This window comes from Macaca mulatta, chromosome 16 (genome assembly GCF_049350105.2).
Source record: "Macaca mulatta isolate MMU2019108-1 chromosome 16, T2T-MMU8v2.0, whole genome shotgun sequence".
NCBI classification, from domain to species: domain Eukaryota; kingdom Metazoa; phylum Chordata; class Mammalia; order Primates; family Cercopithecidae; genus Macaca; species Macaca mulatta.
Window position 1 is genome coordinate 45,909,519 of NC_133421.1, and position 71,816 is coordinate 45,981,334.

Here is a 71,816-nt window from a genome sequence, read left to right on the forward strand (position 1 = left end):
GCCTTCACTCCCCACCCACCCATTTTTAGCGTACAGTTCAGTTGTGCTCAGTACCTTCTACCTTCACACTGTGTGCAAGCCATCTCCAGAACCCTCTTCACCCTACAAAATTGAAACTGGACCCATTAAACAACAGCTCCCCATTCCTCCTCCCCGGTCCCTGGCAACCGCCATTCTGCTTCCTTCTCTGTAGATGTGACTATTCTAGGAACCTCGTATAAGTGCAATCACCAGTATCTGTCCTTTTGTGTCTACCTTCTTTCATTCAGCAGAATGTCTTCAGGCTTCATCCATATTACAGCGCGTGTCAAAAGTTCCTTTTTCAGGCTGAATGATACTTGAGAATCAAAATCTCCTCTCCCAAACACATCGCCAGCAACAGCATCTGAGAGGCCCAGGGAGGGGCAGGGCTGGGGTTTTGGGGAGAGGCTCTCCTCTCAAAGCCAGATCCCACATCTCTCCCCTCAGTGCCAGCACCAGCCAGGGCCTCCTCTCATGGCTTACTCCACCTGTCCCTCCCGTCGGAACCGCCCCTAAACCATGGGGTCAGTTTCTGTCTTTTGCCAACTCACCAGCTGGGGAGGGTCTACCCAGGAGCCCCCCAACAGCTCCCTGACCTGGAATCAGCCTCCTGCCCTCCCCCTTCTGTGGACAGAGGTCACACTTGGTGGGAGGGCAGCCCCACAGAGGGCTGGCTGGAGGCACTGGTGGGAGCCCCGGCTCAGGGCCAGGGAAGCCACTTGTTTGGGCACAGAAGCTGGCGGCAGCACAGTGACACGGCCTCAGGAAGTGCCCACTGGTCCTTTTGCTTCTGGCCAAATGTGTGGCTGTTCAGGGTGCTCAGGGACCTGCCGGGTGAAGGAGTAGAGAGGCGGCACAGAGGGCCCATCACAGTCCAGGGATCTGAAGGACAGAGCAGGCATCACTCCTGTCCCAGTGTGGCAGCGCCCCCAGCCTAGCCCCCAGGGGCCTCTTGGGGTGCAGAGGTGGGACAACCAGAGCCACTAGACAGACATGCCAAAACTTCTGGTGGCCCAGAGGTATGCAAGTGAAATGTGTCAGGACCCAGTGAAAACATTCTGAGCTACAACAAACAAATGTATACGAATTGTAAGAATAAGACACAGTGGTCAAGCACCCCCTGCACAGGGTGGGCCACCAGATTCCCAGAACTCTGCACTCCAGGCACGTGGTGGGAAAGGCAAGAGGCCAGGGTGAGGGAGTTGGGTTTGGAAGAGCAGCCATGTCACCGTGGGCGCACATGGGGCCACTGAGCCAGGCCCTGTCCACGATATAGTCCCACAGTGCAGGGCACAGCTCACATACGCCCACCTGACCTCAGCCACTTCTCTGGCATCTTGCAGGGGCCTGGCATGCAGGGAAGGGGAGGAAACGCTCTGCCTGCCAGGCCCTGTGTCCACATCGTCTCCCTCTTTCTCACTCCAGCCCTGGGAAGATGGGACTACTACATGCTTACCCTTTTTTGTCTTTTAAATTTTGGGAAACGGTTTCAGTCTGTTGTCCAGACTGGAGTGCAGTGGCATAATCATGGTTCACTGTAGCCTCTGCCTCCCAGGTTCAAGCAATGCTGCCTCAGCCTCCCTAGTAGCTGGGACCACAGGCATGTGCCACGACAGCCAGCTAACTTTTCAATTTTTTGTAGAGATGGTGTCTCACTATGTTGTCCAGGCTGGTCTTGAACTCCTGGGCTCCTGGGATGGGATTACAGGTGTGAGCCACTGCGCCCAGTTCAGGCGCAGATGATGATAAAGCTGAGGCTTAGGGTGAAAAGTACTCATCCACTTCATAGCTAGTGAATACAGGAGCTGAGCCCAGAAAGCAAGCCAGCCGACCCCCAAACTTCTGCCCTTTGCCAGTGGCAGAGTAGTTAGGTGGTTGGAAGCCCCCCGATGCCCCGGAGCTCTGCCAAACCAAGGTGGGGTCGGCCTGGGAGGAAGACAGCCTCCCCTTGGAGATGAGCCTGGTGTGAGCTGCCACGCTGCCTCCCCGCCCTGGCTGGGTGGAAGCCTTTCGGTGCATCTTTGGATAATGTTCTGGGGTTACCGGCTGTGCCCCACAGATGCCACAGCTGCCTGCCTACAGCCCTGTGCTCCAGCTCAGAAGAAAAAAAAAATGCAATTTTCAGAAACAAGAGCCTGCTGAGGCGAGCGAGAGCTGACGAGAGCCCATCTGTGTGTCCCTGGCTGTACACGCTTGGCTGGGTTTTCTAAAGGAAGCGAAGGCAGAGTGAGTGAGGGGTGCCGTCTTGTGGACGAGCCCTCTGTGGCCAGTCAGCTTATGTGACCTCTGTGAACTGACTGGGAGTTGTGACAAATATGGCCAGCAATGGTGCCTGGTCTCGGATGGTGTCCTGGGGTTCCGTGGATTTAGGGCCAGTGAGGGACATGGCCTCTCAGGAGGCCCTGCTGGGAAGATGGGGGAGGGGAGTCAGGACCAGGGAAGGGCCTGACCAAAGTGGGGTGGGGAGGGAGTCTCAGAGGAATGCCAGTCACCGGGCTTTCAGGATGATGAGGAGAGAAAGTCTGTCCTGACAGAGGCCCCATGACACCTGCCCTGGGCCAGGATGTTTGGGGGAGGGGAGATTGCATGGGCATTGGGCCGTCCTCACTCCTTCTGTCTGGAGGTGTGGGGCCAGGGGCTTCTGTGAAAGAGGCCATAAATGGACCCAGCCAGGAGATCCAGGGGACAAAGGCATCTGCTGGCCCAGGCACCTGCAGGCCCTGGCAGCTCCGTCTCCTTGATTTCCCGTTCCCACCCTTTGCTGTTCTTTACTCAGGACCTGAAGCCCGTGGACCACAATGGGCTGTCAGACCCCTGTGTCAAGCTGCACCTGCGGCCAGGAGCCAGGAGGAAGGTGAGGGAGTTTTACCCTGGCTTGCCCACCAGCTGTGACCACTCATGGCGATGGGGCCTGGACTGGGCTGGGGGCACCCAGGGAGGCCCACAGATGCCACTCCTCCTCAGGGCCCAAGCAAGCCGATGAGACCTCAGCCATTTACCTCCATGCAGAGCAGCCGGTCTGTCCCACACCTGGGATGCCTTCCAGCATAACCTACCTGCTGATCTGGAGAAAGCCCTGGAGAATTTCCAGGCTGGTTTTTTATAAGAAGCATTCTCAGCTGGAGGTTGCTATGATGTGCCAACAAAGAACTGTGGTCAGATCACATTGGAAAACATTATTAAACCAGTTTCTTTACTGAAGGACTTAACCAGAGCCTTTAATGTGCTGATGGGCTGTTCCTTGACTCTCAGTAAAGGGGATGAAGTAGGCAGCATCTGCCCAATGTATTTGACCACAGAATCCTCATTCCCACGAGAGATGGGCCAAAAGACCAACCACAAATGCAGTTAAGGCACCAGCACAACACATGCATCTAGGAGAGGAGAGAAAAAAAATGCTATTAAATAAAAGCATCAAGGTGATCTTGAGCCATGAAAAATCAGAACTTCTTAGACTTACTTCCCTCTGTGCATCCTACACTTCAGTGTTGTTTTATTTTTAATTTCATAGGGCAGAGTCTGAGTTGACTTGGGGACCTAAATGTGCATGCCTGGGGCCCACCGCAGTCCAGGAGGACCACCCCAGAGGGGAACATTGCGTCTTCTCTGGGGAAGGCAGGGCTGTAGGAAACACGGCAGTGCCCCACCACCTACTCCTGGGGAAGAAATGGCTCCTCACACCAGGCCTCGATGTCCTTACGCTGCAAGTGGAGCTCAGGGATGTGAGAGCCAAGAGCGAGTGTAACCAGAGAAGTGTGCCCAACGCGGGGGCTCAGTGACCCCTAACTCGTGGGACTGGAGCTGGCAGGGCCTGTTGTAGGAAGTCCCCGGGACTCTCCCCAGTGTTTTATAAAGAGCAGTCTCCTTACAGGCAAGCTCCTGAAAGCTGTGCGAGAGAGGGATTCCTGTGTCCTTTCCACGGTGGGGAACCTGACGCTGCCACAGAGCTGGAATTGGAACCCCGGGTTGCCTGACCTCCAAGCCTGGGCCGGGGTGGCGGGCATCAGACTGAGTCAGACACGGAGCTCAGAGTCACTGGCACAGGAGAAGGAGTTGTGGCAATGTTCCAGCTCAGAGAGGTCACTGCACGAGCATGCCCAAGGACAGGATGGGTTCCAGGCAAAGGGGACAGTCCGCAGAGACAGGGCATGCCCTCGGAAGGAGACTTCATTTCCACACCAGGCGTCCTGCAGAACCCACCCAAGGGCATCGGGGCTGGAGCTGGGATCCTCCTTGGATGAGTCTCCTATGGCTGCTGCAGCAAATGAGCTTAGAGGCTTAGAGCAGCACACTTACTATCTCACAGCTCTGCAGGTTAGAAGTCCAACAGCGGTCTCCCTGGGCTCATGTCAAGGTGTTGGCAGGGCTGCATTCCTTCTGGAGCCTGGGGATTCCACCCATTTCCTGGCTCTTTCCAGCTTCTAGAGGTCGCCTGCCCTCCTTGGCTGGTGGCCCCTTCCTCCATCTTCACAGCCGTCCCGGTTGCATCTCCCTGACCTTCTTCCTTGGTGACATCTCGCTCTCTCTTCTCTGTTCTTTCTTCTGCTTTTAAGAAGCATGTGACCACATTGGGCCACTCAGACAGTCTAGGATAATCTCCCTATTTTAAAGTCAGCTAATTAACAACCCTAACTCCATCTGCAGGCTCAGTTCCCCTTGGCATATCAATAACATATCCACAGCTTTGGAGATGAGGACATGGCCATCTCTGGGGGCATTGTTCTGTCTGCCACACCCTTTGATGCTAATAAGATCATTTTTTCCTTTCTCCAGGCAAATAAGCTCAGAACAAAACTCTCCGTAACACTGTGAACCCCGCGTGGAACAAAACCCTCATTTCCTATAGGATCACAGGTGAAGACATGACCCACAAGACCCTGCAGTGGGTGAGGGCCCTCGGCTGCCTGCTCCCTCCCCAACCCCCACCCACAGGAACTGATGCTGGTGCAGGCTCAGGTACAGACCTCAGACCCTAGTCTCCCACTTTGCTCCCTCTCTCCTCCTGAGGGACCCGGAGGACGGAGTGTGCCCCTCCTCCTTCCCGGCATAAGCATCAGGTCAGTTGCAATGAAGAAAAGGGTCCCTTGTGCTTGGAAAAAAGAGCAAGCATTCCTCCTGGTTCTCACTCCGCCCTTCCCCTTCCCCTCCACTTCCTGGTTCACGCTGAGTACTCGGGGCCTCCAGGTGGTTGCCATTCGTGGCCCTACCACCACCATAGATGTCCTTTTCAGGAGGACTTGGGGGCAGTCCAGGGCCTTGTCTCTGGGGAGGCCTGTGGGGCTGGCTCCACACCATGACCACAACTTTGTAGATTCCCCACGATGTATATTGGATTGTGCACACGTGCACACACACACATTTGGAGCAGGTGTAAGCACACATTTAAGAGTATATACCCATACATACATGTACACATATCATGAAAAAATCTGTAATGAAACATATCAAAATGAAAAATATCAAAATCTCCAGGTGGTAAGAGAATAGGTAATTTTTTCTTACATATGTGTCTTGTGTTTTCCAAATGTTTCACAATGAAGATTGATTACTTTTATGATATGGAAAAACAAATGTTATTTAGAAACCTAATCTATAATGGCTGTAATACTAAAATAATTTATTCTGGGCATAGTGCCTCACAGCTGTCATCCCAGCAATTTGGGAGGCTAAAGCAGGAGGATGGCTTGAGGCCAGGAGTTTGAGACAAGCCTGGGCAACATAGCGAGTCCCCTATCTCTACCAAAAAAAAAAAAAAAAAAAAGAAAAAGATTAAAAATTAAAATAAAATAATTTAAACACTTTGATAAAAGAGAGTAAAAACAAATTTGGGGAGTAGATTACATGAAGGCTGGGAATCTACTGGGCTGAGTGGCCTTTTGCTTAACATCCCAAAATGGAACAACCAAACCCGGCTTCAGGAACTCTTCTAGCACCTGCCAGCATGTGTGGCCTGCACTTCTCTGGAGAGGAAACCCACTGGCCCAGTTTGGAAAAGAATCTAGTATGAGACTGTATCTGATTTATCCGTTTATTGAGACAGGGTCTCACTCTGTCACCCACGCTTGGTGCAGTGGCACAATCTCAGCTCACTGTGGCCTTGGCTTCTTGGACTCAAGCTATCCTCCCATGTCAGCCTTCCAAGTAGCTGGGACTATGGGTGTGTGCCACCATGCCCAGCTAATTTTTTAATTTTTCTTTTGTAGAGATGGGATCTTGCTGTGTTTATCAGGCTGGTCTTGAACTCCTCCTGGATTCAAGCAATCCTCCCACCTTGGCCTCCTAAAGTGCTGGGATTACAGGTGTGAGCCACCACACCTGGCGTTGTATCAGATTCAGTACTGATTATTTTTTTAACTACTGTAAGTTTAGTATGTCATCATTTTGGAATACACTGGTTCTCAAAAGAATGAAGGCTACAACAGCCTGAGTCTCTGTTTTTCACAAATTCCCCAGATGATTCTGAAACACACCAGCTCAAGGCCCTCTGCTGTTGCATGTTTGAAAGTAGTGGTTCTCAAACTTGGCTGCAACTAGAATCACTTGTGCAGCCTTTAAAACTCTCAGTGGCGAGACCATACTCCAGACCACAAAACTCAGGGGTGGGGTGAAGGGGGCTGTTCATCAGTAGTGTAAATGTCCCCAAATGATTTTAATGAGCAGCCAGGTTTGAGAACCAGCGACCCGATGGGAGCAACCTCATATCCAGGTGTGCCTGAGCTCTGGCAAAACCTTGCGTCTGAGTAACTTTGTGTTCTCTGTCTCCATCTGGTGGTCATCCCCCTACATTGCTGTTATTTACCTGTGCAACTTGGAATCTTGTACTTTTAAGATCAGTTTGCCAAAAGAATTAAAAAGAACCAAAAAGACTTGAAATTTCCAGAAATAAAAATGGCTACAAAATATACCATTATAAAGATCAGAATGATCTAAGAGTTATAAATGCATTTTAATAATGTATCTGAATCTTTTGTAGTACTTGGCAACTTAAAAAGCAGTCAATAAATGCTACTTATTCCCATTATAATTAAACAGAAGTTAGACCCCATCTTTCGGGCACCAGTGATTCATTTTGAATGAATGGCTTTAATTCAAGCAAAAAAATACTTAGTCTTATTATTACCTGGCATACTGTTGGCAGTGGTGAACAGACACATCTGCATGGTGAGAAAGAGATTGTGTGTGTGTGTGAGAGAGAGAGAGAGAGAGAGAGACAGAGCGAGAGAGCGCGAGACAGAGATTATTATTTTAATAAAAAGACTGTTTGGGAGTATACCGCTCTATGAGTGTTGTAACCCCACCCCAATCAGGATTCCGAACGGTGAGAGAGAGTATTATTTTAATAAAAAGGCTGTTTGGGGGTATACTGTTCTATGAGTGTTGTAGCCGCACCCCAATCAGGATTCTGAACAGTTTGATCATCCCCACAAAACTGCTTCATGCTTCCCTGTCATGGCATGCTTGCCTCACCCCAATCCCTGGCCACCAACCGATTTGTTTTTTGTCCCTGTAGCTTTGCCTTTTCCATAATGTCGTGTATCCATAAATATGTAACCTTTTGAGAGTGGCTTCTTTAACTTACCAACATTTCCTTCCTTCTGCTTGTTTTAGATTCATTTTGCCCTTTTTTTCTTTAGTTTATTAAAGCTGAGGTTTAGATCGTTGATTTGAGCCTTCCTCCTTTTCTGGATGTATTGTGTTTTCGTTTTTGTTCAGTTTAAAGTATTTTCTAATATTCTCATTTCCTTTGAGACTATCTCCTTTGACCCATGGATTACTTAGAAGTATATTATTTAATCTCCAAGTATTTAGAGATTTTTGTCAGTTGTCTATCTCTGGTTTAATTCTATTATGGTCAGAGACCTTGCTTTGTATTATTTCAGTTCTTTTAAATTTGTTAAGATTTGTTTTATGGGCTTGGAGTGGTGGCTCATGCTTGTAATCCCGGCACTTTTGGGAGGCCAAGGCGGGTGGATCATTTGAGGTCAGGAGTTCGAGACCAGCCTGGGCAACATGGCGAAATCCCATCTCTACCAAAAATACAAAAATTACCCAGGTGTGGTGGCACAAGCATGTGGTCCCAGCTACTTGGGAGGCTGAGGTGGGAGGACCATTTGCGCCCGAGAAGTTGGGCTGCAGTGAGCTGAGATTGCATTAATGCACTCTAGCCTGGGCAGCAGAGCAAGACCCTGTCTAAAAAGGAAAAAAAAAAAATTTGTTTTATGATCCAGAATGTGATCTATTTGTTCTAGGGATTACTGAGAAAGGCAGGTTGGGGTCTCCAACTATAATTGCTCATTTGCCATTTCTCTTTTCAGTTCTGTCAGGTTTTCCCTCATGGATTTTGAAGCTCTGTTGTTAGGTACATAGATACTTAGGCTTGTTAATGTTTTCTTTGAAAATTGACCCTGTTATCATTGTGTAATGTCCCTCTCTATCCTTGGCAAATTTCCTTGCTCTGGTCTGTTTCGTCTGATGGTGTATAACTACTCCAGATTTCTTTTGATTAGTATTTGTATATCTTTCTTTTTTTGTCCTTTCATTTTTAATCTATACTATTTACTTAAAATGAGCTTCTTAGACACATATAGTTGAGTGTTGGGTTTTTTGTTCATTAGTTTTTTACATTCAACAATCTGTCTTTTTATTAGCATATTTCAACTTTTTAAATTTAATATAATCATTGGTATGTTTGGATTTATGTTTACTATTTTGTTTGTTTTCTATTTGTTTTCTATTTTTCCCTGTGTTTTTCATTCCTGTTTTGACTTTTCCTGCCTTCCTTTGGATTATTTGAGTTTTTTTGAATTCTATTTTAATTCAGATTTTTTTAATCATATCTTTTTGTGTAAGTTGAAAATGTAGTTGCTTTAGGGATTACAAAACACGTAGGTTTTTATAGTCTATTTAGGATTATATATTTAGTGCTTCACGTGAAATGTAGAAACCAGCTTGACCAACATGGAGAAATCCCATCTCTACTAAAAATACAAAATTAGCTGGGTGTGGTGGCGCGCGCCTGTAATCCCAGCTACTTGGGAGGCTGAGGTGGGAAGATCCCTTGAGTACCAGGAGTGTCTTCAGGAAATTGAGGTTCTCTGTTTTCTGCATGTCAAGTAATTATGGACGGTATCTTGAACATTTGAGTTTTGTGTTATAAGACTCTGGGCCATGTTGGAAGCTTATGTTTTTGCTTTAGCAGACAATCATCCTGGTTAGGTTCGGTTCACAAGTTCTTACCTGCCTCCTGCGTGTTGTGGTTCAATGTCAATAAAGCTTCAGAGCCTTTTTCCGCGCTGTTCAGATCCGCCCCGTGTGCGCGCCACCCAGTGGCTGGTACGAGACTGGGCAGTGGTTTGTCCCACGGTTCAGTTCAAAGCCTTTGGTCAGATCCACACATGTAAAGCCGGGGCGTGAAACCCAGAAGTTCATATACAACTTGAGGGTATTACCTTCCTGCCTTCCCTCCTTTCTGGAATCTCAACACTTTCCAGTCTCAGGGGTCCCTCTTTTGGGTCCTCTGGCTAGAAAGTCAGGGTTTTAACTGTACTGCTCTGTGCTAGTTTCTGTGACTGTGCCTCACGGCCAAGCATGGAAGGATGTGTAGAGAAAAAAAAGCCATGGGCATGGCTCCGTTGCTGTTGGGACCATTCTTCCCCTGGCAGAGACGAGTTTCCTTCCCTTGAAGCTCTAGGCACCTGCCTGGCTGCCACTGCCGCAGTGAGATTGCCTAGGGGCTGGTGTGGGGAGAAAAGAGACAGCAAACACAGGATTTCGCTATATTGCCCGGGTTGGTCTAGAATTCCTAGGGTTCAAGTGATCCTCCCGCCTTGGCCTACTGGGATTACAGATATGAGCCACAGCACCCTACCTCAGAAGAGGTGCTTTTCTTGAGTTCTGGAAGGGGGTAGGAATTAATGTGGTTTTTGTTTTTGTTTTTTTTTTTTACTGGTCACAGAAAAGGTTCAAAGAGTAAGATAAGCAATGTCTCTTAATGCTGTAGTCTAGTGGACAAGGGCCCTAGCCATCTGTGCCTGGATGACTCTTCCTCCCAAGTTTTAAGTGTCAAAAGATAATTTAGAATCTGGTATTCTGCATTAGAAATCTGCATCAGTGGGGCTGTCTGCTGATTTTCACCAGCTTCAGGTGTCTTTATTGTCTGTGGCTTCCTTTCCCCACAGCAGCTCTATGGAGGCGCGTGCCCAGGCATCTGAGGAGCGTCTGTCCTCGGGTGTGCGTCCACTCACAGCGCTGCAGAGAAGACAATCAGCGTACTGTCGGGACACAGCAGGTACCACTGCCCTCTGAAATTTCTAGAGGTGTTATGCCTTGGTTCTTTTTGTGCACATGAACATGAACATCCACATCAGGATCTGGAAACCTTTACAGAAGCTAAAGTTTTAAAAAGAAAATGAATGGGATTTTATTCAAGATAAGGAAAGGACAAGAGTGAATCATCAAATGAAACCATGAGGCCACTTCGCAAATATTTTATCACAAAACTCACCTGAGAAAACTCAAAAGAACCACAGTAATAAGCTACATATGCCATATTTTTCCTTTTTTGAAAAGCCAAGAAGCTACTACTAAGAATGTATTCAAGAGAAGGAAGTTCCAAGATGCGTCACAGGGTCAAGTGGGCTCAGCTTAGTTTCCCGGGCCCTCTATAACACTTTATGTTCAGAATCGTCTCTAAAGAAAAGCAGTTTAAAGGACCATTCATTATGGGTGTCTTTGCTGTGCTTGCAGTCTTAAGTCTGTGGACACTGATACTCTTATCAATGGAAAATTGAGCCTTTAGTGAACTTGAATACCCTGTTCCCCAGTCACTGCCCAGAGAGCAGTTTCTGAGCTGCCAACATGTCAGAGGCAGGAAAAGTGCAGCTAAAAGGCAAAGGAGAAAAACAGAAGACACATGCCTTTACACGTGTATGTTAAGCTAAATAACCGTGATTAAATATCACCAAAACCCATTTTTTGTATCTTCTTAATTGTCCCACATCACGTTAAGTGTGGGCTTTAATTGGTTCTTATATATCCCTAAATTTCTAATTGAAATCAATTCCAATAAATTGTCGGTGCTCAATAGAGAAATGCAAAATTTAACTATACATATTCAGTAGAAATTACTTTCATAACTTTTGGGGCATTATCAAAATATAATTGGAAACCCCTCTTTGTAACCAACTAGATTAATCAAATGATCTTTTCTTAAAGGCACAAATTAAAAGATGGCAAAACTATAAATTTCGTGTGTGGGATCACATTCTCCTAAACGGCATCAGGAAATTGAGGTAGAGGTCGATGTTGTGGCCTAGGTTAGAGGGCCCTGCTTGCTGGGAGTTAACTCTGGTTTTTGGATTGTGGGGAGGTGCGGCAGGGAAGGCGGTCGGGGGAGCACAGGCACTCCAGCAGCTCAGAGCAGCAGCTCCTCATCCACTGTGAGGAACTGTCAGTCTCCTTGCATCCTGTGCAGCTGTGCCAGTACCAACTGGCTGCACTGCAGCTCTGCTTGCAGCTTGCCAGAAATACAACTTGGTAACAACAGGAGATTGTGGACACATAATTCTTCATTAGTTTATTACAAAACTACAGATACAATATATAAAATTCTAATTCCTAAATCCTTCTACTTTTTTCTGAGACTAAATGCCCTCAAAGCCTCTGTCTGCTTAGCCCATATTATAACCTGACTCCTCGGCTCCTGGATGCACAGGTCAGACGTTCCAACCACCCTGACCATGGCCAGTGCCATGGAGCCACTCCAAAGGTGGTTGAGCCCTCTGTAAAAATTTAAATTGCTGCTAAGTCATTCTAAATAGTGAATGGATTGTTTCTGCCCCTAAGATGAAATCCCACAGATCTTATGCTCAAGCTCAGGTCTTCCTATTGCCACCTTCGACACCTAGAAAGTATGGTGGGATCCTCACTGATTCGTTAACCCTGGGAGTGCCCCTTGTGATCCAGATGACTCAAAACAAATGGCCAGGATCTCTTCTAAAAAGCCCATGATGGTCCTTCTGGCTGTGTCTCCAGCTGGTGCCTGGATGCTGCCCATGTGCTTAAGGGCCATTCTGACCATCTGGTCTGTTTCCTGTGGACTGTGAGGTGCTCCAGTGTCATCTCCCTCTGCTCCAGATTTTAAAAACTGTACGATATAGGACTGGACCATATTCCCATTCAGTTCAAGGATTTCTTTGATACAAGGGAGGTCCGAGGCACTGGCCAAGCTCAAGAGGTGAATCAGTGCCTCGCAGATTTGGGTCCGTAGGCTGGCACAGTACTTGAATTCCAAAAAGTCTATGGTGTCTTCGCTCTTCTGTAAGGCGGTGACCAATGCATTCCAGATCCGAGCATACTGTTCAACAGACCCATACTGCTCTCTCTTCCCCGGGACGGAAAGGGCAGCGGCAGATCTGATGCGCACTTTAAAGTTCTTGCATGATGTCACGACCGATGTCAGGGCACTGTAGGCCTCGGAGGTCCATGGGGCTGTCCCTAGAAAGAATCCAGTCACTAAAACAAATGCAGGCTTAGAACTAGGTGGGGTGAGAGGGAGAGGGGCGGAAGGCAGCATAAACACTAGTCCCCAAAACACTCATTTTATGTGTTCACTTCATTCTCACAATCATCCTGTGAGACAACGGTGGTGACTGACTGTAGGATCCTAGGTAAGTGGCCAGGTGCCAATCCCCAAACCTCCCTCTTTCCCTACCTCAGCCTGTGACATGCTTAGAGCCTCTGCTACCCGATATAGGGCCTTTGGTGACTCAGAAAAAGGCTTCTTCTCTGGGAGGATTCTGTCCCATGGGGTATGGCTTCGTGGGCAGAGCATGGACTGAACTGCAACCCCACCTGTCCTCTCAGTTGGGCCCTTCTGAGCTGTGTGCAAAGCACACACTGCATGTGGCAGTGCTGTTCATGCTGGCAAAAAGAATTATTTCCTCACTTGCAACAGCATCCAGACACTGTTCTGGCCATAGCAAGTCATGCATTTTATTGCAAAGAAAAAGAAAATGTACAGTTTCAAGAATAAGATGCCCAGATTTCTATTCTTTCTCTATACCTGTAGGCCCTAGGAAATCAGCCTGCTTTCCTCCTTACCAGAGCTACTGCTACCCACTCCATTTTGGGGTGTCCTTACTCCTCAAGATGGGTGACAGAGTAGAATGCAGCTTCTCTTAACTCACCCAGCCCCTCCCGGCTTCTCTGTTGCCTCCGAAGACAGGCAGGCAGGCCCTTTCCATTTGGTGGATGCCACTGCCATTGACAATGGGCCACTGCTAGACCTACAAGACACTCACAATCTGACCCGTCAGAGTTCTTTATCAGTTTCTGGCTCCCTTTTCTTATGTGGCTCTTGATAGCTCTGCTACTGGATGCTTTCTAGTTCTCAAACTTCCTGCCTCTTTGGAACTTCCCTTTCCCTCCAAGTCATGCAGGTCAACTTCTCTCTCTAATAGGCTGAGGGCAAGGGCCATACTGGAAGGCAGGTAGGAGCCAACCACCACTTAGGTGCCCTTGTTTCAAGGACTTCTTGGCTCTCCAGAAGGCGGACATCCACCTCAATGAGCTCCAACCCCAAAGGTCACCCTTAGGTGACTTCTCAGTGGAAGAAGCCAGGAGGCTACTTCTCCACCTGCTCCCAGCTGACTGGTCGGCCTGGACGCTCTGGGCAATAAAGGGGAACAGAGCCAGACTTCCCTCACTTGATGCATGAGCTCCTCTCCAGGAACACATCCTTAGGTCTCAAATCTTCTGAGTGAGAGAGAGAGAGAGACGCAATAAAGTGAACACTGGCATTCAAAATGAGCGAGGTTTGGAGGCTCCGATCCACACACCTAAGCAGCTACTGGTCCTGAATGACATATCAAGGTGCATGGCATGCCGCTACTTAGAGACAGATGCCCTCCTTACATTTATTAATGGCATCCACTTCTGTACACAGCTCACAGGGGATTTCCAGTTTATATCCCCTCTCATTCCAGTTTTGTTTCCTTCCTTTTTTCTTGACCATTAAAACAATATATGCTTATTGTAGACAACTGAGAAAATGAAAACAGAAAAAATCCTACTCAACCAGAGGCAATCACTGTTAATAATTGGTCCAATTTCCTTTCAGTCTTTTTTCTACCCATCGATTGAGGTCATTCTGTAGAAATGATTTAATACCTGCTTTCATTTGTTTAACATCAGAAGTATTTTTCCAGATTATAAAATTATTGTAAGTAATATTGTAAAATTATTTACAATAATTTTATATGGCAACAAAATATTCCATTATAAATCTCATTGTATAGGTAATGATGTATTTCAATGTTCTCCTAAACTTGTTTTCAGTATATCTCCATTTTTTCCTCATACTGTGATAAATGACATGTGACAAACATCTTTAACAACAATGGGCCGGGCGCGGTGACTCACGCCTGTAATCCCAGCACTTTGGGAGGCCGAGGCGGGCGGATCACAAGGTCAGGAGATCGAGACCATCCTGGCTAACACTGTGAAACCCCGTCTCTACTAAAAATGCAAAAAATTAGCCGGGCGAGGCGGCAGGCGCCTGTAGTCCCAGCTACTCGGGAGGCTGAGGCAGGAGAATGGCGTGAACCCGGGAGGCAGAGCTTGCAGTGAGCCGAGATCGCGCCACTGCACTCCAGCCTGGGCGACTAAGCGAGACTCTGTCTCAAAAAAAAAAAAAAAAAAAAAAAAACAATGTAGATTGGTGTGTATTGTCCAAGAGGCTTTCCACCAGGGAGTGAAGGGAAACTTTCTTACCTAATGGAAGGGCAGGATTTTTAAATACATTTCCCATTGCATAACAAGCATTCCATCGGACTTTCATGGCAGCTTCTGTTAGAACAGTAGAAATTAGGGCCTGGATAGACTCCTCAATTATTTCTGCAAATGTGGGTTTTTCTATATGAGAGGGTTGCAGAAAATGAAGCAAATTTCCAAGGGCCCGGACTGCATTGCTCTTTACCTAGAAAAAAATGTAAACGCTTTAGAAATCTGTTTTGCCAGAGAGATGTTTTCAAAAGTCTAATTTCAGCTTTTAAAAAACCCTGGAGGTCTTCAACTTCTTAAAGCAAGTCCTTGGAACTCACAAGGTCTGCCCTGGTTAACATCCTGAGCCATCAGAAAGGTGAGGTTCTACAAAACTCCTCTCTCTGATTATTTATTTATTTATTTTATTTAGTGCTAGAGAGGACCTCAGAGAGGTCCATCTTCCTTGTTTTACTGAGATGGAGTATACGGACCGGGGACAACGGACAAGGCTGGCTGATAGCAAGATGATGAGGAGAAGCTAGGTTCCATAATTCCAGTCCAATACTCTTCTACTAGACTAGAGTCTCAACCTCTGCAGTCTACCAGAATCATTTGGGGAGGTTTTTCCTTTTGTTTTAAAACCAATTTGCAGGCCCTAACCTCAGAATTTCTGACTGAATTACTCTGAGGCAGGGCTTCCTGGGTGATTACCAGATTTTCAGAAGTAGTATTAAAGTGAGCACATGGTATGGGTCAGGTACTGTGCTCGGTGCTTTAACATAAGGCATCTTCATATCCGGTGAGGTATATAACTTCCATGTTACAGATGAGGAGCTGACCTTCAGAGAAGTTACATAATATACCAAAGTCACCCAGCTACTAAAGGGCAAGCCAGGGCGTGAATCCATGTATGTCTGACCTAAAGCCCAGACCTGTGCTTTTTAAACTTATTAGTTTAACAGGTAATATTCAAAGCCAAGAGCTACTCATTTTTCTGACTTGTCAATTCTACTTAAAATTTTTTTGGGGGGGGAAATAAAAAAAAGTTAATTTAAAAGGAACCTGAATATGTCATGTAGTATTACAATGGGCACTGATATTTTTCGGGAGGCAGGAGACAGTAAAGAAACCATACATGTGTGGAATGGGCCGTTTACATCCTGAGCACACGCTCAGTCTCCTTTGAACAGGAGTACATTTGGTGGGATAGTCTGAGGAGCATCAAGCCACACTAAACTACCTCACTGCAGCTACAATACATTAAGAATCTGTTTGGGAGATACTGGGTTTTGTTGTGAGTCTACCTTGTCTTTATCCTTGGATGCTTCTATAGCTGATCGCAACATTTTCAAGAGCAGGAGACCAGAGAACTCTTCCTGGAAACTTGGGTCTGGTGTTTCCCTGTTCCACCCAAAGCAGGCAACACATGTTAAAAGGTAAATACACTTAAATATATACATATAGAAATATATTCACTTAGTATAAGCATAACAGTTTAGGAAAACAGTTTAACAGAAATGCTTAGATTGTATCAAGAAACTTACAGTATATATATTTTGACCCAATAGTTCCCCACCTAGGAATGTCTCCAAAAAAAAATCTCAAAATGCAGATTTCGTGCACAAAAATATTCACTGAATATAAAAACCTACAAGCCTAAAGCCTAAAACAAATGTTCAGAAATAGAAAAATGGTTAATCATCACACAGTGATAATTACGTAATCATAAATAAGGACTTCTAACAAGGCAATAATAAAAGAGAATGCTTACAGACGTTACATGTCGCTTATATGGTGCAGTGACGAAAAGCAGGACACTTGCACATGAACAACCAGCTACCTCTGGGGAGGGAACTAAGGTGTCAGGGTAGAAGACAGGCTGCACACCGAATGATGCTTTGTACTGTTTGGCTTTTTTTTAGCCTGTGAATATACCACTTTAAGAAATTTTTAAAAATGCATTTTAAAAGTACAGTAACCATTACTAAGGTTTTGCTTTTATGTTTTCTATAATGTGGACATCTTACTTATATTGGTATACAGTATTTTTAATACATATATGTCTTAATATAGTCCTAATATATATTAAGAACAGCTTATTTTATTTTCTGAAAGAATATCAGAAAAAAACAAAGCAGGAAGCGGGATAATAAGCGGGAACTACTGTTGATTCTTTCATGGTAGGGATCGAGGACATTCTCTTGGGCCCTCAGTCTCAGAAGTCCGCTGGAGAAAGCAAGGTGAGTCACCTACATGTTGACAATCAGCGTGTCTGTCAGGTTGCCCAGGGACCAGGCTGCTTTGGCTCGAACATTCAGAGACTTGTCTTCAAGTGACATCAATATTGCATTTGCTGTGTCTGCAACAAATATGACATCCTATAAGACAAAACAAAACACTGCCATTACTTCAGCAGGTCAAGTTGCTACCTTTGAAATTCTCAAACGTATTTTCAGGTACAGCTATAAGCCTTCACGCAAATTTCTACTTGGAAATAAAAATTCATCTACTCAATCAATTTACTATTCTTCTTATATTTTACAATTTGGACACTCAAAAAAATCCCAGGGGAAACTCCTATGATTTTGGTATGTGCCATGGACACCCGAGAAGCCTATGGATTTTGCCCTTATGAATATCGAATATATAACCTGGCCTGGTACAGTTATCTGTGAACTCTGTGCTTGGCTGACTTCCATTTCAGGAAATAATGTTCTGAAAAAGAAATGCATTTATTTCCAAAACACATCCTACACACCTCTCAGTGAGATAAATGTCACAAGTAAGAGTGAAAGAGGACATTATGTCCTTTTGAGTAAAAACTATCTCAGCTTTCTAAATGATGACTACCACCTGGTAATGTCCCATTTCATTTTTATTATATCATTCATTAATTTAAGCATTTATTGGGCGCCTAAGGTCCCAGGCAGTGTGCTAAGCAATTAAAAATTAAAAATAAATACCATATTTATATATGGTAATGCCTCAGTTCATTTATATATATGATCTATGTATGGTAATGCCTGTAGTTACATATATACAACTATATTTATGTATAACTATATATAGAGAGTGTGTATCTGTGTGTGTGTGTGTGTGTGTCTGGCTCTGCCACCCAGGCTGGAGTGCAGTGGTGTGATCTCTGCTCACTACAACCTTCACCTCCCAGGCTCAAGTGAGCCTCCCATCTCAGCCTCCCAAGTAGCTGGGACTACAGGCGCATACCACCATACCTGGCTAATTTTTTTATTTTTTGTAGAGACGGGGTTTCGCCAAGTTGCCCAGGCTGGGCAAACTCATGAGCTCAAGCAATCCACCTGCCTCGGCCTCCCAAAGTGCTGGGATTACAGGCATGAGCCACCATGCCTGGCCCATGACTGTATTTTAGTAGCAATTAAGGAAATCAGATTACAAAGCAATTTAGTTTCCTTTACTGTCCAATGCAGGAGCTCTATATCCACAAAATAGGGGTGTCATGGACAATAAAGGGGCACAGAAGAGCTAAATAGGCTCACTCTGACCTGTCTGAGACAGGGAAAAAGCACATAGACTCCCAGGGCCCGTGAGGTTGCAGCTTTCACTAAGCGATTCTTGCTGTCATTCAGTCCGAGCAGCACTGTGATGCACAGGATCTGCCTGTCATTCTGCAATGAGAAGGTTGACAAGGGAAAAATGAGAATGAAATAACTACGAGCCAAAGGCTTCCATAAAAGATGTGAAATATCTGTGTCTGAGACCATATTCAAGAGTTGAATACCAGTGCGACCTTGAGGTTACCCTGGTAAAGAGCAGGTTCAATGCAGATTCCATGATTATCTGAGCACCCACTTTGTGCAAGACACACACAGCATCTCATCACATTTAACCTTTATTAAAGTTGCCTTCTTTATAGAAGCTCATTTATATAAATAAGAATGGATGCAAATGTCACTGAGGACTAAAGAAAAAGAGCAGTCTGCATACCGCTATTCTGAATAGCAGTAGTCTGAATGTTTATGCTCCCTCAAAATTCCTATGTTGAAATCTTCACTCCCAGGGTGATGGTATCAGGAGGTGGGGCTTTGGGGAGGAGATCAGGTCATGGGAACAGAGCCCTCATGAAAGAGATGAGTGCCCTTATGACTGAGGCGCCAGAGAGCTGCCTTGCCCCTTCCATCACATGAGGACACGGCTCACATGGTGCCACCTGTGAGCCAGAGAGTGAGCCCTCCTTGAGGCACCAAATCTGTCTGTCAGTGACTTGATCTTAATTCCAGCCTCCAGAACTATGAGAAATACATTTCTGTTGTTTAGAAGACACCCAATTTATGGTATTTTATGACAGCAGCTCAAACAGACTAAGACAAATACTGTATATGTTGGACAACGAATCTGTGTTTTCACATACTTTGTTATTTTTCACATGACTGCCATCTTATTGATGATAATATCACGTTTTAGAGAGGCTAAGAGTCAGAGCTAGCAAGTCGAAGAGCTGGGCTTTAACTCAGGCCTTTCAAAGTTTGGATACGAAATCCTCCTGAAATCTCTCTGCTTTCCAAGCTTCTGCTACCCTTGCCTCTACCACCTACATTCTAACGCAAGGGGGAAACAGCTTTCCTGATATATTAAGGCTTCAAGTTTTCCTATTTGCTGTTCCTCAGTGCTCTCATCTCCAACTCAGGTAGAATTAGCACCTTTTCATCAGAGATGATGCTGAATACTGGTTCAAAATGCAACAGCATCAAATTCTAGCTCTGGTGCTCCAGCCATGACTTAAGGGTGAGAAAACACCCTGACGTTACCGGCAGACTGCTGAAGGCCTCTGGCAAGATGGAAGACAGGGCATCACAGGCGCTCGCCTGGAGAGTTGGGTGCTCCGAATTCTGCAGGGCTCTGGGTAAAGGACCATTCAGCATCATAGTCCAGAACATCACCACCTGGAACAGAGGCAAAGGAAAAGCTGCAGCCCAAGACATAGCAGGAGAACCAACTCGGAGCTAAGCCTACCAGAAATGGCCTTAGTAGTGAAACATTTTTCCTTAACGTAGCAGCTTTCTGTAAATGTTTTCATGGGCTCTTCTTCCACAGTGATGGAAAGGACTTTAGAAAACAATTGCAGTGTTTAAGCCTTCCTTTCAACTCCTATTGATTAGGAGACTGTGGTCTGATAAAGTTACGCAACAACAGTGATAATAAGAGGAGGCTGAAGAGGGTGATGACAGTAACAGCAACAGCAGCGACAGCTCATGTTCTTCAGAGAGCTCATCCCATGCAAGCCATTGCTCTAAGTATTTTACAGGTATCAACTCATTTTACTCCTCGGCACAAATAAATGGGCTCTGTAGCATTATCCCTGCTTTTTCACAGAAGGAAACTGAGGCACAAAGAGACAATACAACAGCTAATCAGCAGCAGGAGTGAACTAGAATCCAGATCAGTTGACACTCGGCTGGGGTTTTTTCAACTACTTTGCAGAGTCTGTGTGATAATAAAATGTAATACTCTGTGTGAGGTTTCTAGCGCAGGGTCTGATACACAGTGGACACTCTTAAACTGGGCAGCAGGTTCTGTTTTCAGCACTTTGAAGAACGATCTCACTTCACAGCCTCTAAAGTAGCCATGTGAACAGTTTCCTTTCCATGCTTTATACATATCCTGTGATTTCATGTTCATTTGCGAATCTCTGTGATTTTGGTATGTTTTGTTTCTGTCCCATGGACCTAGTCCAGGGTTTTGCTGTGTATTTCACGCACCAGTTCTGTCTTTCTCCTACTTCAGCTCCTGGAAACCCAGTCTGGGCCCTCCCTACCCCACTCCAGAAGAATGTGGACAAAAAGTGGTTGCCAGTCTCCAGGATGGCACACAATTACACTCACCTACTAATATTTACACCCTTGTGTAGTCCCCTCCCATACTGAACAGGCTGACCTGCGTAACCAATAGGATGTTGTGGAAATGATGGCATGAAACCTCCAAAGCTAGCTCATATAAAGCACCACAGCTGTCTTGCTTTCTTTCCCTTGGATCACCTGCTGTGAAGGAAGCTGGCTGCCACGTCAAGAGGATACTCAAGCAGCCCTCTGGGGAGGAAATGAGTTGAGGTTCTGCCAGCAGCCAACACTAATTTGCTAGGTCTATGGGTGAGCCACCCTGGAAGAAGATCCTCCAACCCCATCAAGTCTTGCAACCCATCAGTTGACTGCAACCCTGGGGGCATCTTGATCCCAACCTCATGTGAGAACTAAGCCAGAATCACTCAGTCAAGCTAATTCCTGACCCACAGAAACTGTGAGGAAATAAACGTACATTGCTTTAAGCTGCTAAATGTTTAATTTATTACTCACTAATAGACAAGCAATATAGAAAACATGTCTTTTTTTTCCCCACAGATGAACAATACCTGAGTGTGAACAGTTAAAGAGGCTTGCCTAAAGTCATTTATCTAGCAAAGGGAAAAGTTTGAATTCAAACCTAGTTCTGTCTGATAACAAAGCTCAGCTCACCTCCCTGCATATGTTACATGGAAGCTTTAGTGGCAGTCTAAGGCAGGGACTAGGGTTAGAATCTTTAACTCATTGAAAGGATGGCAGAAACTGTGAACGGAAAAGAAGAAAAGAATAGGCAGCATGTGGAGGCAGAGGGAGCAAAGACCACCAGCACTGAGCTGATTTGGCTTTAGCACTAAGTAGAAGCCTTTTCTGGTGTGGTCACGTGCCCTTCATCCATCTTTGGAACTGGCACAGTGTGGGGGTAGCAGAAACAACCTGAAATCACAGGAATTTAGTAGAACCATGGTGGGGCTGATGGGGGGCAGGGAGGTCGCGGGTACCAGCTCCTATGTGTTAGCATCTTTACATGTCATTCGATTTTTCAACAGCCTTGTGACTGAGGGGTTATGGTTTATTATTCCTTTTTACAACTAGGAAACCATGCCTATAACCACATATCCATTAAGTGGCTGATATGGTTTGGACGTGTGTCCCCTCCAAATCTCATGTTGACATGTGACCTCCCATGTTGGAGGTGGGCCTAGAGGAAGGTTTTTGGGTGATGTGGGCAGATCTCTACTGAATGGCTTGGTGCTATCCCTGTGGTAATAAGTGAGTTCTTACTCTGATATTCAAACGAGAGCTAATTGTTTAAAAGAGCCTGGCATCTCCCTCTTGCCTCCTCTCTCGCCATGTGACATGCCTGCTCCCCTTTCGCCTTCCACCGTGACTGGAAGCTTCTGGAGGCCTCACCAGAAGTAGATGCTGGCGCCATGCTTCTTGTATAGCCTGCAGAACTGTGAGCCAGACAAATCTCTTTGAAAAATAAATTGTCCAGTCTAAGGTATTTCTTTACACAGCAGAAAAGAGACTAATACAGAAAATTGGTACCAAGGAATGGGGTGTTGGTATAAAGATACCTAAAAATGTGGAAGCAACTTTTGGAACTTGGTACTGGGCATGAAAGGACACAAAGATAGATGTGTACCCGCCCCCCACCCGCTACACCCTTGTTCTGCTCTCTAATCTTTGCACGTACCAGAGGTTTCGTAAGTTCTGTAAGTACATGTTTTTCTTTCTGAGGCCAGGTCACAAGGAATGTTTAAGTAAGATAGCCAGGTCACAAGGTGTGTTTAAGCAAGATAGCCATAAACTGGTCGTGCAACCTGATGCAATATAATTAACTGCCTTTGTGTAAAACTGCTCTTCCGCCTCAAGGGTTGTACTGAAATATCAGAAATGTCGGGAACCAATCATAGTTTGCCAAATCGCTTTGTTCAAACTCCAGCCAATCATACCTCTAATTTGTATAATGATTCTATGCCTACTTTCCTTAGACTATATAACATTGTTCGGAGCTCAGTAGGGGAGCTCTCCTGCCCGTCTCGTTTCACGAGCAAGTGAGAGCTCCAGGTTCGAACCTGTAATAAAGATCCTTGCTGCTTAGCTTTGACTCTGGACTCTGGTGGTCTTCTTTGGGGAATAAATGGTCTGGGCATAACAGGCAGAGGTTGAAAGAGTTTGGAAGGCTCAGAAGATAGGAAGACAAAGGAAAGTTTAGAACTTCTCAGAGACTGATTAAATGGTTGTGACCAAAGCGCTGATAGAAATATGGAGAGTGAAAGCCAGGCTGAGGAGGCCTCAGATAGAAATAAAAAAGTTTGGAGAACTGGAGGAAAGGTCACCTGTGTGACACCTTAGCAAACAACTTGGCTGCATTATGCCCGTGTCCTAGGGATTTGCATATGGTTGAACTTAAAGAGTAATGACTTAGGGTATCGGGTGAAAGAAATGCTAAGCATCATTCACCAGGTGATATGGCAGCTTCTCACAACCTATAGTCGGATGTAGGAGCAAAGGAATGACTTAAGAGTTGGAACTTACCATTAAAAGGTTAGCAGAGCATAAAAATGTGGAAAATTTGCACCCTGGCCCTGTACTGGAGAAGGAATCCAAGCTCCGAGCAACTACTTGCTAGACAGATTAGCATGACTAAAAGGGAGCCAGGCGCTAATAGCCAAGACTATGGGAAAACAGCCTTGAGGGCATTTTAGAAATCTTTGAGGCAACCCCTCCCATCACACACCCAGAGGTCTAGGAGGAAAGTGGTTTTGGGGGCCAGGCCGAGGGCCCCACTGCTCTGCACAGCCTTGAGACACTGCTCCCAGCATCCCCAGCCTTGGCTCACAGGGCCCCAGATACTGCTTGGTTTTCTGCTTAGTGGGTACAAGCTGTAAGCCTTAGCGGTTTCCATGTGGTGTTAAGCCTGCAGATGCACAGAATGCAAATGTGAAGAAGGCTTGGGAGCTTCTACCTAGATTTCAGAGGATTCCCTAAGCCTGGGTGCCCACGCAGAAGCCTGCCACAGGGACAGAGCCCCCATTGAGAGCTTCTACTAGGGCAGTGCCAAAGAGAGATATGGGGCTGGAGCCCCCAAACAGAGTCTCCAACCGAGCACTGCCTAGTGGAACTCTGGGAATGGACACGGCCTACACCCAGCAAAGCCACAAGGGCAAGGCTGCCAGAAGACTTGGAGGCCCACCCCTTGCACCAGTGCGCACTGGATGCGGGACATGGAGTCAAAGGACTGTTTTGGAGCTTTAAGGTTTAGTGTCTGTCCTGCTGGGTTTCGGATTTGTGTGGGGCTCGTTGCCCCTTTCTTTTGGCTGATTTCTCCCTGTTGGAAGGGGAATGTCTACCCAATGCCTGTACACCACCGTATCTTAAAAATCAATAACTTGTTTTGGATCTTACAGGCTCACAGGTGGAAGGAACTTGCCTTGAGTCACAGCTGAGACTTTGGACTTTTGAGTTGATGCTGGAAAGAGTTAAGACTTTGGGGAACGATTGGGAAGAGATGTCTGTATTTTGCAATGAGAGGAACATGAGATTTGCGGGGGCCAGGGGCAGAATGATATGGTTTGGATGTGTGTCTCCTCGAAACCTCATGCTGAAATGTGACCTCCAACACTGGAGGTGGGTCTAATAGGAAGTGTTTGGGTCATGGGGGCGGATCCCTCTTGAATGGCTTGGTGCTGTCCTTGTGGAAATGAGTGAGCTCTCACTCTATGACAGCTGGTTGTTTAAAAGAGCCTGGCATCTCCCTCTTGCTTACTCTCTTGCCATATGACATGCCTGCTCCCCCTTTGCCTTCCACCAGGATTAAAAGCTTCCTGGGGCTCCATCAGAGGTAGATGCTGGCATCATGCTTTTTGTATAGCCTGCAGAACTGTGAGCCAGATAAACGTCTTTTCTTTATAAATTGCCCAGCCTCAGGTATTCCTTTATAGAAACATAAAATGGACTAATACAAGCATGTTCCCTAAATTTCATCCCATGGCTTTGGATACAAAATTCCTGGCTCTTTGTCTCTTGGGCAGGCTGAGTAACCAGACTAGGTTTTATGCAAAAGAAATACTAGTTTTACTATTGCTGGTTATATGTTATACACAAGCCTACCACATACTAAATTGCAAATAACCTGAAATGTAAAATAAAACCCATTTATACTAGTTTCATGTTTTCCTGGATTATAAAACACAATTTTTGACACTGGAAGACACCATATCATCTACTCCACTTATCACTGAGCTTCAAAATAAAATTGCAACTGAAGCACTAATAAAAGAAAACTATGAATTGACATGTATTTACCAAGAAGACTGGCACTCGCTGCTCAGGTGCTACAGTAGAATCCGGTTTATACTGCTGTATTAAGCCTGTGCCCAGTTCTTCCAGAAGCTGCCAAGAAAAAAGAATTACCAAAGCAGAGTATTAGGACTAACAAACAACTTCACTTTAGTTTGGAGATCACCTCAAATCAAGGGGAAACATAATTTGCAACTACTTTTCTTCCTTTTTTTAGTCACTCTTAACAGAGGTATTCTTTCAAGGACTGAAATCAACCGCTATATGTTATTCATTTGTTACCGAATCAACTCTTGGGGTTTACATGTAAGAGCTGAAAACAGAAGAATGTATAGTCTTCCTCACCTGAAATCTCTTTAAGAAATCTCAGAATTGAAGGACATGTGGCAGAAGAATATAAAGTGAAGAAAAGGAGGGATATAAAGTGACGAGAAGGAAAAAGCATTGTGGTTTTGATGAACATTACCTTTGCTCCATGAAGCTGAATGGATGGATCTGCTTCCCCCATGCACTTGCAAATCACCTCTCCAAGCTCCATCAAGTAGGCCTGAGCCATTGAAAAGTAGCCCCTTGCCAGAAGAGCCAATACCTGCAGAGAGAGCACGGAATTAACCCTCTAAGACCTGAGTGCAAGGCTGCAAAATGCAGAAAAGTGTTATAATATTTCAGAAATCGCTTATGTTTAACAGGGGCTGAAAACTGTCAAATGAAATTAAGAACTATCATCTTTATTTCATGACTAACATCAATTAACTGTATCATAGTTTTATGGTGCTTTAGTATATGATTGCTTTTCATTAATGTAATCTCATTTAAGTCTTGGAACTATTCTTTAAGTTAGGTATTAACTGAATTTTACAGCTAAAGAAACTAAGCCTGACAAGGTTAAAGGACATGTTTCATGTTGTCCAGTTACTTAGCAGCAGACCCCAGGACCAGGCCTAGTCTCAGATCATATTTGTATAGAAAAAGTAAGCTCTTTTATCTAGGATTGTTTTCTTTCTTTGAAGGAACAATTATTTTGTTGCTCTAAGGTACAAGACCAAGGAGAAGCTTATAAAGAATTAAACATTTAAGTTGCAAAAATCGAAAATTAACTGTACAATTTCACTCAGAATTATTCTACCATCTATTACATCCACCTGTCATATAATACCTGAAGTGACTAAAATAATTGGCAATCAAAGAACAAAAAGGAACGAATCTGCTATTTTGCAACCAAGGAACACCTCCCCAAAACAAAACAACAAAAACAATAGACCACCCATACCTAAAATACGACTCCCACAAACACAGCTGACATATGGCTTGGTTTTACCTGCTGGCTCCTCATGGGCACTCTGAAGGAAGAATGGTTACTTCCACTTCAGACATGAGGAAATGAAACCTCCTACCTGTAAGGCCTCCAGTCGCATGGGGGATGGTTCGTAGGCACTTCCTGCTGCAGAGCCAGCATCGCTACCTGAACAGGAATCCTCCTTGGGCAGTACGACAATGGAAATGCAGAGTCGAATGAGCCAGCAGGGCTCTGAAGACCCCTTAGGTGAGCTAACTGACGTTTCTTCCAGAGAGGGTCCTGCAGGGGCTTTCTTCCACCAATCAGGAGGGCTGAGGTGAGGGGTTGCTGAATTGCTATTACCGAGTCCAGAAGAACATGGCTGTTGCAGAAGTAGCTGGACCTCAGGTAAAGGTGCGTGGGTGGACACTATAGCTCCCAAGAGTGTGAGACTTGACACGCGAACATTAACATCTGTCAAAGGAAGCAGTAAGAACTTATCACCATGGGAACAGCTACCGTAAAGATGGTAGTTATCCCTGCAGGCAATTAAGAATAGTTCCTTGTGTAACTTGAATCTCATCAAACTTCTAGACCTCATTTCCAGTTTGGAAATATATGGGACAGGAGAATAAGTTAACACCATAAAGAAACAATCTGACAAATTGAGAATGTGGTTTGTTATCTTTGGTGACGAGCTTAGAGTTCACATTCTATAAGACAATTGGGCTGGATTCTTTCCTAAGTCAGTTTGATGTAAAAAAGATGGGTGGGGGGACTCTAGATTTAAAAAGACTACAGTGATATGATAACTAAATGCAATGCATGTACACTGAATGAACCCCGGATTTTAACAAGAAATATTTTTAAAAAGCTAAATAAAAGGTCTATGCCTAGACTCATTTTTTTTTTTTTCTTGCATGTGATGTCCAGCTGTTCCAGCACCGTTTGTTGAAAAGTATCTGCTCCTTTGTTGTAGATCAGTTGACTATATTTATGTGGGTCTATTTCTGGGCTCTCTATTCTGTTCCACTGATCTGTTTGTCTCTTCCTTGACCAATATCACACTGTCTTAATTAATGTAGTTTTATAGTAGATTCTGAAGTTAGGGAATGTCAGTCCCTCAGTTTTGTTCTTTATCAATATTGTGTCGGCTATTCTGGATCTTTTGCCTATCCATATACATTTCAGAATCAGTTCGTTGATATCTGCAAAGTAACCTGCTGGAATTTTGATTGAGACTGCAATGAATCTATAGATCAAGCTGGGAAGAAGTAACATCTTTACAATATTGAGCCTTCCTATCCATGAACATGGAATCTCTGTCCATTCATTTAGTTATCTGATTTATTTCATCAGAGTTTCACAGTTTTCTTCATATAGATCTTGTACATATTTTGTTAGGCTCATACCTAAGAATTTCAGGGTTTGAACATTTTAATGAAAAAAAGTGACTTGAGGATAAAGTCAGATACTTGAAAGGAACCTTTAAGACATGGTGCACTCTCTTCAGCTGCAGATGCAGATAATGAAAAGCGGGTACGGTGGAATGAGCAGGGGTTGTTTTCATCTTATTTCTGCCATGAATGTGATGGGAAACTTTAGGGTAAGACTTATCTTTCTGGGTCCCTTTTTTACACATTAATGTAAGTAGTGAACTGGACTTAGTTTACACCTCTTATCTCATTTGAGCCTCATAAAAATCTTATGACATAGTTATAATTCTTGCTGTTAGCAAGAAATTAGGGTTCAGAGAGGGCCATGGCCATGAGGTGGCAAAAATGGGAGTGGGCTCCAGACCCTTGGATTGACTTCAGGTCCCATGCTCTTCCCACTATGTCACTGAAAACAGCCACTATTCCTTCCTTGTTACAATCCTGTCTGAAAAACTGAACTCATCAGAATGTGGTGTGATGTGAAAGCTCGCAAACAAAAGAAAAGCAAATCTACGAAAGGCAAGTGTTTATAGCACATACACATTATGTGTGGGAGGAAATAATAAGGCTGCAGTTAGTAAAGATTTGAAGTTCTGGGATTTTATCTGAACTTACAGGAAATAACGTCAAAGAAGTTAAATTTTGTATTCGTCTTTCTTTCCAAAAAGTAGATAGTATCTATCTGTCCGTCTGTCTGTCTATCTAACCATCCATCCATGCTCTACTTATGCCTAAGGGATATAAACTATCACACCCCTGAGTGGGGCTGCTTGCACCTGGCTCAGTCTTAATTGTAAAGGGATACTCTGGTCACTGCCCTGAACATTAAACAGGCATTACACTTTACAATTAATTCTCTAGCTCACTTCCACTGGGACTTGAGGGGTCAATTCTTACAACAGCTGATACCCCTGAAAAGTTGAGAAGAATAAGCAGAGATCTCTTAAGAGTTGTAAAAATGCTTTGAATATATACATATATCTATATCTATGTATTTTTACTAATAGTCTGTATCTGATATAAAGAAGCCATCAGGTTTAAGACACTACCAACCTTTGTGGCGAATATAAGGCTTTATCTGGTTCCAGACTTTGGTCAGCAGGCTGAGTTTTAGACGATTATAAGGTGCATTTGATACTAAATTTGCAAGGCACTGTAAAACACAAAAAGTAGTTCATCAAAAGGCTTGATTAAACCACAGCATAGAAACAAATTTTGCAGCGTTTAATTAGAAAAGTTTTCACACAACTAAAAATTCGTTCTTTTTTTTTTTTTTTTAAACTAATACTTGTATTCTCATTGGTACAACTAAAGATAAAGAAGTATTTTTAGCAAATCATTTATTAGGACATACAGAGATACAGAGATTATAGGTAAGATCACACAAATAGGTACAGACTTCCAAATAGGGTATTTTTAATAAAACTATTACTTAGTTATATTCTTAAGGCAAGTTACTTTTGGGCTATGTAAAACAGTATACAAAATTTAAACAGAGAAGCCCCCTCTGGAACCCGCAGTTGGTACATTACCTTAATTATCTGAGTAAGGGTCTGTGAGGATGACTCTGCCACCAAAGCTAACAAAAGACATCTGTGCAACTCTCTAATGCTGGAAGCGATCATTACAGAGAAGGGGGTAAAAGCCCTTCTGTGGTCACTGGTATCTTCAGCAACAGAAAGAAATTGCTTTGAGCCTTCCAAGATGGCAGATAAAACTTGCAGAGCACAAGCACGTGTCTGAAATTTCGGGATGATTCACAATGATTAGCTGAAAATTAGGAGTCAGATTCCCTTCTTCCTATACATGCTTAATGTTCAAAGTATTTACAATCATTTTAATTAGAATAATAAAGGCAATGGGATTATCTGTTAGTTCCTAAAAACTAGGCCACTTGCATCCCACACCTAAGAAAAGAATCTTTATTTTATTTTTATTTTAGAGACACAGTCTCGCTCTGTCACCTAGGCTGCAGTGCAGTGGTGCAATCATAACCACTGCAGCCCCAAACTCCTGGGCTCCAGCAATCCTCCCACGTCAGCCCCACAAGTAGTTAGGACTACAGGTGTGTGCCACCATACCTGGCTAAAAAAAACTCTAGAAACACATTGCTGTTAGATTTCTTATAGTAAGAAGTAAATCTAAGCTACACCATAGCATAAAAATCTGAAATCCTGAGCATGAGAACAAGGATTAGAGGCCTGCTTTATTCAAGCAGAATGCCAACTGAAAAGTTAGAACTAAACAGCCCACGGGCTAGAAAAAATACATGTGCCTAGAGTCTGTTTCCTATCAAAGTTCCTGAGAACATTATGCCTCATCTTCCACTCTTACGTATGTGTTCAATGGTAACTTAAATAGGACTTTAGGAACTTGGTGTACATACAACTTGGCAGACATCATTAGTGATCCAACTTTTAGAAACAGTCTCAGGTACAGGAAATAACACTGCCTGCAGTGACAGTATTTGACAATTCAAAAAAGGAATACCATTAAGTACAATCTTATGAATGGAAAGGACAAAAAGTACATCTTTGTCATGGACTGCTATATTTGTCAGGAAAGGTGTCACTGGCACCAAGATTTTCTTAATAAGGTTGAAAGATTACTTTCAATTGGTACTCTGACGATTTTGCAGTATTAAAAATCAGAAAGGAAAAGAAAGTCCAACTTTACAAAAACAGGATACAGGTAATAAGCAAAGGACTATTAATACGGAATAATATTGTACTCTCTTTAGCCAGCTCATCCAAAAATGACAATTAACATTTTTAGTCAAAAAATTTAAAAGCAGGGAATCAACATTACAATTCTAGAATCTAACCTAGATAGTTACCCAATATGAAGCATATCTGAGTTTGGAGCAAAAAAGCTTTTCCCAAAAGCCTTCAATTATATTATCTCCAAACAACCAGATGATAAATCACCAGGCAGGCCTTTTATAGACTGGAATCGTAGAAATCTAGACTTATTGCTCTGAAAAGAAATTTGAAGTACAGTAGCATCAGACTTCAGAATGAAGCATAATCCCCTAAGGTGGAAAACTGACAATGTATTAGGAAACTGTGTGTATATGTGTGAAAAAACGAGACATCAAGGGCATGAACACAAGTCAGCTGATCCAAAAAGGACTCAGATCGGGGGCTGGCAAACTTTTCTGTAAAGAGCCAGTGGTACACATTTTATATTTTAGACTCTGCAGGTCAGTTTCCATCACAACCACCCAACTCTATGATTGTAGCACAGACATGTAAAGGAGTAAATGTGGTTGTATTCCAAAAAGACTTGATTTACAGACAATGAAATCTGAATTCCACATAATTTTCACATGAGATATTATTGTTTTATTTTAAAACCATTTAAAAGTGTAAAAACCGTTCTTAGCTCACAGGCCATACAAAAACAGGTGCTGGGCCAGATTTGCCCTACAGGCCACAGTTGGCCAATCCCTACTAGAGGCTGGTCTGAACTCAACAAGATAGATCTTATGCTAAACCTTCATTTCTTTAGAAGACAAATAAAATTCACAATTCCAACAGCTCACAAACTGAATAAAATTAAAAATCGAATGGAAAGAAATGAACTAACATTCCAAAAGTCAAAAATTTTAGCACAATTTTGGCATCTTAAGGGGAAAATCACGACTATCACAGATGCAAACAAATGTCATAGAAATTCGTTATTTTTTTCCACCAAGTTATAAAATCTACATAGAAATTTGATACTACATCATATTGTACTTCTCACAGTTCTGAGTTAATTTCCTTTAAACTCTCATATCTTTGTTGTTATAACTGTTACTTAAGATACTGAATCTAGTATAAGTTTTGCTTTATTTATTCTTATATCAATATTTAATATCTTGTTTGCCAGTTCTAATCAGTACTTTCAGCAGAAATTACTAATGTGCAAGTAAATCATAATAGGTGTAGCTCTCCAGGGAGCTCATTTTGTTAAGTTTTTATTGTCCGAATATTTAAAATGATGAATGAAAGGCTTTTCAGTCTTACAAAAGTCAGTGTGCTTGGTTTTACTAGTGTATAGTTTCATCTCCTTGGTCATGAAGGCTTATCTAAAGCTAATAAAACAGAAAAGTACTTTTCCTTTTTTGCTACTTAAGAACATAGCAGAAATGTTTGCTGAGGCAGCTTAGTCAATCCTAATTTGTTTTCCTCTTTATGTGTGTTTGGTCTCAGAATATTTCTGGAAGGGTGACAAAGAAGTTCCTGCTGGGAGTGGATACCATTGAAGTTTCCATACAGGGTACCTGACGGTTCACATGTTATTTTATTGGATCTAACTTCCAAAGTCAGTTGTCTTTTACGTAAAGGCATTTCAGCATTGTGTCAGGGACTCTGGATCGGGAGGTATCTAAGTGATATGGTTTGGCTGTGTCCCCACCCAAATCTCAACTTGAATAGTATCTCCCAGAATTCTCACGTGTTGTGGGAGGGACTTGTGGGAGGTAACTGAATCATAGGAGCTGGTCTTTCCCCTGCTATTCTCGTGATAGTCTCACAGGATCTGATGGGTTTATCAGGGGTTTCCACTTTTGCTTCTCCCTCATTTTCTCTTGCTGCCGCCATGTAAAGAAGTGCCTTTTGCCTCCTGCCATGATTCTGAGGCGTCCCCAGCCATGTGAACCTGTAAGTCCAATTAAACTGCTTTTCCTTCCTAGTCTCGGGTATGTCTTTATCAGAAGCGTGAATACAGATACACTAATTAAAGACTGCCTGTTCTTTGCTAATACACTAAGCAAAGATTGCCTGTTCTGGGCAGGCCATATGAGAGAAAATCTACCATTCCATAACAGTTAACAATTCCAACCTTTTCATTCTCTTTTCTAGTTATACCATCTATTATCTTGATTTCGATTTGTTTTCACTTTTTATAGTAATCTAAAAGAGCAATAAATCATCATCCTAAAATTTGTAAATCAGGATAATTCTCAAGATACCAAGATAAAGGTTTGCCCTGTAGTTTGTTTCTTAGACAAGTCTTGATGATATTCTCCACAATATGCCTTTATAACACCTAAGGAAATCATATAAAAGAAATTATTAAATTAGTCTTGTTCTTTTTATTGATAATTTGCTCTGTCCCTTTTGGAAGCATGTAAGATGTGCTCTCTGAAGCACATTTCCAACATGGAAACGTGATCATTTCCCAAGTACCACAACACTGCCAAATCCTAATGGACATTTCTAAGTTTTCTTCTCCCCAGTTAACCATTCTAGCATATCATGTTTCAATTTCCTAAAAGTAGCCTCTGTTTATTGTTGGCATTCTGACTGGAAGAGTCTAATCACCTTTCCTTCTGTCCATCGGTCTTTAGAAAATTTCTCAGTACACCAGTTAAAATTGTACTTTCAGCTGAGTATGCCATGGGTCATATCAGACCTGCCATAAAGTCAAAACTAACCACTAAGCACTTCAATGACAAGATAAACTATTGTTGTCTTATTTAATCCTGGCTAAAAGGAACTCCAGCCATCTAACTCTACATGCACAAGGAATACCTGAGATGACCACTTGGCCTGAAATCATGGCAGCTCTTTTAATCTGGTCAATCCAGAATGCTGTTCTATTCTAATTACATGATCTGTTATTTTTAATTTTAATGCACATAACTTTCTAGAAGTCTTTATTTTAAAAGCCTGTCCCACTGGGCTGGGTGCGGTGACTCACGCCTATAATCCCAGCACTTCGGGAGGCCGAGGCAGGTAGATCACCTGAGGTCAGGAGTTCCAGACCAGCCTGATCAACATGGAGAAATCCTGTCACTACTAAAACTACAAAATTAGCCAGGCATGGTGGTGCATGCCTGTAGTCCCAGCTACTCGGGAGGCTGAGACAGAATCACTTGAACCCGGGAAGTGGAGGTTGCATTGAGCCGAGATCCCACCATTGCACTCCAGCCTGGGCAACAAGGGCGAAACTCCATCTCAAAAAAAAAAAAAGGCTGTCCTATGACATCACCTACCACAACACTTCCTTCTAGTATATGTCTTGGTGCACAGTTACTTACACTATGGACAGACTGCAAAGGTATGTTCCAAGCTTTGTTGTAAACAATAATCTCCACACTTTTTTAAACCCTTCCAAGTTAACACTTGATTTAAAAAATCTCTCAAGTACAATCATTTCACTTGCAATTATACTGAACTAATTTAATTTCTTTCATCTTTTAAAATCCTCTTTAAGTAGGACAACTGTTTTTTTGTTTTGTTTTGTTTTGTTTTTTATTTCTCCAGGAGTTCCTTGTGGCTTTTTGTACTGGATCTATGACATCTCCAGAAGGAAGTTCTGTATCTTTTTTCCTCAGCACATTTCTTGCATTCACCAAACTTAAATACCTAGAACAAGTCTAAAAGGTATGTAAATCAAGGAGATGGATAAGACCACTTTGCAATATGTGAAATTTCTCATGGCACTTTAAGTGAAATGTAAACATTTTTAAAAATATGAAGATATAAACGTCAGGAAAATTATTCCAATTCATTTTCATCAGCTATGACCTCATAACCTTTTTTTTTTTTTTTTTTTTTTTGAGACGGAGTCTCGCCCTGTCACCCAGGCTGGAGTGCAGTGGCCGGATCTCAGCTCACTGCAAGCTCCGCCTCCCGGGTTCACGCCATTCTCCTGCCTCAGCCTCCCGAGTAGCTGGGACTACAGGCGCCTGCCACCTCGCCCGGCTAAGTTTTTGTATTTTTAGTAGAGACGGGGTTTCACTGTGTTAGCCAGGATGGTCTCGATCTTCTGACCTCGTGATCCGCCTGTCTCGGCCTCCCAAAGTGCTGGGATTACAGGCTTGAGCCACCTCGCCCGGCCAACCTCATAACCTTTATGTATTCATGTTCCAAACCCCCACGTCCCGCATCCCCTTGGCTGGGCAGCTGTGATACAGGTGATAAAGCTGGGCTGCTGCTTGCTCCACAGCACCATCTCCTTGGCCACTGCTGGCAGCTCCCCTAGCTGGAGTGTCTTCAAATATATGTTCTCAGTATTTTTAGCAGCTTTTATTTCAAGTACTCTAATGGCTTCATTACTGATTTATTTGCCACCACTCATTTTCCATTTTTCTCCCAGGTTCTCATTCACTATTGATTTAGTTAATTTGTAAAATTTCTGCGAGTTTAATTTCCTAGGATAAGGAGTATTTGAAATACCCCACAAGTCATTTTTTTGCGGGGGTATAAAATTGAAGCTAACTTATTTTTCTTTACCCTGTAAAAGCTTCTGATGGGTCATCCAGAAATGTTCTTATATAGTAAGTTACTCAAGGAGATGACTCATATGGAATTCCAACGTATTGTGGGTTACCACCCCTGACCCCTTAATAATCTTTAAAATAGAAAAGGAACAATATGCTGTTGGCCTAATTAAAACTCCTCTCTTTGTGGGTAGTTGGTTACCTGAGGACACCCAGATGCCATTCGGCATGACTTTTTAATATTCACTGTTGTAAACAGCAGGCTATTTTCCTTACTTGGTTAAGTGGCTAAATTCTGGAGAGGAATTAACATATTTAAGCAGAGGCAAATATTTGATCAGCCGTGAGATATCCTGCTATAGGTATCCATGCTTGCCAATCATTTTCTTCTTCTTTTTTAAAAATAAGTTTTTCTCATTAACATATGTAAATATTTATTACACATGATTTGAAAACTGGAAAAGTTACAAGGAAAAAAAACATGTTTGGGATCCTACTGTATATTTAATTCTATATCCTGTGTTTTCACAGAACATTTTGAGCATTTTTCTAAGCCTTATGCATCCTTCATAGCCATTAGGTACCGTAATATTCTACTGAGTTGTTTAAGCCATTTCTGATGTTTTCTTATTATAAATACCACAGCAATCAACATTTCCACAAAACGAAGAGAAGCACAGCTGCTTCAGTGCAGTTCAAGGGAGACACCAAAGTTAGAATTCAGTGTGCTCAGGCTTCAAGCAAGCCCTGGGGCAGAAGTGATCCTACATGATCAGCTTCAACATATTATTCACAAAAGCCCACTTCCTATTTTCCTGTCTGTCCAGTGGTTCTCAAGTCAGAACTTGGGTCAGTGTTACTAAGAGCTATATTCAGATCAGATAGGATAAGGCAGAGAAAACAATAAGGATCTGTACATTTTTTCTTCCTATTACAAAGCTTAGAGTTTAAATTCTCTTACCTTTGGAGAAGGGTCTTTCAACGTAAGAGTCATCAAGGACACTGATTGTGGGCTGCCAAGTTCAGGCGTATCAGGAATAAAGGCCGACCAGTAGCCATAAAGAACTTTTTTTTCTATCGATTTTATAGTAGAAAGAAAACAAACTAAGGCTCCTTGGCGAACTTTGGCTTGGTAAGACCTTTCATACCCAAGAGAAAAAAAAAAAACCATTTAAAAAATCATTTTTTTTTCAAAATGCAAACATGAAACGGTATTTGGTATTTATTTCCACTAATTCAAAAGATACATACAAAAATTAAACATTCTAAATAATTCCTAAAGATGTCAATGTGTTATTAAAATTTTTCTTTCAAAGTACAATCAAAACATGTTAAGACAATTTGTTTCTATAACAAGTTATTAAGGCTGACAATTAAAAAACACAACTGGAGAACAAGAGGACAACATTTTGATATCAGGAAACTAGTGTTCGACACGAAACACTGCCGAGTATCCATCCATCCATTCAACGAGTATTACTGAATGACCTGTGTATGTGCCAGGCATCATGCTGAGGCTGCTAGACATAAACAAAGCCCCAGCCTTGACAAGCCAGGCAGCGAGGGACAGTTAAGGAGATAACCATAATATGTCACGAATAACACTAAGGCAGAAAAGGCTTCCCGGGGAATATGATTTCAGAGCCTATATCAAAGATGAGTAGTGGTTCGCAAGATGAAAAGGCAAAAAAGAATATTCTAAGGAGAGGAATGACATGTGCAATGGCAGATCAAGACAGCAAGTCATGTTCTGAATAACACCATGCCCCCAGAAATCAGGCTCTTCAAGTTAAATCACATGCAGCAGTCAAGTTTTTCAGGAAAGTTATACACTTACATGCAACTTAGAATACAACATATAAAAATGTAACAAAATACTACTACCTCATTTTACTCTGCATGCCTCCTTCAGCATCAGAATAGTCTGACTCACTACTGCTGACCCTTTTCCAACTGGAAGAACTGAAGGGTGAGGAGACTCCATCTTTTCCTGCAGCTCCACTTCCATCTAAAGGCAAACTCTGGACACCCAGGGAGGAGGGAGACCAAGTGTTCCCTTCATGCAGGTTCACTCTGCCTGTGCCAGTGACTGAGGCTGCCTCTATTTCACCACTGGATTCCTTTTCCTCCTCCTCTCCTTGCTGGATTTTCTTTGGTTTAACTTTGGATTTTTTCTTTTTATTCTGATTTTAGGAGCAAACGAAGACATACATAACAGCTACTTCAGAATGGCTTTTCACTGAATCATTACTTCTTCATGTTAAAGTGACTAAATATGTCCCCAACATGTAGTTTAAAGAAAGAAGAAAAGAGAAAAGAAAAAAGTGGAACTTCTTTAATACCCTAGGCAACAGGCACGATGCTAAGTGCTGACTGTCTACTATTAGAAAGAAGGAATGAAATACATGAGACACAGTAAAACACGTGGCCTGGGTTTAAATTGTACCTCTCTGACATGAGGCAAATCATTTAGCCTCTCTTGAGCTTGACCTTGCTTATCTGTAAGTATGCGGCTAATACCACCTACCTTGCACCGGTGTTGGGAAAGTACTCAGCCTTCTCAATTGGAATTTCTCAAGAGCATTAAAGCCTATAGAAAATGACTTGAGTGTCTATTTTATCAGTTCTCCAAGTAAGATACATAGCTAGTATCACTACATGCCTGCATAGAAGAGATGGTAGTCCATTACATACAATGCACATTTCAGGGCCTTGGGTCTCTGTAGAAGTAGATACTAAGTAGAAGCCAGTTTCTTTCTTTCTTTCTCCCTGTTACTCTCTTTCTGATATCCAAGTATATCTGGAATCTGGGTCTTCCTCCACGTTCTCAAAGTCTGTGGCCTTGGGGAAGGAAGCTCCCATTACTTCTATCTTGGACTACTTATTGTGGCCCCAGACCCATACTTTTTTATTTGCTACCACAGTGATTTTTCTAAGACGCAAATCTGATAACGTCATTCCCCTATACAAGATTCTTTAATGAATCTCTATTGCCTACGAGATAAAAACCCAAACTCCTCAGCCTCCTGTACAAGAATCTCATCATTCAGCCTCTGCTACACAATGGCTCCACTCTTTCTCTGCCGCACTGAAACTCTAGTCCTGCTAGTTAACAAATGGGCAATGTATACTTTCATTCTCTATGTCTATGCGCCTTTCATTTTATCAGCATGAAACACTCATTCCTCCTTGTCAGTACTGCTACTCACTCTGAAATCTCTGTTTAGCTACCACACCTTTAAAAAGCCTCCTCCTCCTCCTCCATTTAGACTGGGTGCCCTCCATGTGCTCCCAGAGTACTCTGTGAATATTCTAACGAGAGAAACAATAATATTGCATTGTAGTTGTCTATTTATCCATCTTTGCCTTCTCCCTCAAACTCCTAAAAGCAGCCAGTCTATATACTTAGTGCTTAGCACAGTGTCTGGAATACAGCAGACGTTGGGTAAATGCTGAGTGAGTGAATGAGTGAAATAATTTCTAATAAGAAGCATTTTGATCAGGTATGACATTTCTGGAAGTGAATCCTTGGCCATACATCTGTATGCTCCAAGTTCTCCAACCTAAGCATGAGGCAGATGGCAGCTATCTGGAAAGGCTGGGAAATCAGATGATTGTAAGGTGTGGAGATGGCGTGCTGACTGGTAGGTGGGCTTCTAACAATCTAGAGAGGGGCTGGCAAATTATAGCCCAAAAGCCAAATCCAGCCCAACACTCAGCCTGCTTCTGCAAATAAAGTTTTAGTGAAACAGTCATGCCCATTCATTTACATAGTGTCTATGGCTGCTTTTGCTCTGTTACAATGGAGTTGGCAGTTATGACAGAGACCTAAAGTATTTACTAGCCTTGTAGAGAAAGTTTAGAAAACATTTGTTGACTCCTGGTCTTGAGCATCATGGGGATGAGAATGCTTGGTTTGGGGTATAAAGTGGATGCTCATTTTTATAGCTGTCACACTGACTATACCTCTAAGAAGTATAAGATGCTTAACTGGTACTTTGACCATCAGATGAATTTAAAGTTACTATGCTAACAACCCTAAACTGAAATAAAATTCAAGGTAGGTTTTTAGGGTAGTAGTGATGCAAATCACAGAAAACACACATAGCAATCTATTAAAAATAAGCCACAACTTAAATCAAAATAAACATAAATGTACCAAAGTTGGTCGAGAAGCACTGGATTCTGATTGCTGTGGTTTGATAGGTGTTCGCCCATCATACTGAGGAAGCGGAGTTGGGTACAACACCGTGGGCATCTCTATGTTTAGTCCGGGGAGTCCGTGAAACATGAACTTCTAATAATGATGAATCAAGGACACACACACACACACATACACAAAACCAAAAAAACCATTAATCATAAAACAGAGCTATTTACCAGGTCTGGATCAGAACACTCACAGATTAATGTTCAAAAGCCTACTAAGGAAATATAAATGAGACAGAAAATAGATACCTTGAAGGCATAGGGCTTAAAGAAGAGCTTTTATCTGGCTTCCAGCTGGATCTGGTTTGGTCAGATCAAATCAGGTCTGCTTTTAGTTTCCTCATTTATTCATAAAATTTATCCAACTACTTTATCTGTCTATAATTTTTTTTAAACCAATTCATCATTTTTTTTTTTTTACCTATCTCTACCTATAGCTGTTTCTCTATTTGATGTGGGAGCAAGAGAATGCTCCAAGGAAAGAATTACTTCTTATTTTGCTGGCTGAAGACGCCGGGTCCCCGGAGATGCTGGCCTGACTTTCCGACTGACTGGCACGCTCGGAAGCTGCCCACTGACACACGTCTTGGTTGGCCTGCCTACTACTTGGAGGAGAAAGTCAAGGAGAAGCACTGGCTCTTCTTGCAAGTACAAACAGGTACAACATAATCTATAATTAAATTTTCTACAGGTCATACCCCCCTACCTATTCCCTTCCTAAGATTCAGAGATAATTTTAAAATGTTGATGCATGTATTAAATGGAGATTTATTATTTTCTGTTCTTAAGTGTCTTTGAATATGAACATTTTTGTCTACTTTCTCAAAATATATGTAAGAACTTTTAATACCTCAAAGTTAGCCTTAGAATCAGGATGTAAAGTGGTCCTTGTACCATGGGTTGAAACAGGAAAGATCACATGAAGACTTGCCTTACCTTTAGCACAGCTAAAAGTGCTCCAAGTTCATCAGTCTGCGTTAGTTTCATTCTCCCACCATTTAGAAGTGACTGTATACCTTTTAATGCATTTTGCAGTAACTAGGGGGAAAAGGGAGACCCAGTTAGAAGGCAAAATAAAATCTGGTTGTCCAGGAATCAACTTACTAGCACCACTTAGGAAGGAAGAGAGACAGTCCCTGGATAATGAAAAAAACCTTTAGACACACACATATACACACAGAGCAGAGACGAAGATCCAAGGAGACCTGATAAACTACCATGAATTCTTTTCTAGAAGAAAAGAATAATGAAGTGGTCTTATTGTACATGTTTATAAACCCATACGTACAAATGGTGAGTAAGAAAAAAGAGAGAAATGTTTAGCAAGAAAACTGTGATAAGGGATAAAAGAGAGATAGCACAGATCAGAATTGGGGAAGCTCTGTAACATGGCAAACCCAGCCCTCTTAAAGGCAAGGGGACGTATGTGGGAACAGGTGATAAATTATAAAAACTTGGTTTCTGGAGGGCAATTCTGACCAAGATTGATTTATTGACTCAGTAATCTCATTTCTAGAACTCTGTCCTTAAGAAATACTTCCTACGTTGGGATGATGTGAACTGTAGTCTTGTTTGAAATAGTGGGAAAATTTTTAAAACTTCAGTTATGATGATTATGATAATAATTATAAAAGAAGCTAACCCTCTACTAAATGTAAAACTCAACAACAAGAACAGCAGACCCTTTGAATGCTTTATTTCATCTACTTCTCTTAAGAACCCCACAACGTGGTTATATCAGTCCCTTTTCAGGGAGGAACATGGAGGCTCCAAGAAGTTAACTAATTTGTCCAAGGTCTTCCAGCCATAGCAGTTAGAAAGTATGAGGTATATTAACAGGAACCAAATAGATGTCCCAGAGATATTAAGTTTTAACAAAACAAGAAAGTTACAAAAGAGCATGTTAAATATGACCCCATTTAAAGTTGTAAATATGCTCATTTACATATATTAAAAAAAACTGAGAGCACACAGCACAAATTGTCTTCAGTGGCTATATCTGAGCAGGAGACTAGAAGGAACTTTATCTTAGATACATAACATTTGAAATGTGTTACTCTAAAAGATGTTAACAAATGTCATTTGCATATTTTTAAAAAAGAAATAAAATATTGCAGATATATTTGCTGAAATCTCTCTCTTTTTTTTGAGACGGAGTCCCACTCTGTCGCCCAGGCTGGAGTGCAGTGGCTGGATCTCAGCTCACTGCAAGCTCCGCCTCCCGGTTCACGCCATTCTCCTGCCTCAGCCTCCCGAGTAGCTGGGACCACAGGCGCCCGCCACCATACCTGGCTAATTTATTGTATTTTTAGTAGAGACAGGGTTTCACCATGTTAGCCAGGATGGTCTCGATCTCCTGACCTCGTGATCCACCCATCTCGGCCTCCCAAAGTGCTGGGATTACAGGCTTGAGCCACCGCGCCCGGCCGAAATCTCTCTTCACTTCCATCTTAAAGATAGTCACTAGCCTGCAACTGTTGCTTTTATACTCAGAAGGAAAAAGAATAGTTTCCTCTAAAAAGCTAGAATTGTAAAATGTAGCAAATAAAAAGCTTCTTATAATTTAAACCGAAACGGTATGATTTTAGTCTTTTTAGGTTACAAACATTTCATCTATGTGTATTGCTCTAGACAAAGCTAATAGTGCAAATTAAACTCATTAGTAACACTTTTCCAATCTGCTGCTAGACATATCCACGACATTCACTAGAGCAATGATAGTCCACTTACCATGCAAAATGTGATATCATCCATATCAGATGATTTTGGAGATTGTAAAATAGTCAGGAAAGCTTGGAAACAGATATTTTGGTAGGGTTCCTCCAAATATGGCTGTCCGGGCACACTAAATGCGTATAGAGAAAACAACTCAAACTCAGTCTCTTTTGAAATGAGGCTTGCAAAAGACTAATTAAAAATAGCAGTAATATGGACTATTAGAGTTGGAATATACCCTTGAATGCAACTATGCTATGAAAAGTTATTATTTTGGTTAATTAGTTACTGCTGGGGGACAGGCACAGGGCTAGAATGAGTAAGAGGAAGGGTGGATTCCATAAGGAAAGGTTACAGAATTTTGTGGCAGAAAAAGTATGGAGAAAGAAAAATCTTGTTTTAGTTCTGCTGTTCAGTCCCAAGAGGGAAATAATCCAGACAGGTCCTGTCAAGCTAGAACCACACATCTGTGCCTGCCTTCCTACTCACTGGACAGCACTGTGGCATGCAGAGACGAGTTCACATTTGTGCTGCTCGTTTCCAATTGCCTACTGTGAGAATCTAGGGGGAGCAGCTGGGACTGTTTCTGTCTTCTTCAAAGAAAAGAAATTGCCCTTTACAGATACATCTCGCCAGCACTGAAATTTGCATGAATATATCCTTCTAAAAACTTAATATCCTTAGAAGTTATACCAATAGAAAACAAAATTTTGACATACTGCACATTATGTCACTATTACCACATTTTAGGAATATGGTCCTAGTCTATTTTTTCCTTCTTTACAAGCAATATTAAAATTAACAAACAACATAAGATGATTTTATTAGTAAAGTACATGGGAAATGCAAGGTTAGCTATTTGTCTAAGTCGGCCCCGGCTTCAGGCAGAGGGAACTACCTACAAAAGGCCCAACAGAGGAACTATCTTATGATTGTTGAGAAACTTGACTGGAGCCACATACCTGAGACATAAGTTTGCCATACAATGTACTGCAGCTCTCCTGACTTCAGGATCAGACTGAGCCAAGTCACTCAACTTCATTAAGAGTCCGGTCTTGCCTAGTAGCTCTGGGAGGTACTAAGACAAGTAAGAGTCAACATAGGTCAAAGAAAAGCTTCTAGGAAAATATTATGTTTTACACAGATTTCCTTCCTTCCTTCCCTCCCTCCCTCCCTCCCCCTCTCCCTCCCCATCCCTCCCTCCCTTCCTCCCTCCCTTCCTTTTTCTTTTTCTTTCCTTCTCTTTTTTCTCTCTCTTTCTCTCTCTCTCTTTCTTTTTTTTAACTAAATGGCAGTTAAGCACCAAAAGACTAGCTGTTAGATAAATGTCTCAGATGGATATGCAAAGATATGCCAAAAAGCATCAATAAGGATCATTACTCCCAGCCTAGGAAGCAGCTGATGCTCTTTAGTGTGGCTGAATGGCTGATGGGTAATGATAATATTAAGAATAATGGTTACTATTTACCGAGGGCCATGAACTTGACAAGTATTGTCTCACTTCATCCTCAGAGTAATAATTTTATACATGAGGAAACAAGGCCCAGAGTGGTTAAGTAAGAATTGCTAGAGATTAGTAGCAAGATAGAAACCTGAACACAGTGTTGGCACCAGAGCCTGTGCTCCTGGCCTTTCAAAGGAAGGATAAAGCACTTTAAACTACCTTTTGACATTTTGAGCCATTGCAGTATACCAGAGCTGCCAGGGCTTGAAGAATTTCCATGTGTGTCCAGGAACTACACTGATGAATAGCCGAAATAGTATACGCCAACAGGAAATCCAAGTGCTGTTCATCCACAATTACCTAACACAACAGGAAAAGATATATTCTGATCTAAATTTTAAAAGATATTATGCTTTTATGGACATGTATGCTCACCTGAATCAAGCTGTATAAAAGACAGAGTGTGTGTCTGTCATTTATGTGTCAAAAGGATCACCTCTAAAGGGCCTGAAAGTTTGATCAACGTAGGGGCCTTCTCCCCGCCCTAAGGTCTTGCTCACTTCTTCCTCTTTAGTAAAGTAGAACTTGATAAAGTCCTTGTAACTTTTCCTTGAACTAACCAGACATTGGCAGCTGTGAATACACAGATATGAGTATTTCAATGCACTGAAATTTAATTAAACTGCCTTATACATAATACACTCAACGAATACACAGTGAACCAATATAACTGCTAAACACCTACTGCATCTCTAACATGACCTGGGGAATACCCCCTGAAGACAAGGCATATCCCTGCTGTCACGGAGCTGATCATCTTGTTGGGACAGACCAGACTAATCCAAGTGTCAATTCATGGACAGTTGAGACTGTCACCAAATGCTGGAAAGCTGGTAAAGGGTGATAGGTGCCACAGGTGTTCAGGAACATCTCTAATTGCCAGTGTTACAAAGACGATACACCTGAGAATAGTAAACATACAGGAGCTACCCCATGTTAGTTTCAACAATTCTAAACTGAAAACAGCCTTACTCCATGCAGCAGAGTTGGTTGGTTACCGACCAGCATTCATTTCTTCCTTCCCTGCTGGCAGAGTACTAATTTAATTTGGAAGTCCACCTCTCCCACATGAGACCTAAGGGTAAACGCTAATTAGTTTAAGAGAGTGGGGCAACCTGGGGCAACCTTAACCCCCAAGAAACATTTGGCAATGCCTATATACATTTTTGACTGCCACAATTGGAGAGCTGCTACTGGCGTCTAGTGGGCAGAGGCCAAGGATGCTGCTAAACATTCCACAATGTGCAAGACAGCCCCTAAAACAATGATATATGGGCCAAAATATCAATAGTGCTGAGGCTGAGAAACCCTGATGTAGGCTAATTGTTGCTGCACATTGTAAGCATCGAGGGAGCTTAAGCCCTCCTCCAAGTGATTCTAATGTGTAGTGAAGGCTGAAACTACTGGCTGGAGCTATTAGTCTCTCCAGCAAGATACTGGGGAGTCTAGTAGAGAGTTTATGGGACACATTTCCTTACTCTTAAGTACAAGAGACACAATATAAAATACAGTTATTTAGCTTCTGCTGAACATTAATCATTTCTTTGGCAGGGGATGTCCAGAATTGGCATAGCCATCTTATCACTGTGAGAGATGCTAGCTGAAGGTAACCCACATGCTGAGGATGGTGAAGGGAAAGATGAGCCTCTTATTATTAAGGGGCTACAGATGCCTCCCTTGGGACTTGGGACATGGAGTGATTCCTTTTTATTTTTTTAAAAGTTGTGTAGTGACTCTGGGATGGCTTTTCTGCTTCTTGCAGCCAAAAGCATCCTAATTCACATAATGCTAGTTGATATATTTTGTGCTCTTAAATATATGCACATACTCATGTGGTAACAGTCTTAAATAAATAACTGGGCTCTTTTTATCCTTCTGTCCCCTTGGTCCCAAGCTACTTCTTATATTTTAGAAGCATCAAAAGTAGACCACAAAAATGGTAGCTTCAGGAAAGGGGAAAAATATTGGTGGGAAAGAGGTAGGGGGTTATTTCAATTTATTCTTAGATATATTTTGTTCAAATATATCTTCCATAAGAAATTATAAATTAGCCAGGTGTGGTGGTGGGCACCTGTAGTCCCAGCTACTTAGGAGGCTGAGGCAGGAGAATGGCGTGAACCCAGGAGGTGGAGCTTGCAGTGAGCCAAGATAGCGCCACTGCACTCCAGCCTGGGAAACAGTGTGAGACTCTGTTTCAAAAAAAAAAAAGAAATTATAAGGCTGGGGGGCCTGAATTATACTGGTTAACTGAACCGAACAGAAAGGCATACTTCTAATAGACAAACTACTAGAATTCTACAGAATAATTTTTTTTTTGGATCAGTTATATTTGCTTTAAAAGTATTCTTATTAAGGCATTTGCTTTTCCTATAGCATCTCAAAAAACAATCTATCATACCTACTACAGATGTAGTATTCCAAAGGTATCTGCTTAGTCTCAAAAGTTCATGATCTGAATTCTAGAGTTACACACATGATTACCTGTAATCTGTTAAGTAAATGGTGGATAAGCTGGGACACTTTGCTGACAAGATGATTCTGGTTAAGAGGTACCAGTCGGCAAGCCTGGACAAGAAGAGCGCTTACGTCCTACCAAAAAAAAGAAAACAAAGAAGAAGTAAAATACTTATTAGTCAAGTGAAGATCCTCAAAACACAGCCAAATGGGAAAACAAAAGTAAATATTCACATTCAAATGGGGAAAGAAAATGTGAGGCAGGAAGGAAAAAAATGAAGTGACAGCACAAAAATACGATGTGCTAAAAAAGAAGGAAAAAGTCAGGCACAGTGGCTCACACCTAATCCCAGTTCTTTGGTAGGTCAAAGCGGGAGGACTGCTTGAGCCCAGGAGTCCAAGACCAGCTTGGGCAACATAGTGAGACTCCATCTCTACAGAAAAAACTTAAAAAAAAAAAAATTATCTGGAAATGGTGGTGTGTAGTCCTAGCTTCTTGGGAGGCTGAGGTGGGAGGACAGCTTGAGCCCAGGAGTTCAAGATCACAGTGAGCTATGATCTTGCTGCTGCGCTCTAGTCTGGATGACAGAGTGAGACCTTGTCTCTTAAAAGAAAAAAGAAAAAAAAAAAAGGAAAAGAATCAACATGGTTTTGGTCAGGCTGAAGACTCTACTCTCTATATATGTAGAGACAATATAATTAAACAACCAAAGAAAGGCTTCTAGGGCATAAAAGCACAAACTGCAAGTTAAAAATACCAAAAGGTAAGTGAACCAGATTTTCAATGTCATTGGGAAAAATCAGACCTAACACTTCTATGGATTTTATGCATAATTAGGGAATTCGTAAAAAAAAAAAGAAGAGGGACCTATTTGCAAGTCACACTTTTCATTCATCCATCGATGTTTACAGAATGACAAGGTTCCGAGCACCCACAATGTGCCATAGTGTGCTAGGTCCTTGGGCTCCAAAGGTAAAAACAAACATGTTCCCGAACCTCAAAGAGCTCATAAACTAGTGACAGAAAGAAACACAACAAATAATTAAAATAAGGTGAACAAAGTGCTGAAAGAATAAAGTACAAACTCTGTCCAGAAACAGTAATTAGGGAGGCCTTGTGGAGGTGATTGTAAAGCAGAACCTGGAATGATGTGAAGGATGAGGAGAAATTTGCCAGATAGGGCATCAAAAAACACTGCAAGCAAAGTGGTCAGAGTATGCAAAAACCTGGAGATGTGAAACACCAGCAGGTGCCTGAAGAACAGCAAGTTTTAAATGACTGCACACAGGAACAAAAGGAGTAACAGGAGAGAATGGAAAGGTACGAAATTTTGTTGCAAAAGTATCAAATTATACAAATACAGCAAAAGTCCCCGACTACTGCCTTAATCTCACTCTGCTTCCTAATGACATACACTATTATTCTGTTGTCAATTCTTTCAGACCTTTTACTTTGCATACATAAACACACATATTTTAAAATCCCTCCTCCAGCTTCATACAGATCTCATTCTGTATGAATTGTTCTGCAACTTGCTTCAACCATTTACCGATACGTATTGAAGACTTTTCCAAAGCAGATTTTAAATTTTATGATCAAATTTTTTTCCTCCTAAAGAAAAGATCATTCTAGCATCAGAGGAATGACTGGCTTGGAGAGGAGCTAGACAGGAGGCAGGAGATCAGTTAGAAGAGACCAGTGGAACAGTCCAGGCATAAGACGCCTTGCCTGAGGTCTAAGGCACTCGCTATGGGAACAGACAGGAGGGGATGAACTGAGAAATATATATGAGACACATTCTGAAATATCTGAATTGGACAGGATCTGGGATGGAGGGAAGAAACAGTGTTTGTGTCTTGTGTGACTTGGTGGATGGTGCATGTGTGTTGGAAGGTGGGATGGGTTGGGGACGGGAATGTGAGTTTGGAGCTGATGAATTTCATCTTTAGGAACTGTCTAGTTTGAAATGCCTGTGCAAGCAGGCAACTTGCACCACTTCCCTCTTTCCTACGTAGGGCCAGAAGGCCATGGTGTCAACAGTTCAGAGAATTCATTAATTTAAGGCCTTATGTGTGTAAGATTACTCAAAAAGACGGCAGAGGGGAGGAGCCAGTATGTAGGAATACAAAACGTAGGGGCTTTGTGGCAAAGTTTTGTATACTGTATTTTTATGAGCTTCAGTATTTTCATCAGCAAAAAAAGACCTAATACTACTCAAGTTGTAAGATTCCCACGTGGTCCGTGTACCATGTACGCAATAAACAGTACTAATGCATTTTGTCAACAAAGTGTTCTGGGTGCATAGAGAGGAAGTGAAGGAGGGTGCGGACAGATGGAAAGGTGGTATCAGAGAGGAAACCCGAGGCATTATCAGAGCAGGAGTCGTCAAGTTGGGTTTTGAATGAGTCGAGCGTGCCAAGCACTGCAGGGTCTTCCAAATGGAGAACTAAGAATGTGCCAAGGTAGGAGGGGGCACGCCAGCCTGAAACTAAATTATCAGGCGCGAGAGTAGGAACAGCAGGGAAAGGCAGCCGGAGGCCACCAGCTGGGTTCCCGGAGGGGTGGGGCTGGGGCCAGCAGGCGCCGCACCAGCTCTCTCCCGGGCGCGCCGCCTACCTCCGGAGCCACGCCACTGCCCTCGCTGTAGTTCTCGGAGATGAGCTGATCGAAGAGCAGGTGGATCTCGGTGCGGGCGGAGCTGCTGTCATCCGGGCGAAGGGCGCAGAGCCTGGCAGACAAGCGGCGAAACGCATTGCCTCGCTCAGGGATTGCTTCCCGCGGTGCCTCCCGCGGCTGCTCGGAAGGCAAGGAGCCCGCAACTTGCACAGCAGCCATCTTTTCTACGTGTGGGGGAGGGGGGAGGTCCCAGGGAAATACTTCCGGGGCATCCTCCCGCTCCGCGCGCTATTTCCGGAAGTACTTTTTTTGGACCGGACTGGGACTCAGAGGGGTTTCCGTGACTGCGGGACGACTCCGACTAGTACCCTACAATGCTTGTCAGAAATTGGCTTGGAGGCCGGGCGCGGTGGCCCACGCCTGTAATCCCAGCACTTTGGGAGGCCGAGGCGGGCGGATCACGAGCTCAGGAGATGGAGACCGTCCTGGCTAACACGTTGAAACCTCGTCTGTACTAAAAATACAAAAAAAAAAAAAAAAAAAAATTAGCCAGGCGTGGTGGCGGGCGCCTGTAGTCTCATCTGCTCCGGAGGCTGAGGGAGGCGGAGCTTGCAGTGAGCCAATATCGCGCCTCTGCACTCCAGCCTGGGCGACAGAGCGAGACTCTGTCTCAAAAAAGAGAGAGAGAGGAGAGAAAAGAGAGGAAATTAGCTACAGAAAGAATTGACTTGGAGATTTTTCGCTGGCCACTCCTTCTTGAGCCCTGACTGAAAAGTGAGTTCTCAATTTGTGCTTCCAGAAAGTTTGCCCTCCCAGAATTTGTTCCTGGACAGGGCTGAAGGTACTCTATTAAGTACTAGAGTTTCAGATTCGGGCTGGAGTTGGAGTGGTTATGCTATGGATGGCAGTAGCAGAAACTGCTAGTTCTAAGACACCCTTCTACTCTTCTAAAATCTTGCCCCAGGCACAAAACCACCCGGAATAAAGGCTACATTCCCCAGCATTCCTTGCAGTTGGCTGTGGCTATGTGATTACAATCTGGCCAGTGGAATATAGGGCAGCTTTCCCTACTTAAGTGACAGCTGGCTGCACTCTTGGTTCCTTTTTCTCCCCTTTTCCCAGTGTGAATCCTGTCATAGATCATGAGGCACCTCGCCCCACTAGAAGAGTAATTTTGGAGTTCAACTGAATCATGTAAAACATGATCTGCCCAAGGGTGACCGGGTTGAGTTGAGACACCCCAAGATTTTTTGAAGTCGAGAAGCTGGAGAATACAATGGCCATTTAAAAATCTGTGATCAGTTTTCAGTCATCCAGGAAGTGGAGGCTTGGCTTTCACAGTTGGGCAGATTGGGAAAACCGTCTCTAGGGCCTTTGAGTTATGCAAATATAAAGCAAAACCTCACCCTTGGCCCTTAGGGAAAGCCTTGAAGTCACCTGAATGTATATTTTATCCTGAGAATAAAACATTTCTGTTCAGGAATGAAAACTGGGGGTATACTTTAGCAGAGGTAGTTTTCTGAAGACTTTGGGCTTGGAGAGAAATGTTAATTTTTTGTTTGGATTTAGATTCCATTGTGCTGGTATATTATTTCTTATTCCTGGTCTGTGTCCATATGTGCATGGTATATGTGCATGTATGTGTGTGTATTCGTGTAAAGAAATGTATTCAAGCATTTGTTCAGAGAAGATCAGGAGTTGAAACCTAGTCGTTGGATATTTTAATCTGGGTTCCCTGAAATCAGAGCCTCAGACGACGTTGATGGGTGAGTGGTTTATCCAGGAATGAACAAGGAAGGAAGGAGAATTAATACCAATATGTGCTATTGAGATGGCCGTTGCAAGGGGTGACTGATTGTTCAGTCCTCAGGAGTTTCTGAGAAGCCTTGTGAAGCTCTCAAAACCCTTCTTCTGAAGGAACAGAGAGGGGAAGCATTTATCTGTCAGCTTTTGGACTCTATTGTCAAAAGTTGCCCACAAGGCATTAATTCACTGGTGTTCCTATGTTGAGCATGTATCTGTGCTTGGTTCCTGCAGGAGTCCTATGTTGCATAGTCAAAGAAGCCCTGAGGCAACAGTGAGGAAACTAGGATGCATATCTGAGGCAAGGCTCTCACCAGTTAGACCTATGCTAAGCTAGTAGATGCCTGTGATAAACTACTTGCTGTAGCAAAGGCTAGAATAAGAATGTAAGACCAAGAATATGTGAAGTAGTACTAAAGAGTTGTCTTACACATTGGGCTAGAAGGATGTGAGTGGTCATTTTCACAATGCAGGTGGTTCAAAGAGACTGTGGGAAGGATCTGGGTTTGGTGTGGTTGACCTTAAGTTGCAATATGGATGACCTACGTATTGTGTTATTCAGGTTGGAATGGTCCAGGAATTGTAAAATACAGTATACTGATACCGGTCTGTTGAGTTCTGGTAGAAAATACCCTTGTGAATTAGTGTGGTTCCTTTAAGGAAATGGATATCCCTACTCTGCAATGATTACCAACTAAAGGAAACATATCTCAAGCTCTGAGGAAGGTCTTGGAAGGCACCCTGCATTGGCTTGAGTTTATACAATAGCACTCCTGCTCCCATTTCCCACACTGAAACTGTGGAAACACACCATGGCAAAAGCCTTCTTCCAAGAAAATCTCCTATCTCCTCCTCAATTCTCCACATTTTCATAGTCCTACAGTGACTGAGGGGCTTTAAGCGGTGCTAAGCACATTGTCATCGGATGATCTGGAACCTCAGTGGAATTTCACTCCTTTCGTGTTTGGAAACCTCTCAAGACTTTATTTTTATCCCTTCATGAGAGTCTGGGTCATCCTAACTCACATAGGCTTGCATGCCCCCATTTCACTCTAATTCACATCTTTGATTATTTCCTTCAGAAAATTTACCATAACCTGCAGTTATCTTGTTTATTTGCTTACTTTATCATCTGTTGCTTCCTCTAGAATGTTAACTCCATGAAGGCACAGATCCCGTTTGTCTTATTCGCTGTTGTAGCCCAGGGCTAGCACAGCCCCTGGAATGTGAATGAACTCACTAACTTTTTATTCAGGGTCCCCTATTTGCCATTGGTTGATGTGCAAATCAAGTGGGATTTTTGTGAAAATGCTTTGTAAACTATAAAGTTTTATAAGTCTTAGCATCAAATGAGGTAGATATTATTTCTCCCTTTTACAGTTGAGAAAATGGTGCCAAAGAGTATAAACGGTTGGTCAAAGCTGCACAGGCAGCAAATTGGTTGAAATCAGATTGCAGCCCAGGCTGGCTGTGATTGTGAAGAACATAGACAAGAAATTATAAACACATTGATTTTTACCTCCCACATTTTGTAATGGGGAAAACCAGAAGAGAGGAGCTTGATTTCAGTATCCAGATTACACATTGAACCAGGAGAGGCTAGGAAGGAGGATTGGCCTTGAGTTCTGTTTCAGGGTCATCAGACTATCTATTTGATTATATAGTAGTCCCCCCCCTTATCGGTAGTTTTGCTTTCAGCCTTTTCAATTACCCGTGGTCAATCACAGTATGAAAATATGAAATGCACTGCGTGCAGTAGCTCATGCCTGTAATCCCAGCACTTTGGCAGTCCGAGACCGGCTAATCATTGGAGGTCAGGAGCTCGACACCAGTCTGACCAACATGTTGAAACCCCATCTCTACTAAAAATACAAAAATTAGCCGGACATGGTGGCACACACCTATAATCTCAGCTACTTGGGAGGCTGAGGCAGGAGAATCACTTGAACCTGGGAGGCAGAGATTGCAGTGAGCCGAGATCACACCATTGCACTCCAGCCTGGGTGACCAAAGCAAAACTCTGTCCAAAAAAAAAAATACGAAATGGAAAATTCCAGAAATAATTCATACATTTCAACTTGCTGCTGTTCTGAGTAGTGTGATGAAATCTTGCGCCGTCCCACTTCATTCTGGAATGTGAATCATCCCTTAGTCAAGCATACCCATGCCTTATATGCTACCCACCCGTTAGTCACTTAATAACCATCTCAATTATGAGATCCACTGTCCCAGTGCTTGTGTTCAAGTAACCTTTATTTTGCTTAATAATGGTTTCAAAGCATAAGAGTAGTGATGTTGGCATATTGTTTTATTTGTTCTATTTTATTATTAGTTATTGTTAATCTCTTACTATGCCTAATTTATAAATTATACTCTATCATAAGTATGTATGTATAGGACAGAACACATGTATATAGAGTTCGATGCTATCCATGGCAGTATATGTAGAGTTTGATACTATCCATGGTTTTGTGCATTCACTAGGGGTCTTGGAACATATCCCCCATGGATTAGGGGTACTACTGTGTTAATAATCATTGTAGTTAACACTTACTGAATGCTTTCTATGTGTCAGTATTATACATGACCCTCTTTTATCTTTGTAGTTTTATGAGGTACTATTATATATATGAGAAACTGAATCACAGAAAGACGAAGATTCTCACTGAAGGCAACATGGCTGTGTGGTGGGCCTGGGTTTGAAATTCAGAGTCAGGGCTCCTGACTACCATACTATAATGCATAGGCCTTATGTGGCATTTGACATGAGATTATAGTTTAGGCCCTGACACTTACTTGCTATATGACTTTGCCCCAAACCTCAGTGTCCTCAAATGGTGATGATAAGAAGTGCAGTCCTGTAATCCCAGCACTTTGGGAGGCCGAGACGGGCGGATCACAAGATCAGGAGATCGAGACCATCCTGGCTAACATGGTGAAACCCCGTTTCTGCTAAAAAACACAAAAAACTAGCCGGGCAAGGTGGCGGGCGCCTGTAGTTCCAGCTACTCGGGAGGCTGAGGCAGGAGAATGGCGTAAACCCAGGAGGCGGAGCTTGCAGTGAGCTGAGATCTGGCCACTGCACCCCAGCCTGGGCGACAGAGCCAGACTCTGTCTCAAAAAAAAAAAAAAAAAAAAAAGAAGTGCAGTCAAAAGATTGTTAAGGATACTTAGATAATGTCTAGGGAGAATTTAACATGGTCCTTGTTGATAGTCAGTACGCAACAAATTTCATCTGTCCTTCTCCCCCCTCCTCCTCACCTTTAACCAAATAACTCAAATAGTATGAGTGCTTTTAACAGTGATGATTTATTAAAAGAAACAACCCCTCTTCCCTGCCTCCCATATCCCCTGTAGTCCCTATCCACAGGCTCGCCATTTTCATCCATCTTCTTAGTCAAAGTACTCCAAACAGTCACATCTTGGAAGATAGGAACTCCAAGAAGGGATGCCTATCTTAGAGAAAGATGATCCTTAAGATAACTCTTCATCTGAGAAAAAGACAAAAAAATTATGCCCCAGACCTGCTGGTTTGGGGACCTGGGTCCACAGAATACAATCAAGAGGCAACAGTTCCTGATTTGGGAAATCAATCACACCTGCAAAGAGCCAGCCAGGCCCTAAGCACCCCAAGGATTGCAGGTGGATTGGCCAAATAATACATTCTGAACACAAAGGGTTTTTATTTAAAGTGTGTGCTGATTCTTTTGTGTTTAGTGCAACTTAGTTTATAATCAAAACTGAATTATGGTAGCTTTTTATTACGCATTTTTCAACTAATGGCTACTGAAAACAAATAAATTATCCTGTGAGGCCCCCGAGACATTTTCACAGAAAAGGGGTTCTCATAAGTCAACATGGCAGTGTACATCACAGGGTTAAAATGAACATACTTTTCTAGGATGGAGTGCAGTGGTGCAATCTCGGCTCACTGCAAGCTCCACCTCCCGGGTTCACACCATTCTCCGGCCTCAGTCTCCTGAGTAGCTGAGACTACAGGTGCCCGCCACCATGACCGGCTAATTTATTTATTTATTTTTTCGTATTTTTAGTAGAGGCAGGTTTTCACCGTGTTAGCCAGGATGGTCTCATCTCCTGACCTCGTGATCCTCCCGCCTCAGCCTCCCAAATGCTGGGATTACAGGCATGAGCCACCGCACCCGGCCAATGAACATACTCTTTGGTCATCAATTTTACATCTTAGAATTTGTCCCAAGGACAAATATGTATACAGTTTAGTACTTGTTACAGTCCTATTCATAATATCAAAATAAGAAATATCTTAAACATGTATTACTAAAGGTTGCTAAGTATCTGAGCATAGATGATGAACTTCTATCAAAGATGATGGGATAGAAGCATTAGTATTGACATTAAAGTTGTTTGAGGCTGGGCACGGTGGCTCAGGCCTGTAATCCCAGCACTTTAGGAGGCCGAGGTGGGCGGATCATGAGGTCAGGAGATCAAGACCACAGTGAAACCCCGTCTCTACTAAAAATACAAAAATATTAGCCGGGCACGGTGGCTGGCGCCTGTAGTCCCAGCTACTCAGGAGGCTGAGGCTGGAGAATGGCGTGAACTCAGGAGGCAGAGCTTGCAGTGAGCTGAGATCATGCCACTGCACTCCAGCCTGGGGTGACAGAGCAAGACTCCGTCTCAAAAAAAAAAAGGCACAAGATTATCTCATTTTTATATAAATATTATATATTTGTGTATGTTTAAAATATGCACCAAAGTGTTAAGCAGACATTGTTTTGAGGTGGGGGATTATGTGTGATTTTTATCATTTTGCTTAAATAAATAGTCTGATTTTGCTCCAGGACATACTGGGTTAGGGAATTATTTTAAAGGTCTGGAAACCACCATCTTGTGATGGATGCATCTTTTTCTTGGGAAGGTTGGGGGAAGAGGGAGACAGGTTTCTGTCCTACTCATTTCTGGAAAGTCCCACTGAGGCTCAGTGCACAACCTACCTAGACTGAACAACGTTTGGGAAAGCAGAGAGGGCCGGGTGTTTTTACCTGTCCTTACTCTGCAACACACTCATGACCACACCCATTGCTGACACAGTGCTCTCCGGGATTGCAGTCCCAGTCACCTGTGCAGAGCTCGACGCAGGTACCTATGGAAGAACAGATGTGCTGAAAACCACCATACTTTTGAGACAGATGCGACAAGAACAGTCCTTGATTAAGAAGTCAGTTCTACATTTTTCTTTTCATTCATTATGCAATATGATTTATTACTTGCAGAATAATATCATTAACATCTTATACATTCCAGTTAAAGGCAATGCATTCACATGATCTCAAAAAAGTAAGGTCTACTTTAGAGATGGGGATAATTGTGTTTGTGGAGGGGAAGTGCAAAGAAGCCCACTTAAACGTCTTCACTCCCCACTCTGCAGGGAATAGAGTGGAGAAGAAGAGACTCACACTTACCACGTGTCATCGGGAGTCCCTTGCAGTCACCCCATGCAGTGAGTCTTACTAGGCCCACTTTACAGGTGTGGCAGTTGGGGCTCAAAGAGGTGACTTGCTAGCCAGTGGGTACAGAAGTGAGATTCAACTGAAATTTGCCTGGCTCCTCGGTCTGAGCACCTTCTGCTATCCCACGTGGTGAAGCTCATCCTGACATAAGTACATATCTCCAAATTTCAAGGAGTCATTCCGGACCTGATTGGAGGCTCCCAAGTTCCCAGAACATCAAGCTCTTTGAGGACCAATGAAGTAGGTTCAAAGAGTTGGTTAGGATCGCACAGGCTTCTAGGAAAACATACTCAGAACTCTGGATGAATATGTACTGTACTTTGATTGGCTACTCAGCTGTTAGCAGGAATTTCTTTACCTGATTATGTCTCTGGATCTTTCTGGGACTTTTCTCATCTGTAAAAAGAGGCCCCTGGAGTCAGCAGGGGTAATGAGTTTTATTCTCCATTGTCAACTTCAGTCAATGGAGGTGGCTGTCTGATGCTGTTTTGAGAAGGGTCAGACACCTTGTCCAGGTTCAAAGAGAATGAGTGCTAGGACTGATTAGCAGTATCTGAGGGGTGTAAGAAGGGGACCTGGTGGGATATCTTCAATGTAGTTGTAGACCTCAGAGAAAATCAATACCATCCCCCCATGCTTCCCGTAGCTTTTGTTGATTTGTGGTGAGCAGGCTGAAGATCCCTCTTCACCACTCACAGCAGTTTGACTTATTAAATCAATAATATCTACTTATTAAGTATATATCTGTTGATTTCTTACTATGTATAAAACAGAGGAAATTATTCAGCAAATACAAAGATGTAAGACAAACAGCTTAGAGTCTAACAATATGGATAAGACATATTCAAAGTACTAAAAACAAAGCAATATGTAACAAGTGTCCTAAGAGTGGTATATTTGAAGAATTGAAGAGTCTCAGCTGGGCGTGGTTGCTCATGCCTGTAATCTCTGCACTTTGGGAGGCTGAAGTGGGAGGATCGCTTGAGCACAGAAGTTTGAGACCCAGTCTCTACAGTTTTTGATTTTTTTTTTAATTAGCCGGGCTTAGTGGCACATGCCTGTGGTCCTAGCTACTTGGGGGACTGAGATAGGAGGATCACTTGAGCCCAGGAGATTTAGGCTGCAGTAAGCCATGATTGTGCCACTGCACTCTGGTCTGGGCAACAAAGCAAAGCAAGATCCTGCCAAAAAAAAAAAAAAAAAAAAAAGGCTCAGAGAATATGACATTACTTCCAATTAGATTAATCAGAAAAGGTGAGTTTTGAAGTGCAGGAATCTTTTTAAGTCAGAACTGAGGGGCATGGGTGGAGTGTTGTGAGAAGAAAAAAGAATTACTAACAACAATTCACAAGGGGAAATGCAGGGCCAGGATTAGGGTGAGGCAAGTGAGGTGCCTAGGGCATGCGATTCCAGGAGGCCCTTGCACAATGCTGGCGGTGAGTACCCGTTTAATGTTTGCACCCTGGGTACCTCATCCACTTCACTCCTCACCCTGAAATACAAGGAACACAGGAGGAGTGGCAAATGGAGGGCTGGGTAAGTGTTAGGGAATAGCTGGAAATGAAGCAGGAAAAGTAAGTAGGGTATCGATAAAGTTACGGGGCGTGGGGGGTGCAGATCTTGAGGGCCTTAGGAGTTTGGATTTCATTTGATAGATCAAGACAGGGATGTGATTGATGTTTAATTAGGAAGATTATTCTGGTAGGAGAGCCTAGAATGGAACAGAATGCAACAAGCAAGCAAACTGCAGCAGAAAGACAGGGGCAGGGAGAGCTGTTAGGAAGCTCCTGGCATGGCCCAAACATGAGGTCATCGGGGCTGGAAATACTGCGTGACAATGGGAGATGGCAGGGGAACGAAAGAACATATGCAAGAGACACTTTCAGAGAATGGACAGTATTTGGCAACCAGTTTAATGTTGAGGGAAGGAGAGCGAAGAAGAAAAGAAAGTAATAACTGAATCCAATAATGTTTAGAGAGAAGAATAAAATACCATGAAGGATAATGCAGGAGAAAAGAAAGTTTGAGAACTGAGGAGGTAGCAAGCAGTGTCAGACACTACAGAGGTTAAAGACTTGGCGGCTGAGGAGTCATGAGATTTGTCCACAGAATCTGGAAGAGAAGTTTCAGGAGAGTGATGGGGCAGGGCTGGAGGCTGTAGGCCATCTTCAAGGGGTCAAGGAATGACTTATTGGGAAGTAAGGACAGAGAACTAAGATTACTCCTTTGAGAATGTTGGTAAAAGGAAAAGAAGAGATTGAGATGATTAATGTTTAACATGATTAAGAAAATATTTTCTCTAGGTGATCCAATTTATTCGTAGCAAGAGAGGAAGAAGCTTATGGAGAGGGAGATGGCAGGAGTCAGAGGGTGGCTGATGAGGGGGTAAGAGGGGAGGTACAGAGAGTCCAAATGGAGCGGTGACCCAGGGAAAGGAGTGGGGGAAAGTGGAGGTAGAAGAAAAGAGATTCTGCTCTGGGGAGCTGAGTAGCACTGGAGGGTCCCTGCAGTAGCCCTTTAAGACCTTTTCCTCTCTCCTTTCTTCCCCTCTCCTTCCCAGCACCCACTGGTCCCTGATGTCCTACTTTCTGGCCCCCTCATTCAAGGAAAAATGAACTGGGCTACTTTTTGCCTGGACTTACCCAAAAGTCGCAACGGTCTCACTGCAGCCTGAAGCCTTTGTACCTCTAGGCTGAAGATGATGAGGATCACAAGGAGGAGGAAGGCTGCCAACTTCATGTTGCTGTTAGAAGGCTTTAGAAATCACAGCAGGGCTGAGAGCAGCTGAAATTTATACCTTCCACCTGCTGAGCTGGAATGCAAGGCCAGGGGTGGGACTAGGGACTGCAGACACCTAAGCCCTGCCCAGAAACTGACATTTCCGGAGAACAGCCACCTACCTTGTGTACCCTGGGTCCTTCCACGTTACCTAAGCAAGGCTCTGAGCCAAGGTAACACCCTCCTCTGACAGACAGATAGGACTACTACACCAGGCCGGGTGCAGTGGCTCACATCTGTAATCCCAGCACTTTGGGAGGCCGGGGCAGGAGGTTCACTTGAACCCAGGAGTTCAAGACCAGCCTGGGTTACAAGAGCAAGACCCTGTCTCTACAAAATTAAAAAATAAATAAATAAATAAATAAATAATGAAAAAGATTCCTAAATCAAAAAAGCTGTGAGTGACTGAGAAAAGGGCTGGCATAAGTATTGAACATAAGTATTGAATGTCTGCTATGGGCCAGACATGGGCTCGGCATGAGAGCATCCCAAAGAGAAATTACAGTCTGAGAGCTAGGTGCCAGGTAGCAAGGGTGCAGTCTGCTCTTTCCCTTCTTCCCCCGACCCACCCACCCCCAACTTCCAGGCCTGATCCAAGTACAGCACAGTGGCTGAGAGTGAGGACCCCGGAGTGTGACAGGTCTGGTTAGCACCTCTGGAAATGAGGGTAGGGAAAAGCAGTACAGTACAGGCAGGGATGTTCCTTATCACCTGCTGGTGGTACAGAGGTGACCTCAGTCTCCCACTGCCTTGGTCTGATTCTCTCTGCTTCTGGGCACCTAGGCAGTGATGGTCTTTGCCTATAGGAGCTATGTAATTTTCTTGAGATAAAGCTCTGCTTCCTCTCATCCAGCTTCATTTCTGAGAACCCAAACTCAAGTTATGCATATTAAACTCTTCTAGGATATCTCTCATCCTGCAGTTCTGGGGTGGGAGTGGGGGTGGGACCATAGTAACCAACCTGCTGGGGAGTGAGGTTTCATTTCCCCCTCCTTGTAGCACTCCTAATCTAGACGAATGATTTTCTTAAACACACTACCCTTGTGGGTTTTTTTTTGGAGGGAGTGGGGGTGGTGTCGGGTAGGGAGAAATATGCCCTCTTCCCTCTCCAATGGCAAGGAAGCTGGAGACATGTATAACCTTTGGCCATGTGTCCTGTGTCCCAAAAGATATATAATGTGAGACAAGGAGGATACCTGGGCTGGTAGAGGGTAGTGGGATAAGTTTGCAACCTTGTGATAGTCCCCCTGGGCCACTTTCTAAAGTGAAGTCAACTTTAGACTTCACTTGTAAGTCTAAAGTAGTTGCTGTTTCACTTCTGGTTCCTAATTCTGAGGCTACAGGGAGAGACCCCCTCTGTTCTACTTCATGTATCACAGTTCCTGAAACGCTACTAGTTAGAGGTCCTTTGGGCAAACAAGTGACCTTTTCTGCAAATCCTTCTTATCTAACAAGACCCAGCCTAAATGTCACCTCCAAAACTTTACACAACCTCCACCCCAGGAGAGTAACATTCTCTTAGTACTTATCTTGTCATAGGGCTTATCAGACTCTATTTTAATTAATTATTATGATGATTTTACATTTCTCTCCTGTATCTTGATGGCTAGCATGGGGTCTTGCTGATCTTTCGTCCTCAGCGCTCAATCATGGGCACTTACTGCCCTCAATAATGTGTGTTTTGGGAGGATGAGGAGAATTCAGAGAGCCGTTGTAATTAGGAAGACACTCACATGGCTTTCCATACAGATAGGCATTATTATTGCCATGTTACAGTTGAGGAGACTAAGCCACGGAGAGTTTTAGTAGCCCGAAATAATAGTTAAATGCAGAACCACAATCAAACTCCAAAGACAGTGGTCTAAACTAGTACACATGACTGTCAGGCTACATCCAAATTCTTAGAAAATAATTTGGACTCATCTCTGGGTACAGATAAATGAGCTTTTGAGGTCAGAGAATTCTGCTGTATCGAGTGTGGCACTCATCATCACGATTTCATTAGCGTAGAATAACTGCTTTGAGCAAAGCAACTCGCTCTAGAGGCTTCTGAGTGCTCAATCAGATTAAAAATAGGTGCCATCCACCCAAAACTGTTACTTTGGATTTCAGTGAGTTGAGGAACAGTATGTGGCCCTTATTGCTGGCTGTTTACTAAAGCCGTTTCGAGCTTGTGAAAAGAAGCCTGATCCAAGTACAGCACAGTGGCTGAGAGTGAGGACCCCGGAGTGTGACAGGTCTGGTTTGCATCTGGCTCCACTACTTGCGCTGTGTGACCTTGGGAAAATTAACTTCCCTTTCTGAGCCTCACTTCTCTTTTCTGTAAAGTGGGGAGTATAATTCCTACTTCAATGTTGGACAGACCAAATTACCATATATGTACACGTACATACTCCTGGCGCAGAGCCCTCAACACTAGCAGCTACTATTCTTGTGGATTTCTGTGAAAGGGGATGCGTGTGTTTCTATTCCCTAGAGCGGGGCACCTACAGACAGCTCATGCAAACTGTATCATTTCATTAAGGAAATATCTCAAGATAAAACTCAGAACCTGTCCCTATTTTATTCTGCTGGATATTGTAAACTGAACCATGAAGAGACTCCAAGGCTGAAGCTGGTATTACTGTCACTTCCATAGCTCTGTGTGGGCTCATGATTTCCGTATGGAAATCAGGAAGCTTCGTATGTGACCAATTCTGCCTATAGAGTGATTAGCCAGGGGAGGGTCAAAAAAATCACAGTCTTACATAATTTCCTCACAAGGTGACAAAGAGCATAGCAATTATCTACAGGGGACTGTCACCACCCAAAGGGCTTCTGCTCCCAGTGAGAGCCTTTACAACATGAGAGGGTCATTATCAGCAATGGCTTGTGAGTACTCAGCTCTTCCAAATATCAGTTCCACTGCTCCTTATGCTCTGAAACTAGAGCATGAGACCAAGACCTGGGTTTCTGGGAGGGGCCTGCAAGAGATAGCTAGACACCACAGTAAGTATGCATCCTTCCACCTACACCTCTTCATCTTGTACCAGATCTAGATAGTGTAGCAGGTAAGCCTAAGAATCTGAGCTCAGGAGCCAGATCACCTGGACTCAGATCCTGACTCCATCTTAGTAGCTGCATGACCGAGGACAAGTTAACCCCAACATCATGTTGCTGGGGGAAGTTTCCTTTGATGACAACACAGATGGGCAGAGATGGGCTGACATTTACGTCTTCCCTCCCAGCATGTGCGTCCTGGCTCATGACACAGGTATTTGGAAGCTTAAGCCACAATAGGAAGCTGACAATTCTGGATTCTATAGACCTGTGTTTAGCATTAAGTATTTTCAAACAAGCTTTCTAAGCCAAGGGAAACACCTTCTTCCGCCTAATAATTAAGACTTCTAAAGAATGGTAGCCACTTTGAATGACAGAGACAAACGGGGCAGGGAGAAAGGAACTGGCATATACTGGGCCAATTCCTTCTATGTGCTAGATTTTACCCCCCAACTTTTAAAGATCAAAAACATTGTCAGAGGTTGTTTTCATTTCACACCGGAAGAGAGAGTAGCTTGCCCAGGTTTACACAACTTAATTCCCCAAGTTTTTCTGATTTCAAATCCCAGCCTCTCTCCTTCACATGACACTGTTTATGACTCTTCTTTACACACTCCCATTTACCAGATTTTAGATCCAAATATTAATATTACAGGGCTCAGGTCTTGGCCTAGGAACAAGGACTGGCATCCTCTTTTCTTCTTCCCCCAATCCTCACAGAACTATCTGGAATTCCTCATTCAATCACAGTATCTGAAATGTTAACAAGTAGAGACTTCCTAGGGTAAAAAGCCTCTTGGCATGTTCAGATGTAGGGAAAATCCCATTTGATTATGATAACATTTTCTTCTTTCCAACTTGAAGAAAACTTAAGTCTTCTTGTATTACAGGTTCTCAGAAATGTTGATCCATCTTTTGTATCTAAGTTTTGTGTTTTTTTTCTCCTATTGCAAAAGCTGCTCCAAATTCAGCCCTGCTGCTCCATAGGCTCTGAATGTTCAGAAGAACATTCATGTTACGAGGATGACTCCATGGAGTGCTTGATCACTAAGTTTGGTAACTAGCTGGTCAATCTTTTTCACTTTAGCCGCAGCTGGGGAGGCAAGCCTCTATATGAGTGGCAGAGGCTGGCTGACTGTTTAGCAGACTCATTTTTTCTTTCTGAGGACACAGTAGCTTACATTTCCTAGCTTTCTTTGCCATTGGTTTGCTACGGCCAAGCAATTGAGTTCTAGCTAATGGAATATAAGCAGAAGTGATGCACCCCACTTCCAGGGTGAGCCCCCGAACTCCCCTGCTCCCCATGCACAGCCTTCCACTCTCTCCTTCCTATTGCTGGCATGAAGCACATAAGCAAGCTGTCTTGGAAGCCACGTGTTGAAGATAGTGAAGACTACAAGATGGAAGGAGCCTGGTCCCGGAATCACCACTTGGAGGAGGAAAGCTGCTTGCTGCTCAAGTACACCAGTTTTGGATTTCACATGGGAAGGGATAACCAGTAAGGGATAACAAGTTAAACCAGTAAGATTTGGGTTTCTGACCCACTAGCTGACCAGCAGAGCAGCTGACCCCCTTCTGATCCCGTAGCTGACTGACAGATTCATGAAAACTATTGGGGGAACCCGCCCCCAGTATTTCAACGTAGGTTCTATTTTCCATAAGTGTCAGCCAGCTGAGAAATAAAGAGTACAAAGAGAGGAATGTTACTGCTGGGCTGCCAGGGGTGACATCACATATCGGTAGGACCATGATGCTCACCTGACCCTCAAAACCAGCAAGTTTTTATTAAGAATTTCAAAAGGGGAGGGGGTGTATAAACAGGGAGTAGGCACAAAGATCACATGCTTTAAAGGGCAAAAAGCAGAACAAAGATCACATGCTTCTGAGGAAACAGGACAAGGGCAAAAGAACTCCTGACAAGGGTTTATGTTCAGCGGTGCACGTAATGTCTTGATGAACATCTTAAGAGAAAACAGGGTTTGAGAGCCGAGAACTGGTCTGATCACAAATTTACCAGGGCCGGGTTTTTCCCCACCTTAGTAAGCCTGAGGGTACTGCAGGAGACCAGGGCGTATTTCAGTCCTTATCTCAACCGCATAGGACAGATAGTCCCAGGGTGGCTGTTTATAGACCTCCCCCCAGGAATGCATTCCTTTCCCAGAGTATTAATATTAATATTCCTTGCTAGAAAAAGAATTTAGTGATATCCTTCCTACTTGCACGTCCGTTTATAGGCTCCCTGCAAGAAGAAAAATATGGCTTTTTTTGCCCAACCCCGCAGGCAGTAAGACTTTATGGTTGTCTTCACTTGTTCCCTAAAAATCGCTGTTATTCTGTTCTTTTTCAAGGTGCACTGATTTCATATTGTTCAAACACACATGTTTCACAATCAATTTGTACAGTTAACACAGTTATCACAGTGGTCCTGTGGTGACATACATCCTCAGCTTACAAAGATACCAGGAATAAGAGATTAAAGTATGACAGGCATAAGAAATTATAAAAGTGTTATTTGGGAACTGATAAATGTCCATGAAATCTTCAAATTTATGTTCCTCTGCTGTGGCTCCAGCCAGTCCCTCTGCTTGGGGTCCTGACTTCCTGCAACACTCTCTTTCTTTTTATATAAATGTGCCATGGCAATGAAGGCTTGTTCATTCTCTCAGTTTTGACACAGGATTCTTTGACTGGTCCGGCACACTAAAGACAAGCTGATTAAACAGAGAAACATAATTCCAAAATTTACTACAGTGGAGCCCCCAGTAGACTTAATCCAAGTCGTGGGGTTTAACCCATATTTTCTGCCACCTGATCTAATGCCTCAGCTCCAGGCACAATGGATAAATGAGCTTAAGAGGCTTCAAAAATTTGTTCTTTAATTTAGTTATGTCCAATGATAAATTATCTTCCCTACCCAGGTGTCCTTTGACCATTTCCCATGAATGATCAGTCACGTTATAGGAATACAGGGTGATACAGAAATCAGAGGTATTCTAGTCACTCTGCATTTGCATGTGATGTTTGAGACTTATTAGCCGATCCCCAAGCCAAATAACAGACTGTCTTAAATCATTAATTTGATTAGCTAATTTTTGATCAATGCCTTGTTGAGAATTCCACATTTGGGTGGAATTGGTTGGCCAATCATTAACAAAATGAGCTGTTTGAATAGATTGGTGTAATGCCACTCTGGGAGTGGTGGCCAGTGCAGTGACTGTAATTAGGCCCATGATCACAGCAATTAAAGTGAAAACAAATCTCTTAGCTCTTTTGAGAATTAGTTGTAATACTTCATTAATTAAATGTACTGAGGGGGAAGATTCCCAAGGTCTGAGTAAAGTTGCAGGTATCTAGATTCCTTCTCGAGCTTGAACCAATGTTACACTTTTCCTGGAGTCAAAACGGGAGTTAATACAAGTGTGTAAGTGACAATTAATGCATTGGACAGTTTGATTGTCCAAATTTTGATACTTCCCACTAACAGCAGGCTTAACACAGCTCTGCATAGGAATAGTTAGGTTGGAGGTAAACAAAGCAGAATGTTTGAATCCATGTTGATACTGAGGGAGAGAAGCGGTGGTGGTCACACCAGATTATCTCCACCATAAAGAAGCAATCCGAGGTGACCAGGGATGCTGAAGAGGTAGAGGGGCATACCTGGGTTGAGAAGAATTATCATAATGCCAATTGGAGTCCCATAAAGGGGAATCAAAAAGAGGAAAAGGGTCCAAAGGGGATTTATCATGGCGGTAGTGGGGACAACAGACAGAAAAGTTTCCCCTTCCCATACTCGCTGTCCAGACATGGCAATAGCCAATTTCCAAATGGCAAATATCATATGAGGCCGTGGCGGGGGAGGGGGGTAATGCCCTTATCTTCCCATTTTTAAGGGAAAGAATGAGCTGAACCTCCTATGCCAAGTAGGATGAAGATCCTTGTCTTCCCAATAAGAAATAAAATGAGTAGCCTCCAGGCATTCCTTTCTGCCAGAGGAGCAATTGTTTTTTAAATAGCCCCTTTGGTGCCCAGTCTACTACTAAACCATATGAGTCGTTTTTTAATACTACTGCATGTGAGTTAACACAATCTTCCCAAATTAAAGTTTTAGATGGGCCCTCAAAATTTTTAGGACATGGGTTTCCTACAGGTTTATATTGAAAGTATGGGGTATCTCCTATTACTCCCCTTTTCATTTGTCCTAAAGGAGAAAGGGAGAGGCCGGAGACCAAATGTCCCCATTATCCTGTAGCTAATCTGTCCAGTAGATAAGCAGCCCAGACTTGAGTTTCTAGATGGATACAACCAGGTGCATGTCCCAGGCACAGAGGAGGGTATTTATAACCCATAGTAACATTAAATGCAGGGCCTTCTTCTCCTGGTTGAGTGGGGCAACGGTCATCTATAGCTCCAGGCAACAACACACTATCATTAGTAGATTTCTGCAGAGCAGCCATCCAGGTAAGAGGTTGAATAAGTGGATGAAAAGGCACAGAAGCCTAGTAATAATTTTGTGTAGCAGGTAAATCCATTTGAGGGGAAACTAGTGAGACAGAAAGTATAAGGAGGAGAATGATTAAATAAAACCTATTGTAAGTGAGATCCAGTGCTGAAAGAGGGAGAGAAGAAGAGAGGGATGTTATTTTCAGGCTAACAGAAATGGTGAGATTTTTTAGGTTCATAAGGAGAAAAAGGGAATTAGGAGAAGTGGGATTAGTTAGAGGGGTATCCATGCCATTAGGGAGGATTGAACCAGACGCATTTTGATTCGGCCTGCCAGTTTCTGAGGAGTCAGCACAGATCTCACCAGGTATGAAGGCAGTCTCTGACGCCGATGTCTTTTCCTGGTAGTTTTCATTTTCAGTATTCACATGAAGTTTAAGTCTTCTAGTGGGCACCCAGACAGGGAATTGATGATCTGGTGAAACGCAAACATACCCTCTTCCCCACATTAAAATTGTTCCAGGTTCCCAGGTATTGGTCTGGGAGTTTTTCCATAACACTGGCTTGCCTTCATTTAGGGAGAATTTTTCACCTGTATAATGGTGTTCAGCTGCAGTCAGAGTATTGTCTTTAGGAAAACTTAGAAAGTTTAAAGTAAACAAAGCTAAATGTAATTGGGAGTGGGGAGTGGTTGAATTATGCTTTTAAACCAGCCTTGTCTTCTTTTACAGTAACTTGAAGAGGTTTAGTAGTTCCTTCATGTTTTGGACCAAGACCGAGTCTGGGAGCAAACCTCATGTTTTCCATTATATGTTGACTGGGAGCACTATAAGAGTTATGTGGAATATTAATTTCAGCCCCCCCATTGTGCCAGCAAATCTCTGCCCCAAAGATTAATGGGGATTGGCATGATACAAGGCTGAATTGTACACTTTTGACTCTCAGGGCCAGTACAAGGCAAGATAAATGTGCTCTGGTGAACTTCATCAGCTTTTCCAACACCTACTAGTCCCATGTTAGCAGGACGTTTAAGCCAGGAGGAAGGCCATAAATCAGAGGAAATAATAGAAGCATCAGCCCCAGTATCTGTTAGGCCCTCAAACTTTTTTCCTTGAATGTGTATAGTGCAGGTGGGCCATTGTTTAGAAATTACGTTAATCCAATAAGCAGCTTTTTCACCACCGGAGCCCATCCCAGGGCTCTATGTCTTATCTCCTTTGTTTAAAACAATATTAGGTAGTAAAAGTAATTGAGCAATTGACTCACTGGCTGGAATGGAAACAGGAACCTTGGCAGACACCATAAGTTTAATCTCATCAGAGGAATCAAAATTAATGAGACCAGTATGAACAGTGATTCCTTTAGCAGAGGTGGATGCCCTACCTAACACCAGGCCCACCGAACCTTGAGGTAAAGGGCCAGTGACCCCCGTGGGGACAATTAAAAGCAAAGAATTAGGTAGTAAACTTAGAGGAATAGTACTACAGAGATCGACCGCCCTGCCCTCTACTGTGGAGGTAGACAAGCATTGTACTGAGACAGAAGAAGAGGCTGGGGCCTATCTGGGTTGGCTGTAGGTAAATTTATTTGTGCTGGGGGCTGTGTTGGGATGGCTTGAAGTGGAAATGCAACATTGGTCTGAATCTGAGGTGTCCCATTTGATATTGGGGCCTGAGACTGGCCCCGCTTCCCATTTCCCTGGTTCTGTGGCAAGGGATTTCCATCTATATCAGACTTAGAGTGGCAAGTACTTGCCCAGTGTTTACCTTTACGACAATGAGGGCAAACAGTAGCAGGAGGATTTGGCCATGTTTGTTGAGCTGGCTTGGCCGCTTTTAAGTTTTTAACAATGCAATTTTTTTGTGGTAACTGCAGGGGGTCACAGGATTGGTATGTCACTAGGATGGCACGTGCCAAGGCCCAATCACTCCAAACAGTGATGGTAACATCATTTCCTGTCAGGACCAGTTCCCGGAATTTTGCACCAACATGACCCATGGTTCCATATCTAATGTTCCCTTTTCAGGAAACCAAGGACAGTGCTCTTCCACCACCCTGAATAGGGTGACGATATTTTCCAAAGGCACCCGAACTCCACCCTGTTTTAACAGGAGTTTAATATAGCAGAGATAAGCATAATGTTTACACTCCGCGTGACCCATAGTTACCCCAGACAATACACAGACAACTCACCAATCGTCAGGGAGCCAAACAAGCGTTTCTGTGGACTGGATGGATGAACGTTTCTCTGCACCTTCCAAAGGGAATCGGGTTCCCACATGCACTTAGGAAATAGAAAACCACATTGGCACGCCAGATATCAGCAGAACCCGCCCCCAATAGTTCAATGTAGGTTCTTTCTATTTTCCATAAGTGTCAGCCAGCTGAGAAATAAAGAGAAAGTGTACAAAGAGAGGAATTTTACAGCTGGGTGGCCAGGGGTGACATCACATATTGGTAGGACCGTGATGCCCCCCAAGCCTCAAAACCAGCAAGTTTTTATTAAGGATTTCAAAAGGGGAGGGGGTGTACGAACAGGGAGTAGGTACAAAGATCACATGCTTTAAAGGGCAAAAAGCAGAACAAAGATCACATGCTTCTGAGGAAACAGGACAAGGGCAAAAGTGGAACTCCTGATAAGGGTCTGTGTTCAGCAGTGCATGTACTGTCTTGATAAACAAACAACAGAAAACAGGGCTCGAAAGCAGAGAACCGGTCTGACCACAAATTTACCAGGGCTGGGTTTTTTCCCACCCTGAGAGTACTGCAGGAGACCAGGGCATATTTCAGTCCTTATCTCAACTGCATAGGACAGACAGTCCCAGAGCGGCTGTTTATAGACCTCCCCCAAGGAATGCATTCCTTTCTCAGAGTATTAATATTAATATTCCTTGCTAGAAAAAGAATTTAGCATATCTTTCCTACTTGCACGTCCGCTTATAGGCTCTCTGCAAGAAGAAAAATATGGCTCTTTTTGCCTGATCCCGCAGGCAGTAAGACCTTATGGTTGTCTTCACTTGTTTCCTAAAAATTGCTGTTATTCTGTTCTTTTTCAAGGTGCACTGATTTCATATTGTTCAAACACACATGTTTCACAATCAATTTGTACAGTTAACACAATTATCACAGTGGTCCTGAGGTGATATACATCCTCAGCTTACGAAGATACCAGGAATAAGAGATTAAAGTATGACAGGCATAAGAAATTATAAAAGTATTATTTGGGAACTGATAAATGTCCATGAAATCTTCAAATTTATGTTCCTCTGCCGCAGCTCCAGCCGGTCCCTCTGTTCGGGGTCCCTGATTTCCCACAACAGAGAATGATCGTTATTTCAAGCCACTGAGCTTTGGGACAATTTACTTTTGTTGCAGCAGCTAATTAAGACAGTGCAGATTCTCATTAGTTAGAATGGCTGACTTTGACAAGTCAGCCTAACCTCTTTCTTCTACCAACACCATCACTACCACCATTGCTGCCACCCTCCTCTATACTCCTAAAGAAAGTGGCTACTTTTGGGGATTCTTAATTTCTTGAAGTCACCATGTGGAGGCCAAAGCAACTCCATGTTAGATGCTAATCTGCCATGTTGCCTTCAGATTAACCTCTGCTCTGGGAAGACCATTAAGATTTCCAGTTTGTCAATTATTCTGTGTGTAAGAGCACATACTTACTGTAAATTCTGCTCTTAGGTCAAAACAACTGTGATGTTATCATACTTTGTCCTACACATCACTTCTGAATCATGTATACCCTTTCCCTGTGGTATATCAGCCCTGGGTCTGTGGGTTAGTGGTGCAGGGATCCACCATCTCATCTCTCCACCACCAGAGACACAGACATGGCTTCTGTTTGTAAAGTCCCTATTAAACATTACCTTTTAAGAGATAGGATTTGTCAGCCTCTTTCTTCAGTCTTTCAGCTTCCTTGTACTTTGGGGGTAGGCTTACATAAATTTGCCCACCATGGAACAACTATAAAGTTTTTCTGAGAAAATGGCATTGTTATAGTTGTGGAGTACTATAATCATATTACATTTAGGAAGTGCCAGCTCATGCTGTATTTCAGATGTAATTTCATTCCTTCCTATAGGCTGCTGGGGCTGGAAGACTTTGGGGTTACATCATTGTGCATTTTGTTGGCATAGGAGAAGGTAATACTTGTGAGTCTTGGGGTTTCAGCATGAAACTGAGAAAGGGAGAAGAGGGGAAAAATGGTGGATTGGACACTTTTTTTTTTTTTTTTTTTTTTTTTTTTTTGGAGTTGTACCAGCCTGAAATAAGTAAAGATTTCTGGGCCACCAGTGAGTGTCCATTGCAAAGATCCAAGCATACCAGTCAGAAAGCAGCCACTTCCCAGGGAGCATCATGTAGCTTTTAGACTCCAGGGACACCACAAGCCACTGTCAGGTGAGAGGTGCAATTCACACAAACCAGCATAGAGGCCCCCTCTTATTTCTCAAAGTTTTGGGAGAACCCAAGACCCATAGCCTTTATTTTAGGGGTTGTTTAATCGGCTTGGCAGAGAAAGAGACTATGTAATTGACTCAGGTCATTTGAGCTCTTAACATTAACCAAGATCCTGTAACATAGGCAGATTTAGCCCTTTTGTTTCTATTTCTATATTTAATATAAATTTATATTAAATTTTTGCAAAAATTTAGCTTTTGGCTAAAGTCAGCTTTTGGCCACAGCTGTTGATCAGCAGGGAAACAGAAGGAGAAGAGGGATTTTCACATTTAGCAAGCAACTCATGTGTGCCAGTTGCACAAAAGCAGGGTTATAGTGAGATATCCAATTCCCATTAGAGAAACAAGGGAGCTGGAACTCGGAGAACATAAGTGACTTGCTCACAGTCAAGGCTTGTGAGTTGCGGTGCTGGGATTGGAGTCAGGCTAACTTGGCTCTAAGGTCCATATTGAATAGAAACCTTCTCTAGGATTCCCTAGCAGACACACATACCCATGCCGTTTCAGGTCCACTCTCAGGTTGCTTCTGCTGGGGCCTTATGTGCCTGAGGGCAGAAACTCATAATCATTTGAGGACCCACGAGGTGGTGCAGTCCAGCATGAACATTTCAAACTCCAGCATGACATTTCAAACCATATAGGGTAGCCCTATGTGTCTCAGCTGAATAAGAACAAGTATGCATGACTATCCCAACTCCCCGCTCCCTGAATGAAGCAGGGCCTCCTGGCATCACTGGATGTTTGCGACACTATCCCAGGTTGCACATGCAGCAGCCAACACCAGGGTTTTCCAGTGGCTGAAGTCCAACACACGGTTAATGTCATTGCCTTTTCCTTCCTTCCTTGGGATCAGAGGAATAAATGTCTCTTACATAGAACTGTTCTGCACAGACTTAGAGTGACAGAGGAGTAACTTAACCTATTAAAGGCTATTTTGAGCAAAAGCCACCTTGTGTCTCTGAAGCTGTAGAACTGAGCCACAGAAGGAAACTGTTAAAAGTCGCAGGGTCAAGGACTAGGTACCTATGTTATCCTGACAGCACAGAAGCACAGCCTGAGTCTCTTCTTTGGCTGAGCCCAAGGGTGTGCTGGAGAGGCCTGAGAGAAAAAGCAGTGGCCCTAGTGGCCAGTGCCCTTTCGGTTCACAAGGAATGTCTCCTCTTGTTTAAGTGACTTGGCTGAGCTTGCTACTTCTGCTTTGAGAGTCAAATATCAGGATCAAGACTTTAATTATCCCCAATTTACAGATAATGAAGCCATATTGTGCAGGAAAGAAAGTCACCCCAGGAGAGCAAGTTGGACCTGGGCACTGGCTGAGGACACAGGGGAATGATCATTCAGGATGTAGCTTGTTAAGGGGCTTCCCAAGTGTTCTTGTGATCCAGGTGTTGAGAGGATAGAGTAGAAAGTTTGCCAGCGAGACGAGGGTAGGGTGCACTGCAAGAGTGAGAGAAATTTAAAGAGAACACACA

General features: G+C 43.2%; 1 protein-coding gene and 1 long non-coding RNA gene across 11 annotated transcripts; both read right to left on the reverse strand.

Annotated features, from left to right (window-relative positions):
* Window positions 1–11,570: 11,570 nt before the first annotated feature.
* On the reverse strand, window positions 11,571–48,558 carry HEATR6 (HEAT repeat containing 6). 10 transcript variants are annotated; one of them, XR_013405853.1, is made up of 22 exons: window positions 48,327–48,558; window positions 45,737–45,844; window positions 43,415–43,555; window positions 42,714–42,829; window positions 41,767–41,881; window positions 39,973–40,074; window positions 38,987–39,124; window positions 36,712–37,010; window positions 35,789–35,966; window positions 29,147–29,353; window positions 28,668–28,767; window positions 26,297–26,652; window positions 25,369–25,491; window positions 24,909–24,995; window positions 19,569–19,703; window positions 18,306–18,428; window positions 17,038–17,162; window positions 16,089–16,185; window positions 14,794–14,868; window positions 13,936–14,063; window positions 12,734–13,776; window positions 11,571–12,516 (listed from the first exon to the last, which is right to left on the reverse strand). XR_013405853.1 is itself a non-coding variant. In XM_077969659.1 (20 exons), exons 1-20 carry the CDS (start codon window positions 48,543–48,545, stop codon window positions 11,945–11,947), a joined length of 3,546 nt encoding a protein of 1,181 aa, XP_077825785.1. In that variant the 5' UTR covers window positions 48,546–48,558; the 3' UTR covers window positions 11,571–11,944. The 10 variants fall into 10 exon arrangements, 1 of the variants encoding a protein (XP_077825785.1); XR_013405852.1 differs by having other exon boundaries at window positions 14,794–14,998; XR_013405855.1 differs by lacking the exon at window positions 13,936–14,063 and having other exon boundaries at window positions 13,209–13,776.
* Window positions 48,559–53,419: 4,861 nt separating this feature from the next.
* LOC106994075 (uncharacterized) lies at window positions 53,420–58,430 on the reverse strand. Its single transcript, XR_001440510.3, has 3 exons — window positions 58,261–58,430; window positions 55,151–55,251; window positions 53,420–53,620 (listed from the first exon to the last, which is right to left on the reverse strand). It is a non-coding gene; the product is annotated as an uncharacterized LOC106994075 (long non-coding RNA).
* Window positions 58,431–71,816: the final 13,386 nt, after the last annotated feature.

Coding starts and splice junctions, on each gene's coding strand:
- HEATR6 (XM_077969659.1), bottom strand. CDS start 48,545: ATGGCTGCTGTGCAAGTTGCGGGCTCCTTGCCTTCCGAGCAGCCGCGG. Junction 43,556..45,736: donor ATTTACTTAACAGATTACAG/GTAATCATGTGT, acceptor CTGTTGTGTTAG/GTAATTGTGGATGAACAGCA. Junction 17,163..18,305: donor TTTTTCCCTGTCTCAGACAG/GTCAGAGTGAGC, acceptor TTTGTCTTATAG/GATGTCATATTTGTTGCAGA.